We start from the raw sequence: 72089 nt of genomic DNA, 5'->3' as shown, positions 1-72089 counted from the left end.
TGTTAGCACGGGATAGTCAAGTCTTCACTGCTTTATGAGCTGGAAGGTCAGCTACACTTGAGCTTCAATCTACCATCCTCTGCCCTCCATTAAGTTAGCTGACTGGAGCTTAAAGCACAGTTTCATCTGTAATAGAAACTTATGTGAGTCTGCACAGGGGCAACACTCAGGCTATACTTCAAACTAGTTCAACAATTCCCACAAGACAGTGGGGGTTTCTTAAGGAAGATACCAGGTGCCAAGGATGTGTCTATGCAACTCAGAATAGCTCTTTATGGTGCCATAGTAGGAAGCTGATAAAACCGTAGGACTAGCCCAGGGATGTCTGTGGTGGGGGGAAACTGGTTTACTGGAAGGGCCCATGCATTCTGTTATTTGAATGTAAAAAATGACTGTATAATAATAATTCTTACTAATACTAATAGCAACTGTATTAGCATAGTTTAAAAGCTTTGCTTACCAGCTCTGTGAAAAATCCTTACAAAAAAGTAGACAAGGGGGAGAGAAAGGTGATTACACTGTCACTGTAGAAATGATGCCAAAGGGGACAAAAGCTTATGATGTCTGTAGTGCATATCTGGCTTGGTACTGTGCCTGGAGAGGGACTAGATGCTTGGCTAGCCTCTGGTCCAGGCTGAAGAGCAGGCAGTTGCCTCCTCATGAAAAGGCAGTAAGGGAGGACTCCTTAGGCCACCTCTCAGCTATTAGTTACCATCTCACATTTCCCTTTATTCAACCTGACAGTTAACAGGCTGGTTTAGGTCCTTGGTGATGGCCTAATGAACCTGTTTGACTTTGCACCTAAATGCAGGAAGGGCTAGCAGCCAGTCTGGTGAAGTGGAGAAACTGTTTCAGAAGGTGCTTTCTGTTCAGATCTCAGCCTGCCCAGGGACATTTGTTTGTGCTGCAGCAGGCCCTCAGATTTCCCTGGATTTCCTGGAAACACCAGGGGCTGCACCACTGGGGACATGTCTCCAGCATCCAGATGGAGGAGTTTTGGTGTGATAAGCACTGAGTTACTGTGCAAACCTAGACCAAGTCCCTGCCCAATACACCAGCCTGGTTTTACAAGCACACAGTAGCAAAATATTTCAGCTCCTAAGTCCTTCTTAGGCTCCTGACTTTGCACTTTGCACATAATGGGAAGTTTGTAGCCTAACAAAGGGCTAAGTATTTAGTTTGGTTTGGAACTTCGTATTTGTGAGTTGCTACCAACCACAGTAAAATCAAGTGTGGTTCTACATACTGTATGTTACATTGCCATGCTGTTCTCGTTGAAGTAATTAAAAGTGTTTGCACATTAAAAACCAAACAAATAATAATAATAATAGAAAAAGGTGCTAATCAGATGCATTTCAAAAAAAGTTGAAAGAAAAATGATGCTGTCTAAATGGTTTGGAATAGTCAGATCTATTCTATTATATGTCTGCAGTAGCAGGATATAATAAAGGTAAAGATTTAAGGCAATTTTGACACCTTAAAGCAGAACTGTTAGCACTGCATAGACTTTCAAATCCAAAGAGGATTCAGCCTGTTCACTTACTGCCTTCCACATCTTCAAAGGACTATGGCTTTTTTTTAATCTTTCCACTTTGCTGTGAAGCCATAGGAAGTTATTGACTTTACAGGAAGTTTTAGTACACAATCAAGCAAGAAGAAAATGTTGGTGTACTCTGAGGCTCTGAGTTCAAATCCTCATCTCTTTGTGTCACTCCCCTCAGTGTGCTGAGGCAGAATTTAAAAGTGGAGAACAAATGGTGAGCCGTTACACAGATTTTGTTTTTTGATCCATTTGTTGAGCCAAAATTCTCTGAAAACTTTCAGGGAGGCTTTTGGCTACCCTACTAATCTTCCAAACGGAGCTGGAATAAGCTTTACACAATAATGTTGCTTGATTATGATAAGATACAATTTGAACTCTGGGTCTGATCTCTGACAGTGCTCTTCTTGGAATAGCTCTGAGGCAAGTGGAGGCTGGAGGGCTCTCAGTGACTGTGGGTTTGCTCACTGGTCAATGTCTGGATGGAGCGCTGCCTATTTTCCTTTCACAGCACTTGAATTTGCCTTGGCTTAATGCCAGGAGTTGCTATTAGAACTGATGCTTATATCACCACCCAGCTTGGCAAAACTGGAAGAGGAGCTGAGATCATGTGTTTGAATGGGTTTTCCCCAAGCTCTGGGAGCATAGACCTCTCCCCAGTTTCACTGGGGTGAAGAGCTCAAGTTTCTCTGGCCACCAAGAAAGAGATGGAAGGTAAATAGGAACAGAAAACCAAGCCAGGAAAAGAATTGTCGGGACTGTGACCCCAAGACAGCACTCCCGGAAGCCCTTCTGCACACACTGGGCCTTGAGCTGAGGCTGAAGTAGGCCCTCACCATGCAATCCCTAGTGTGTAGAGGGAAGTAAGACTTTGTGTCCATCCTCACAATTAAATTTATGAAACAAGCTGTCACCAGTGTCCTTTCCACAGAAACCCTGAACATTAGCAAACAGTTTGGGGTAATGTCCAAATAATGGATATTATAAAATAATGGAAAATAAGTGTGATGAAGAGATTAAAAAATCTTACACCAAACTACGTAAAGATGAGGAATTCAGTTTTGCATCCTGAACCTGACTGCACTTCAGCAATACAGCCTATCAGCTTGCCCGTTTCCAGCAGCTCCTAGGGTGGCATTGGACTAACTTTCCTCCCAAGGCAACACATGGCCTTGTTTTCTTCAACTGTACAAGATGTCACAAGATACCCAGAAGAAGGAGTTCAACTGCATATTTTGTTTTCTCACTCTTTTATTTGTTTTCTCCTACTCTTAACTCCTGAATTGTTCCTTCCAGAAAGCCTTAAAAACCTTGGAACTGCTGCCCTATAACAGAAACTTTTGATGAAGTTTAAATAATAAGACACAAAGATACAGTAACTTAATTTGAAGGCATAAAGTCCTAAAAACTTAACAGTGTTGACAGTAAGTTTTGAGTGTTCTAATTTTGGGACATCTAACCTGGAACTTTTAGAAGGGTCTTGATTTTATAGATGGGCTAGGTGCTCTTGTAAATTTTATGTAGTGGGAAGCTTAAGAATGAAAATATGTTAAGCTCCTCATTATCTGGAAAGTCCTGAACTGTAGCTTTAGGGAATTTATGAACTACATGCTGAATAACTGAGAAATAAGGGTTCTGTGTTATCTAGGTCTTATTTAGCATTTGTCTTTTCTGTTTAGAAGTAAGGACAAACAGCATTAATCACATTTCCAAATACTTCTAAATTTGGAACAGTTGCGTATATTGGTTGAAAATAATACAAAAGAAAGACTGAAAGCCTGTCTAAACATGTTCAAGGGATCAAAGTGTTAGTATCTACCTGAGCATTAGTTAATGTAGGAGAAAAATCATAATGAAATCAAAGAATATCTTTCCTTCTAATGAAAAGAAGGCAATTGGAAAGAACAGATACAGAATCTACTGATGATAGCTGTATTTTCATGGCCTGAAATTATACTCTGCCTGCTATAAAAATGAATAAAACCCTAACACTGTAACAAGAAGACAGAACATTTTTTCTACTATCTTGAGAGCTAGGCACTGCAATGGAGAAGTTTTAAGAAGAAAGTTTGATACATAATTAAATTGGGCCAAAGGACTTGATGTCCTCTCAAGGGCCTTTGCAATATTATTTTCTGGGATTCTCTGACACACCACAAGAAACTCAGAGGAAGGACTTCAGTTTTGCCTTTTGTTTTCTCTCTCTTGTAATTTTTCACTTGTTAAATGTGTAAGCCTCAAAAGAGTGTATTCCCAAGGAGGATTTGAATAAGAAAGAACAGTGCTTGGCTTTATAAGGTTAAAGAGATTGCTTCTAGTGAGTTGCAAATTAAACAGTTTTCCATATGAGATGGTAATCAAAAATATTTTGTTGAATGTCATCAGGATGGACTCAGGCTCGATCTGAATAAGGTAGGAAGCTGTATGGCTGTGCTATTGCCGGCGTATTGTGGACAGGGAGGACATGTGTGAAAGCTGTTGAACACTGCTAAATGGAGTATGATCTCATTCGTCCCACAGTAAATGCTTATTTGTTTACTTGCATTTTCATAATTTCCTGATAGACCAGGACATGATTTCTTCCAGCTTAATGATCTGCTGCATCACATCTTTATATATCTGGGATTTCTGCAATCCAATTGTCAAAAAAATGAAATAACTTTTCCCCCTTCATTGGAAGCAGCAATAGCTAGGAGTCTAATACAATATGCTCATGTTTGGATTTCTGGTAATTCAATTTAGGACATTGAAACTTTATCAGCCTTTACCATTCCATGAAGAAAGGGCACCAGCTGTGCTCTTTTGCCCTTTTTCACTGTTAGCATTGCATCCTAGTGCTCTTCTCGCTTGCATCTATGCCATCATCCTCCTGCATGATCCAGTCTAGGGCAAGCCAGTCAAATTTTGCACTTATTGCTAGAATTCTCATTTGTGTCTTTAAATTTTCAGAGAGAGACCTGGGGAGAATTAATTTAATTCAGCTGAGGTGTTAGCAGCCTCTTCTTTGACAGCCATTACACTGTCATGACCTGTCCTGCACGTTTAACACTGATCTATTCATAGTTTTCATATCAGCATGCTGGGCAGGTTTTTATGCTAAACCATCTTTCTTCACTGGCCCTACTTATACTGCAGCAAATAAAAGGGCTTAGATTAGTGCAACAGGCAAATAAGTCTCCCTATGTTCTGCCTTCTCCATGTGATTTTCTGAGTGAATTAAATGGATGGACTAGCAAAGCTGGTGTTGAGACAGACACATGCTGTGGTGAAGCTATCCCACAGAGGGAATCCTATTCTGCCAAACTCTTTGGTGTTTTGTGATGTTGACTAAGTGAGGTCAGTGAAATAACTTCGACCATTGATGGTAAGCAATGTTTGAACATAAGGCACCGGAGGTAAAAGATCTCCTAAGCCAACAGTCAGCGTGAGAGCTGCCTGGCTGAAATGCTCAGTATGACAGGTAAGAAGATCCTCAGCAAGGTGCAGGCTCGGTGAAAGCTGTGGGAGCAGAACACCCCTGGGCAAGAGTCTCGGCCAGGTACCTGAAGCTGCAGCAGCTGCACAAGCAGGGAGAAGCAAGTCAGTCCCGCCTCTGAGCAGCTTACAAGGATAAGCAAGGAAACAACAGATGGAGACAAGCAGATGGAGGAACACCAGGAAACACAGAAAATATTAGTCAGCATCATAGGCAGTGACCTCAGCATACCAGAAGTCTAAATGTTGTCAAGCCTTTTGTAGGCATCCCAGAAGAGGAGGGCTTTAAAAAAGGAAAATAATGAATTGTTTTGTTATAGAGAGTGGCTTCTCAGAGTCTGAGAGACTGGGAAGCAAAGCATGAACGTGTTTGAAAATTCATTCTGAAAATGTTTCAAGCTGCCAAGTGGAAAATTTCATGGGTGGGAGCCTCTTAAGAGGCTGACTTTTCACACAGAGTAAGAAGAGATGGTAGAAGACCAGGAAATAATCCATGAAGAACCTTCCTCTAAAAATGAAAGAGATGACCTTTAAAGCATCAGTCTGGATAGATATAGGTGAGGAAAATGATATGTGTGAGGGCAAGAGAAAAAAGAAGGTACACTTTTTGGAAATACTGCAAGAGAAGGGAAGGGAAAGTGTCATAGAACTTACTGGTGAAAAAACATGGGGAGCTACTGTGTGAGCAGACTGAAGGTACTACCTGAGCAGCACAGTGTTCCTTCTGGCACAACTAGTTCAGATCACAAACCTGCTCTGTTGTTTTAATGAGAAGGGACAGCAGGGAATATGATTGCCTTGCACCTATATACAACCCAGACAGAACTAATGTCCTGTCTGAGTGAAAGAAAGAAAAAGAGCTCAGCGATACTGTCACAGTTGCCAATTTTCCTCACTGTCTGAAAAAGAATTGACAGTCCTAGAAAAAAGTGAGTGGCAGTGTGCATTTCTGAGGGACTGGTGGATGATGCTGAAAGAGACATGGAAATTACAGAGAACAAGAGCAGACTTTGGGGAACCTTGGATGAAGAAGGAAAACTGATGTAGGTGATAGAAACATAGAAGGAGAGAACTAAAAATAACTAATTAGCAGCCCCATTCAAAAGAGAAAGAGTGGGAAGAAAGCAAAAGCTAGAAATGGAAGCAGAGATTATCTCAGTGAGTATGGATGAGGGAGAGGTTGTTGCATTAGACATCTCTGCCCGTGTGAGAGTCATGGTCTAGAGGGTCTGAAGTGTGGAAGAGAGGCAGTCCAAACACAGCAGTAGCTAGGAGTAAGGAGATAGAATAGCCACAGATATGAGATGAGGGATGACAGAATGGCAAAAAATAATAGCAGTGATGGCATGTGAGTGTGGGGAGTGAGGGTAAGCAAGACTGAGGATGTGCACATGGGCAGGCAGTTAAACCAGTGCATCTTTTGGTTCAGTTTCAGTCTGGATTCTGTGGCAACAGAAATCATGTTGGTTTGATACCGTTTTGAGCTCAATAACATTTCAAAATAGTTATGTAGGCTCAGCTTCTATTAAAAAAAATATATTCATACCAATTTATTTCTAGTGTTAGTTCAGCTTCTTGGAGGTAAAATAGACGTGTTACTCCAAGAAGCTGGTGTTAGAGAAGGGTGGTGTAATATAAATGGGGAAATGGAGGCAATAGAGGGAGAGAGATAAAAATGGAGAGAAGGAGGAGGAGGAGGCTGAGGTGACATCCCTGGGAGGCAGCAAAGAGACTGGGTTTAAAAACAGAGATGAAGAAGCCTTAAAAAATGATGTTGTGAAGATCTAAAATAAATAATGTTTGGAAAAAATCCCATTCATAAAGAGTGCAAGGGATGTATGCACCTTTTATCCAGCCAAGTAAAACGCAGAACAATGGAGCTGAAAATCAAGTCTGCAAAAAAAGAAAAGCAACTCCTGGAAGAATTGTTAAATAGAAGAGCACAAATAAAGCAAATGTCATCACAGATAAAGTCACAAAGGTAAAAGTGACAGAGTTGCTAGTTCAAGAAAGCACAGGCTTTTATTTTTACATATTTTGTAATTTAATATAACCTAATGATGTCTCAAACTCAAAACAATTCAGGTAATTCAAAGCTAATCCTTTGAAGACTGCAGGAATACAGTATATACATACATTCACCCAAGCATTCATTTGGCAGGAAGCCTAGAAAATGCTGGTGTTCTGTGAATGCTCGCATGTAGCAGTGAGCTGCCAAAATTCCAACAAGATGGTCTGTCACAAATTTGCCATTGAATTGATGACACACCTTGCTGGCAGGCAGGACTGGTTGGAAAAGAGAATTTAATTTCAAAGGGTAATTCTGAAAAAAAGCCAACCAACCCAAACCCCCTCAAACTCAACACCTTTTACACAGAATTTCTCACAATCTAAGCAAGCAAACAAACAAAACCTTGAACTAAGAACTATAGTGTTTGGGGATTTTGAGACGTAAATTTTGTTTATGTTCCCAGCTTTTTATTAGTGTGGGTGTGAGTGGTGTTCCCCTTCTTCTCATGAAACATGTGATGAAGGAAAGTCAAAGTGCAGCACCTGACACCTTAAATCTGGAAACTAGATTAGCTCCTGATGTTTCGTGGTTTTGACTTCTGTTCTTTTTACTTGCTGTCTTAAAAATTTTTATCTCAGAGTTCAGGCATCCATCTGAATCATGGCCACTGAACAAATTCTGCAAGTCCTGTGCTTCAGAGGCAGAGTAGGGTGTGGATGACAAAAGCAGGAAAGAGTTTTATGAGGTTAGAGTGAAGCTGGCTCTTGGAGGGAGGGCAATACCGCTTGTGGAGGAGCTGCTGTGAATTCTTTTCAATTTGAAATCTATAGGATTTGATATTCTTGTGAGATATTTTGAGCCAGCAACTAAGCATGGCTTGCCAGAAATCTTAATTGAACAAGACAGATTTATGAGTTCAGTTGGATATTGACATATATTAGGGGAAAAAAATACTATGTATGGCTGGTTTGACCGGGCTGTCATAGTGGAATAGAAGGTACTTTTCTCCTACTGTCTTTAGGAAGGCAAGAAAATTGTGTAGGTTTCTTTCTTAATTCCCTCACTTTGTTTACTTCCTTGTTGCATATTCAAGAGGCAGCTGCACACCCTTGGTGCAAGGCAGATGCTTGTCAATTGGTTCTTCTGGAGAAAAGTACAGAAGTGTCTGAAAAAGTTCACTTGGGACTGGCTCGCAGGAGGATGGTCCAATGGCTGTACCAGGATCTGTGGGGGTGGCTCCATAGGCAATATCATCAGGACAGAGCTGGTGAACAAATCCCTCTGGTAAGTCACAACTGGGGAGGTAGCAATGCAGAGGCTGCAGTTTTGAAATAGTGGCAAAAAAGCTGTGTTCAACCTCCAAAACAAAGTGTTATCACTTCTGAAGGGTAATGGAAATACTTTGAGGAGGCTCTGTAGAGCTTAGTGGATTCAAGACTGAAAAGGTATTCATATTTTCATACTATAAATAATGTAGAATATTTAGCAACTTCTTAATATTGATCTTGGTGGCACACTGGTAAGCAGCACTTAGCAAGTCAATGAGAATAATATCAGACAAAGAGGTAGAAATCTTTTATCACAGATATATAATAATATTTTGCTATCACTGTTGAGGGCTCTTGCTATCCTCTAGAAAGCAAGTTATTTTCAATGCTGATTTCCTCAGGATTAGAGTCAAATATTGTTATTGTCTTTTATCTCTACATATACTTCTGCAAGTAGATGTGTTAATATGGTATTACATTCTATTGTTTAAAAATGTATAGAGATGCCATCTGGTCCAGCTGCTGTGTGGGCCAGTAACTGTTATATTGCTTTATTTTTAACATTTTGGGACATGCTTGCTATTAGAATGTGTGGCTATTCACATGTTTGAGAATGGAAAGGTTTAGCTGGCTAGAAAGGTTCTTTTCAATAGGAACCGGCTGATGAAATTTGGAAATGTTAATTTTCTATGTTGATGTCATGTTCTGTTTAGCACCATGGGCTTGAAAGCTCCTACACGTGTTCTGTGTTTGTTGTGACTTTGATAATGTTTTCTTCAATTTAGTTCTAACCTGACTAGCCTTCACTTTGTAAGATATTTGACTAGACTGCCACATTAATCATAGAATCATAGAATAGTTAGGGTTGGAAAGGACCTTAAGATCATCTAGTTCCAACCCCCCTGCCTTAGGCAGGGACACCTCACACTAAACCATGCCACTCAAGGCTCTGCCCAGCCTGGCCTTGAACACTGCCAGGGATGGAGCATTCGCAACCTCCCTGGGCAACCCATTCCAGTGCCTCACCACCCTAACAGTAAAGAACTTCTTCCTTATATCCAATCTAAACTTCCCCTGTTTAAGTTTTAACCCGTTACCCCTTGTCCTATCATTGCAGTCCCTAATGAAGAGTCCCTTCCCAGCATCCTTATAAGCCCCTTTCAGATACTGGAAGGCTGCTATGAGGTCTCCACGCAGCCTTCTCTTCTCCAGGTTGAACAGCCCCAACTTTCTCAGCCTGTCTTCATACAGGAGGTGCTCCAGTCCCCCGATCATACTCGTGGCCCTCCTCTGGACTTGTTCCAACAGTTCCATGTCCTTTTTATGTTGAGGACACCAGAACTGCACACAATACTCCAAGTGAGGTCTCATGAGAGCAGAGTAGAGGGGCAGGATCACCTCCTTCGTCCTGCTGGTCATGCGCCTTTTGATGCAGCCCAGGATATGGTTGGCTTTCTGGGCTGTGAGCGCAAACTGCTGGCTCATGTTCATTTTCTCATAGGCCAAATGAAGAAAGAATAAAGAGAAATGTTGAATTCCTTTACAGTCCAAATATTTTTGGTATTATAGCTGTGTGTTCCAGAATTGTAATTCACTCATGTAACATGCCTCACTGACTTGCTCAGGTATAGATGTATCCAGCTTGTGGATGTATCTATCCTGATAGTCTGCCCCTTCTTGCAGTACAAAGGCAAAGGGGCCAAACAGCAAGAGCAGAAGGAGGAATCAAGGGAGCTGGGTCCTGTTTACTACAGAGCAGGGTCAAATGGTTTAATCTGTTCCCCTTCTCATTTTCTGCCACATTGTTCAGCTAGACTGTAAACAGAGGGAACTGTCTCCTACCGTGTGTTTCTACGAAGTACATCACAAGATCTCTGTCTCAATTACGGCCTCTGGGCACTATCATATTCTAGATAATTAAATATACCTCATGTTTATGTTTTTAAATTGTTTCCAAACAAATTTTGTGTTATTTTATTCTGAATTCAGACTGTGTGTAGGATAATAATGACTTACAATTATACTTCATATTATTCCTGCAGAAGACTAGAGTTTATGTTGGTGTCACAGAGCTCATTAAGTTGTTTTGTATTAGCTTTTAATAAGCATTTTAAAGAAAGGGTGATTCTGAAAGTGAAGAGGAAACCTCTGTTTTAAGGTAGGAGATTTTGATATTAGGTCAGCTATGCTGCATGGGCAGGGATATAAATGGAACTCCAGTGATACTTATTACAGATGAGCTATCTTTACCAGCAAACCATCTTCCCATCAAAATCTTCTCTACTTCACAGCAAAATGGAATTCAAACTTGAGAAAGGACACAGTGATTTCTCATGCTTCTCCACTGGTGTGGGTCATATCTGTAAGAATGCAAAAACCCTTTATTAATATATAAAGCCAGATTGGATGAGGCTTTGAGCAACCTAGTCTAGAGGAAGGTGTCCCTGCCCACGGCAGGGGAGTTGGAGCTAGATTATAGTTAAGGTCCCTTACAACCCAAACTATTCTGCAAATATGTGATATACAAGCACTGCCAAACATCAGCAGCTTGTGATTGTTTTTATAGGACAGTGACTTTCCTTGCACAGTCACAATGGTGACCTGAGATAGGCCAAATGCTCTGGAATTCAGCTTAGGTGCTTTCTGTGTTAGTTCTGAGACCTGAAGGCCCTTCTGAATGGGCCCACACATTGCAGTGACATGTCCTGTGCAGGGCAGTCACCTGGCAAACTAGGGTTGGCTGCTATGAAGAGGGCTACAGTCGTGCACAAACACAGGTGAGAAGAGCTGAGCATAAATTAAAATGCAAGATCTTTCACTCACATGCCGTAGAAGGGATTTCGTTATATTGCACCATTGTCTACCTACAGGTAGATAAAATCTACGTTTGTATTCTACTGAGTGAATTTAGATCTTCTTTCTCAGTCTTGTAATGCCATTGTTTTCTTTATTTTAACAATAAAATGTAAATTGTTCCTACTGCAAAGCAACTCCAACTCTACCTGACAACTTTTTTCTAAAGCTTTTATAATAGAGCCTCTCATTTTTGAAAAATAAATTATCTTATCTCAACTTACTCTGTGGGAGTACAAATGTGCTCTCCAGGCAGTTGATAGGCAAAGTCCTGATTCAATGGGGTTGCAGAAGGTGATTATGAAAGAAGAGTATATGGGTCACATGTACCCTATAGAAGACAAATTGACTCCAAACTAAGGCCAGCTGGAATAGGCTTGCAATTCAGGTTTTCTGGAGGAGGATATTCAGACTCTGAGACAGAAAAGTATTGAGGTGTTTTTATTAGCCACCATTCCTCTCATGAAAATATGGTCAATGGAAGGTCATGAATATTGCTGACCTTCAGGTGAAGGGATGTTGCAGAAGACTCTTCCTCTGTGGATGTTTTGCCTGCATGAAACCAGAAGCTAGGGTCATATAATTCCCTGTTGATGTGAACTGGATTGCTGTGAAAAAGAAGGTGCAATGCTCACAATTGAAACGTACATGACCAGTATGGAGTGGGATTCAGCTCTGTGAATCTCACAGTTCATGTGCATGGCACAACAGCTCTGAATGAAGGAGCAAATAAATAGTGTTTTAGCTCAGTGCAGAAGCAAGACAGATCTGACCCTGGACAATAGCACGTGAGTGGTGTTGTGATATTGACAATAGCATGTGACTGCATGTGAGAATCTGCTAGGAACTGGGGAACAGAAAAAAGAAACTCATTTGCATTCAGTTGCAAATAATCAACGACCTGGATGAGGGAACTGAATGTATCCTCAGCAAGTTTGCTGATGACACTAAACTGGGAGGAGTGGCTGACACACCAGAAGGCTGTGCTGCCATTCAGCGAGACCTGGACAGGCTGGAGAGTTGGGCAGGGAATAACTTGATGAAATTCAACAACGGCAAGTGTAGAGTCTTGCATCTGGGTAGGAACAACGCCATGTACCAGTACAGGTTGTGGGTTGACCTACTGGAAAGTAGTGAAGGGGAAAGGGACCTGGGGGTCCTGGTGGATACGAGGATGACCATGAGCTAGCACTGTGCCCTTGTGGCCAAGAAGGCCAATGGCATCCTGGGGTGTATCAGAAGGGGGGTGGTCAGTAGGTCAAGAGAGGTTCTCCTCCCCCTCTACTCTGCCCTGGTGAGACCGCATCTGGAATATTGTGTCCAGTTCTGGGCCCCTCAGTTCAAGAAGGACAGGGAATTGCTTGAAAGAGTCCAGCGCAGAGCCACAAAGATGATTAAGGGAGTGGAACATCTCCCTTATGAGGAGAGGCTGAGGGAGCTGGGTCTCTTTAGCTTTGAGAAGAGCAGACTGAGGGGTGACCTCATCAATGTTTACAAATATGAAAAGGGTGAGTGTCAGGATGATGGAGCTAGGTTTTTTTCAGTGATGTCCAGTGATAGAACAAGGGGTAATGGGTGTAAACTGGAGCATAGGAGGTTCCATGTGAACATCAGGAAAAACTTCTTTACTGTGAGAGTGACAGAGCACTGGAACAGGTTGCCCAGGGGGGTTGTGGAGTCTCCTACGTTGGAGATATTCAGGGCCCGGCTGGACAAGTTCCTGTGTGACGTAGTCTAGGTTACCCTGCTCTTGCAGGGGGGTTGGACTAGATGATCTTTTGAGGTCCCTTCCAACCCTTGGGATTCTGTGATTCTATTATTTAATAATATCTATACCCTCACGATGTAGCCCAGCTGGTGTTAAGAGTCCTTAGTCCAGTCTGTTTTGAAGGTGGGGGTGGGAAGAGAAAGAGAACAGAATAAAACCCACCTATCTAGTCTCTGGAAACTTAGGAAATCCCTGAGCTGGCAATCACATTGTCCTGAGATAATGCTGGGTATGCAATAGTTAATAAAAACTTTACTTCATGGCTTTTAAAAACTACAGATGTCATTGTTTCCAATCCAAAAGTCTACAAGAAAGACTCGCAAAACTGTCAATGTCACACTCAATTACTAGACAGAAGAAGAGAGAAGCACCTTATTGTGAGCTAACATCCTCAGCCCCTTTGTATCTCTCCTTATTTGAAGCACTTTACCTAGCAATGAAAGTGCCACTTATATCTGAATCAAAGAGTTTTGGAAGAGCCCTTTGGAAAGCAATGAACTCAGACTTACGATGATCAGACAATACTGGCCTTCTTTTCCCAATCCTTTAGACTTCAGGCTAATAAAGATGATTGCATTTTCCAACAGTTTGGTTTTTTTGGATGGAAATGGAAGGAAGAGATGACAATGTTGGTAGACCCATGGCTCATAGGAGTGAAAAAAATTCAGTGTTTTTTTGACATATTTTTATTTTTTGAGAAAAGATTCACTCTACAAATTGCACAGATTTTTAGTGGAGACCTGATTCTTACGGTTTTCTTTTTATTTGTGCTTGAAGAACATGCCCTTTAGTGTAATTAAGGAATAATTGGATTAATTTTGGATTGTGGTAAATGGCATGGCATTCTTTTCATGGAATTTCTGGTTCTGCAATTACATTTCTGCAGCACTGTCTAGCAGTCACGAAAGATTAGCTGTGTTTTCTTCTTCTGCCATGCAGTTCTCTAATCTGTCTGGAACAAAAATAGATCAAGAAGTGCAGCTTTGTAGATTGTATCAAATGCTTCTGTGTGTTGCTTTGTGACTGTTGGGTCATTCTTGGATACATAGGGTTGACATATATCTCTTTAAGAATTATTTCCGGAAAATATGTACTGTGCACTGTTAGAGAGGTATTCTCTTTCTTCCTTTTAAGTTCAAATTTCATAATTAGAACAAGATGAACAATAGCATCCTCTCACAGAAGAATAAAGATGTGCTCGACTCCCTTTCTTCTGCCTTTGAAAGATGAATAAATGGGTATTTTCTGCAGCCTTGCTTAATCTTCTGTTCCTCTTCACACCTTGCTCCATTTTTGAGTATTTCAATAGGGATGCGTGAACTGCTTAGACAAGAGCCAATTCCAGAAAGAACTTCAAAGAAATAAGATGAGGCCAGGCAGCCTCAGAGAATTCCTTTGGAACACAAAATGCAGGTGTATTTGGTACAAGGTATTGGTGGTGACTTTTGTTTTGTTGTAATTTTACTTTTCCTGTTCATCCATTTTCCTTCATTGCTTTCTTGTTTTCTCTTTTCTTCTTGCCCTTCCCTCCTTCCTCTTTTTCCATCCTTTCCCTCCCTCCCTTCTTTTCCTTACTTTTCTTTTCCTCCCTTCCTTTTCTTTCCCTCTCTTCCTTACTTTTCCTTCAGGAGGGCATGTGATACTTTAAGATGACCACGCATCTGTGGCTGTTTCCCTTCTATCTCATCTCATGTCTATACATTTGCAGAGGAGTACAAACTTGCACATTACAGTTGTTTCCGTTCTGGGGCATGGAGGATTTAGCAGAGTGACTGTCATTGCTGTTAATGGGATTTGTTCAGCTAAAATCTTGTGCAAGCTGAGCCGTTTCAAAAGAGAGAATTTCTTTAGAAGTACAGATAGACCCGGTTAAAGATTCTTTTGATGAGATATAAGGCAAGATCTTAGAGCATATCTAACAATTAAAGAAGGTGGACAACTTTTCACCAGTTAAAAGTGTTAATCTCACCATTGTAGCCATATTTCCATTTGGCTAATTACTTCCTGCTGTGTAAAATTCTTCCTATAATTTCACTTAAAGTTATTTTTTATGCTTGTCTAGAATGACTATGCAATGTTATTGCATGACTTTTAAAGCTGAGCTCCTCAATTGTCAGAAAAAATATTTGCCAAGTAAATGTTTCTATGAAAATTGTCATTATCCATCAAGTGATTTATTCCATGAGCAGTATTTGCAGAGCTATGCAGCTGGTTGATTATTGAAAAAAAAAAATTGTTCTAATATATTAGTTGAGAAAAAAGGTAAAAATTAATTAAGATAACGTATATGTTGGATAATATTTGTCCAGCTGTTGGTTGAAGGCTATCACCTTTCATTTTGGTGGGCTTACATATCAGTAAAGCAATCCCTGTATAAATAGTTCTGGGTTTATCCTGTGATCTGCCATCCTTACTTGAAAAATGCTGTAAAAATGATCATTATTATGATTGTAAATCAAACCCTATTTTCATTTGGAATAAAATATAATGGCATTTGAACAAGCAAGGCAGTGAGGCTGTAGATGAATTGAATGCCATGTGGTCTGATGTGTGCACTTCGAGATAAAGCCTAGGTTGTTCAGAGTCTGGGAGTAAGTGCCTGGCCTGCTGGAGGCAACTGTTTGCCTGTTCTTTTCATAAAGCCCCTAAGCTTCCCTAAAATTAAAGATAGTGCAAATACCGTCATTACATGGAATTTAAGCAAGTTAGGTGAACAATATTTTCAACCATTACATCTCTCAAGACAGATTTTTCTGAAATGTTTTGTTGCATTGACAGCAATGAAAAGATAGATTACAAGACTTTTGTTCATCCTGTCCTAAAACATACTATATAGCTTATTTTATCACAATTAAATAGTGCAGTTTACAACCCGAACAAGAGGAAAGATTTTGCTCTAAGTCTTCAGTAGTTTTTCCAGTCACAGATGAGTTGGAATTGGAATGTAACTAGACATTCTTTAAACGTAAATTTAAGCCTATGATTATTATTATTTTTTAAAATCAGATTCAAAGTACTCAGCAACTTCAGGGCTCATAACATTACCACAACATCAGAAATACTACAGACATATAAGCTGAAAGGGAAAATATTTTTAAATTGGTAAAAAATACTGAATTTATTTAAAGCAGAGACAAGTGTTATTTATTCAGTGATCTTGAATCTTCCCTTCCATGAATCTTCTGAAGAGAGAAGTGAAACATTTGGGAAAACTTTTTTAAGCCTATATAGGCAAAGGTGAAAGGAAGATAAAAGTGAAATAAAAAGTAACTAGTGCAGAGGAGAACAAAACCAGTAATGGTGCACATAAATTTCAGGCCTTTTTCTTTTCTTAGAAACTTGTTTGAAACAATTGACCTGAAACGGTGGTGAGGTGATTAAATTGAGAGATGCTGTAGACATTAATGTCTGTTTGTATTACAGGGGAATGATTCAGAGACCTCACAAAAATGTGGATAATCAGAAGAGAAACAGCTGAATTTCAAGGTTGATAAATGCAAGCTAGTGCACATTCAAATGATAACAGACAATGCTGGATACATGAAGATCACTTGGACTAAAGAGTAGGGAATCACCACGGACAGCCTAAAAGCATTAAAACCTTAAAACATCTGCTAGTGTGATGTGATAACTGGAAATGCAGATAAAAATTAGAGTAATACAGAAAAATGTAAACCCATTGCATATATCAGTGGTATGTTCTCAGCTAAGCTATTACATTAATTTCCTGTCATCCCATCTAAGAAGGGTAACAGAAGCAGCTTAGGCACATGAAATATAGGCAAAGCAAATCTTAAAAAAATTAACGAAAGAACAGAAAAGATGAAAAATGCAAAAAATGTTTTTAAAGGAACACGAATCTTTGAAACTGTACCTTGTGATGATACTTTTAGAATTAAATGTGTGTTAAAAGAAAACCAAACAGCTAATCAGCCAGCTGACGACAGCAGTGGTTGCAAAACTGAAGGATCAGAATGACTAAATGCCTTGTCAAGTGAGAGTGTGAGGAATTTTAGCCGTCCACAAGTATTGATGAGGCCTCTGTTTTGAATTTTCAAAACAAAATGAAAGCAACAAAGAAAAAGGACCCCTATTATAAATATAATTCACCTGCTGTTTTCCCCTATGTGCTCCACAATGTTTTACAGGAGACCATTCTCCTAAAACCCTAACATTCTGCTTGCTGGAGGTGGGGGCAAAACCACAGCAAGACATACTCTTTCCTCTTCAAACTGATGAAAACTTGAAAACTTGATGAAGAACATTTTCCATAAAGCTCCCACAATCCCTCATCACTTATGTGCAGATGTCAGGATAACTACTGGCTGAAATATCTCCCTATGACAATAGAGAATAGCAAAATTTTGCTTCCCTCCACTTATGCTTGGACTTGATCCCACTCCAACTGCAGTTATGTGTTTGCAGATGACTGAAATAGGAATAAATTCTGTCTGTTGAGCAAAACTTTTGCATCAATGTAAAATTCTTTAATGACAGAACTTCACAGAATTATATGAGTTAAACTAGCAGAAAATTCGACTCCAAATCTGTAAATTCATCAGCCTGTTGTTTTCCTCTCTTTTTCTTATGATAGTAAAGGGCTGAAGGATTTTTATGTGCTATTTAGTCTTGCATTTGTAACTAATTTTCTTTCTGTATGGAAATTAACGGTAATGGTTTGTGTGTTTATTCATCTCACAGCTAACGTACCAACACTTGCCTCAGCATCTCAAACCTTTTATAAGGAACACAATTTCTTCTCAAGCATTGAAATATTAATTCATGGCTAATACCAGGTACTAATATGAAATAGAGTCAAGGTGGAGAATTTTCTGCCACCCTTGTTCCTGCCTGGAATTCCAAACTCTTGCTCCAAGGGCCAACATAGCAGTAAATCTGGGAATATTTCATATTTTCCATCATGAAATATGAAACTTCTGTGTTTGAACAATGTCTCCCAAGGACTCAAGTCTGGCAACACAAAAGCTTATCTCCCAAAAGTTAGGGCATGCACTAAATAGATACTACCAAGCAGCTATTCTAAATATATTAGGAATAATTGTTTAGAGATGACATGCTTTTTGAAGGTTTGTTTTGGTATTATTGTTCTCTCTCCCATCCCTCACTATTAAAACATTAAAAACCATAAGATCCTTGTGAAAAGTGCAAAATATAGCTCAATTCAAACTGGAACATATATGAAAAGGATGGGAAGAACCTGGATGTGGGAAGTGGTTTGGTTTTTTCTGTCGTTGTTTGGGGGTTTTTTGTGGCTCTTTTTTTTTTTTTCTTTGTGGTTTGCATTTTGTTTATTTTTTGTTCATTTGTTTGTCTGTTTGTTTTGGTGTGTATGTTTTGGTTGGTTGCTTCTTATTTTTGTTTTGTTTTGTTTGGGTTTTTTTTTACCCGGCACTTTGGGTTTATATTTGACAGGATAAAACTTAGTTTACCAAACACAAAGATAGAAGAATTGCTTGTGCATCCGCTATTCCAATTATTATACAGCTCTCAAAAGTAGGACTCTGGTAGTAGAGATTTTTTTATACAGTATGATTTTCTATGGCACAGCTACAGTGTCATTGCGTCTTTAGGCTACTGCTTTATCACTAGCACATTAATCCTACCAAATGCCTGTTACATATTGTGCCATGGAAACTGTGATGAGAGAAAATACACTGAGCACAACTTTTTGCATTCTTTTTCCAAGCTCTTGACCCCGGTAGCCTATGAGTTAGTTGAAAAGATTGAAACGTACAGCTAAAGGAAATCAAGATTCTGAGCACCTCTTGAGGGCTGGCGGTGAGACACACAACTTTTTAGTTTCAGTTAAAATCCAGCCTATTGCAGAAGTTTTCATATAAGGTACTAAATAAGTGGTGATATATGAAAGGTGCAAAATTAATTTAATGGGATTCATGCGTGCTATTTCCTTGAAAACTGCTGAACTAGCTTCTGAATAAGGAGGGAAGCCTTCTGCACCCTGTCCATGAAAAGCCTGGTGATGACATGGTCAAGGAGAGGGTGATGGGGTCACCAAACAAGGGGATGCCCTCAGATGCCACTCTTTGGGTTCTAGTTCCTTCTCTCATTCAGATGTATGATGGTAGGCTATTTTGTCATAACCACATTTCTTTCTTATTATACTTAGTGAAGCTGAAGTCCTGGTGGGTAGCACAGGTGCTGCTGGGTAGCTGTGTGCCACAGAGGGGATGCCCTTGCATAGGTGGGATACTCCCTGGGCCATGTTCACAGCTATGCAGCACTGCCAGTTATGAAAAGAGCAGCTGCTCCCCATCCAGGGGCTCAGCCCAGTGTATGAAATGCTACAGGTTGACAAAGGGAGCTGCTGCTGCTTGTTTTCTGTGGAGACAAAAATTCTTGAATTTATTTTACATATATACAGAGGCTTTTCGGTAAGGAGGTGTTTGAGGAAACAGCTGTGGGGCTGTCAGGAGTCTCTCACAGCCAAACTGGAAGATGGGCAGGGGTTTTCTCTTCTTTTAAGGGCACTCGCTCTCCTTTCTGAATCCTGCTAAATCTTCCTGTCTTGTAAAGAATATTCTCCCTGGAGACCATAAAGACACTTTAGAACAGAGTGCTTCCCCCACCTCCTTTTGAATGCAGTAGATTTCAGCAAGGATGAGGAATTTTCTAAAGACCTTCTCTCTTTTTACATTCAAATTACACAGGGGTTGAACTGTGCACTATGCTAGCAAGATAGCCCCTGTGATTTTGCTTTTGGACAGAAAGTGTAGCTTTCCAGCAAGAACATTCTGTTTATTTGTCAAGTGGAATTGCTCCTTCCTAACCTAGGATTATGAGAAAACATTTTTGTTTAAATGGGGAAATAAATGAATAGTTTCCATTGCCCTTAACTCACAGAGTCCCAGTTTAAGGCTTAGCACAAACGTATACGGAAAGTGATGTTTGCTGGATGCCCTTATTAAAACATTGGCAACACACCACAAATTAAGGAAGATGCCATATGTCTCAGTATAAAAACACCGTGAGTCTGAGAACTGTGGACAGCTTCCAGCATGAACTATTAGATCCTGAGAGCATTATTATTATTAATATTAATAATATTACAAAAATAATATTATTATTACTATTGTTATGTTTTATTTTTTACTAAAGCATCTATTTTAAAAATCAGAAATAAGGGTACAGAGAGAAGCCTGAAACTGAGATTATCTTCCACTTTCCACTTTAAAAACAGCACACACAGATTTTCAGATCCCTTCAGAAGTCAATGATGTACTTCACACTTCTGGGAAGTGGCATTCCCATTCATGTATGATCTGAAAGGCAGATCTGAGTTCAGATTCTCACTTTGTATACAATGAAGCTTTCCAGAGGTATAGCTTCAGATTCCTCCTGCATGGGAAAACTCATGTTTTGGTAAAACTGACCCTGCAACGTCCATCATGGTTGATACCCACTGACCAGGGCTTTGGGTATTAACCCAAAAATGAAAGAAAGGAGAAGAACTGTTACACTCTTGGTGATTTTTTGTTCAGTTACTGCCTGTGGAGGTAGCTGTAACCAGTGTAAGCTCAAGCAATCTCAGGACTGACAGGTTTTTCAGAGATCAAGGTGATGTTATTCTACCATTGACTCTTTGATCAGGGTCTGGTACTACTGAACTTCAACTTGACTCAAGAGAATATGCAAACGTTTCACTACTGAACATGAGTGTGGTCAGGAAAACAGATCTTGCAAATTAGCATGTACATCTATATCTGCATTGAGACTAAAAAAGAGTATATATGTTTTAAAAGCTAAATTTTGGGAACTTTTCAATGGTAGAAATGCTATAAAATGAAATTTAAAATTAGGAAGCATTTTGAAGTGGCTGTACAACAGTACAGTGGGTGTACAAGCTACATAATGCCACAGATCTGGCTCGGTTACTCTGGACAAAATTATTTTGTCTTATATTTACAAAAACCAGATTTGAATTAATGATAAATAATTTATTGTAGACTTTGTTTTCCCTCTTCTTTTTAGTGGATATTACTTCTCTGGCTGCAAGGTAGGTAACTGAGAACTAATAGTTTAGATACTGCTAGCTAAGCCATTCTGCCTGTGAATGTTCTTATTCTATTAATGTGGCTTCAGTGAAAAGACTGCCAAACACCTGCAGCTTTAAGGGACTTACTAGTTTTCCTTTGGAAAAGGAAAAGAGGCTCTGGTAATGTCATTAATGTGATTTTCGCTGAATTTTTTTACACCACAATTTTAAATGCTTTATGTCTGGCTTTTGAGAGAGGTTCCACATTGTGCAGCAAGCATCTGAACACTGTGCACAGAAAGTTATTTGACAGTACTGTTGTCTACTCACACCTCTAAAGGTTGTGTTTTTTACCAAACCCCAGTACTTCCAGACCTGTCTTTGGAAAAGTCTCAGACGCTTTTGTGTGGTGCAATGGTCACACCCAGTGGCCGGTTGGGTTAATCACATATGTGTATTCCCTATGGATATCTGAGGCAGTTTGTTCCAGGAATTTCTTCTTATATACTACGACAGTTTGTAATCTAACTTGATAGCTGGAAAGCAATGTATGTCCACCTTCACCTCAAGGTTCATTCCCAGAACTCCCTGGCTGATCAAAATGAAGGTCCAGATCATTCATGAAATGAATAGCAAGGAGCTGATGAAACCCCTATGGAGCCTGATATTCTTAAAATTAGGATCCTTGACTATAATGAGCTGGTGGTTAAAAAAAAAATTATTGAAGGACAGGCTGAGACAAAAAAAACCCCCATACTTTTCCTTAGTAACTCAGCTTTCTTTTAACTGTGGAAAGCCTGAAACATTCGAACATATGCCTGATTCTTCTTTCTTGGCATTATCAAGGTAATTTGAAAAAGAACATTTTTCTTTCCTATAAATGAAAAATGTATGGAAGTACCATGGATAATCAAAAGAGGTGCATACACATAACACCCCTCCATTTCCTCCCATCCTAACTATAGCATCTTCTATTAGCATCACAATGACACTAATGTTTTCTTTCATTCAATTTTGACCATTTTGCCAAGGTCCCCGTTTTCAATTAGTGTCAGCAAATGACATGGGTGGGAATACTATAGGGGTGTTCAGTGGAGGTAGCATTACCCACGCTGATTTTGGGGTGGGGGATGGGAGAGCCAAGTTCAATAGGGAAAAAAGGGAGGTACTGCTCTCCATAGAAATCCTTGTTTAATGCTCCTAATGACACAGATACTAGTTCCTTTCCCTACATCACACATGTGCAAGTGATATCCACTAAAGACCTGCATGGCATGGTAGGGTTCATTTACACAGTGTGTCAACCCATTTAACAATCAAATAGCTAATGCTGCATTACCTAACTTTGTCAGTCTTGCCCCAGATGTTTTGAAACATTACTTTAAAGCCATATAGGAGTGGGGTTCTTTTTCAGCCTCTTACCAATTCCCTCGCCTTCTCTGGAACAGGCAATACTTGTTAATATCTACACTTTTCTTCTACCTACAGCGTCTGCTGCTCAATTCTGCTTGCATTTTTTTCCCAAGGAGCTGAAGAAGTTGCTCCATTCCAATATGAAAAGCTCTGCTCCAGCTTCAGCATCATTGACTGGGTGCTGGCTCCTGGCACCTGCAGGAATGACACCAAGGCTTTATGATCTTTTCCTACTAAGAAGCTTCTACACATTTCCTGGTAAAGATGTAGACTTCAGATAACGGATTCGAATATACTGACAGTAGTCTTGCTTTACTAGCTTTTCCCTCACACACCTTTCACGTGTAGTCCATGGTCTCCCAGGGCTCCCCAGACCACATGTTAGACAAAGCAGAAAAGACATTTATAACAGAGATTTTTTGAAGAACTCTGAATTCCTTTTCCTTTGTGAAATTTCCTTTCGTGCTTAGTTCACTGGAAAAATCCCAGCATGTGACACAGGACATTCAGAGAGTGACTCCAAAAATTCTCATTTCAACTGAGACAGTCAATCTGGAGTCAACATAAGATGAATCCTAGAGTCTCTGCAGCAAGTGGCAGGTTTTATCCCAGGAACCTCCTCCCATCAACTAGGCACTAAAATATTACAGCTGTTTCTGTACTGGATTTTCTTGCACCCCACAGCCTGGAGACATTCAGTGCAGAAGTTTGTGCTTGCTTTTCATTTTTGCTTTGCAGGTCACATTTAAATGAAACTTCCACACTGGATCAAGCTTGACAAAAAAGAACAGTTATACTTTAAGAAAAAGAGTTGGCCTACTTTATGTCTCAGTCCTCTTGTTGGTTGTTTGAAGATGTAGGCGATATAATGGGACTCTTAGATCATCTTTGCCTACAAATTCAAATTACATTCAAGAGTAAACATTGGGGGGGGGGGAGGGGAACCCACCTAAATTTAGTGAAAATGTTTGTGATTTAATAAAAATAAGAAAACTTAAGCCAAAATACTTCAGGTGCAAATACTTTCCTGTGCTGCAAAATAGCCCTTGTGCATGAGAATCACACAGGAAACTTGTATAAACAAAATGAAACCATCGATGCTGCTTTGTCTGACTAAACTGAGGGAAGTTAAAAAATTGTTTCCTTACTTCTACTGTATTGATATAATCCCTTTTAAAGCTCCAGCTGATACGTAGATCTATTTATGTGAAGTGACAACTCTTATTTAATGACCAATAAGCAATGGTGAAAAAAGAAATGATTTGTAAAGTTCTTGCTAGCTTCAATGACCTCATGGAGGAGTAAATAAATAAAAAAGGAGTAAACAGAAGACATGCCTGCATGTGTTGTACTGTGAAATACAGTCTCCTTCACTTTATGTTCCCAAAACAGATATGATATCTTGTTTTGAAAGGGGCTGGCCCATTCCTACTGCAAGTGTGAAATCAGATTTGTGGAGAAATATGCAGTTGCTTGAGGCCCCACACTTTGCAATGGAGATGGAACAAGGAGTCGCTCTAAGCTGCCACTGTTTTCAGCTACAAGGTCCAGCAGGTGAGGAAGTGAAGCTCAGCAATTCATCTGCTGTCAGAGGAGTGTGTTTGCTGTGCACGCTGTAATATCTGGGGTCAAGCCATGAAGCTGGGCATATTCCAACTTTTCATCTCCTTTATCTGTCCCTACCCCAAAAGAATTCTTCCTTTTAGGGAGGAGGACTGGAAGTCCTACAGCAAACAGTATTTGTCTCATGTTTCCCCGGGACTGACAGTGAGCATGAGTTACTGTCCATGCAGATTCCCCAACAGAGACTTTTTGTATGTGCAGTGACAGGATTGATGCTGTTATGTGAAGCTGAAGGTCCACCAATAATGAGAGTGTATTACTTCTGCTGAGAGCACATGCATGGCAATTGCAGGGGGGATTAAAATCCTGTCGGGGGCGGTTAAAATTCTGAATCAAAATGAGGTCAGTAGGAGATTCCTGAGGCATACCCTTCAATCCATGCTTCAGGGTCTGTTGAGGGTGCAGTCAGGTTTGTTGAGGTTAGATGCACTCTGGTGCCTTCTGAAGGAGCTTTGCCACTGCAGAAGAAGGACCACTTTGATGATATTAAATATCCCATCTGGAAGTGGTTCTGCAACCTCTTCCCTGGAGTTGTACAAAGGTGCAAAGGATGCAGCATCGGGCTGTAGCAGGTATAAAAAGACAAGACCTTTATATAAGCATTGAGTGTCTAACTTACATGTCACTGGGAAAGCCTGGACAATTTACATTAGTCCTGTCTGCCACTCGGGCCAGGCTTATAATTTTTGTGCTAAGGGCAAGACATCACTGGCATTAATGGTGTCCAATGTGTGGCATTATCATAGAACTGTAGAATGATGAGGGTTGGAAAGGACCTTAAGGTCATTTCGTTCCAACCCCCCTGGCAGTGGGCAGGGACACTTCACAGTAGACCATGTTGCCCAAGGCTCAGTCCAGCCTGGCCTGGATGCATAAGCATGATTGCACGAAATAGTGAAATGGCAACTTCCTGTACTCGTTTAGCTTTTTTAGTAAATAAAAGTTGCATTTAACTGCATGCACAACCTTCAGCTGAAGGTCAGAACCAAACCAAGTGACCTTCCTTCCCCAAAACAGTAATAAAGCTATATGATGTCTCTGTGCTGTTTGTTAGACAGCAGCTTCTCTTACTTGAATCAAGTTTGTTCCTATCACTTCGAATGCGAAAAGCAGTTGATCATTTTATCCATGTGACTACAAGGGTGACTGTCATAGCTTGCAAAGCATATGGTAGTTCTTGCAATATCAATAATAATCTCTCAATAATGCAACTTTGGGTTGTAGTCATCTTTTATTATCACTCCAGTCTTCTAGTAGCTTCCTCCTGTCTTTCTCTTTTAGAATTTTTGTCTTTCATTATTAAATGAAACCTTCTATACCCAGTGATTACATTATCAAGGATTACCTGATGAAAGGGATCAAAACTGATCAAAATAAAGGCTGCATTATTCTGAATAAATTTTACTTATTTTGGGAGGCTTCATCAAATGAATTAGAGGACGAAATTAAACAATAAGCAAGTAACGTTATAGGCATTTTGCAGATGGGGACACCAAAATTTAAAGAGAAAAAAGGGACTTGTCACAGGCTTGCTGTACAGGCTGAAACAGAACAGGAATTTTCTCCTCAAAGGCTAAGTGCATCTCTTACAGATTCCAAATGGAGTGGAGCTTATAACGTGTTTATTTAAAATCTGTGGATGGGAATTAAATACTTTTTGGTTGTTGTTTTAAAGTCAAATTCTATTAAATAAGGAAGAAAATCCACTGTAACTATAGCAGGTAATTTTTCTTTAGATGTATCAAAGTATTCAGTTCCCACACTGAAGTGAATTCAATATTGAGCATATTCACAGCATTCCTTACAATTTCTGTAAGATCTATTTAAATCATTCTTTTTTTCTAAATGAGATGCCTTACATGCTCTCTGCCTGTTATGAGGTATTGATAACATCTGTTTACTAATCTAAGAACAACATCCAATGACTCCAGATAATGTGACAGTTTTGAATGGCTGTCATGTTAAGTCAGGTGACAGAGTGCCTGACTGGTCAGCTAATGAAAATAACATGGGTCTACAGACAAAATGAAACAGGACAGCAGCAAACATGAGGAACTGGCTACTTACAATGCATCTTATTGTGGGAATGAAAGAGTGAACCTACATGTACAGACATAATTGAAATTCATTCGTATTTCTGTCTGTGACTCAGAAGCTGGGTTTTTAAGTCTCTGAGTAAAGTGATTCCTTCAGTTGTGGAAGGAAAGGGTAGAGCACTGCCATATTTAATTTATGAAGCCCTTTTCGTTTGTTTCCTGGACAGGTGATTTTCATGGCCTTGTGTCTAGCAGTTAATTGCAGGTAGGGATCCAGACCCTTGCTTTCTGCTGCCTTGCTAGAACTGTAATCAGAGCACTTTCACCATGAAAGAACAAGCTTAAAACCATCTCCAAGAGAGCTGGTTCTCTGCTTTGCCCTGAAGTGCCCTTGCCAGAGCAGTCCTAGGACAATGCGATGGTACAGTGGATGCTTTGGAAGCAAAAAGATACAGTTTTCTTAGGGCTGGTTAAAGAAAAGGGTTGCTCTTTCTGCCTAATCACACTGCACATCGGTGTGAGCCTGGAAAAGCTGACCTTGAATGGAGCCCACAAAGGATGCAAAGGATGGGGAGGGACCCTTTAGCTTTGTATGATCTTTCAGGCTATTGGCAGGATAAAACTGGGTAAAACTGCACTTCTGGCTAAAATATTTTTTAAAAAAGGGGTCTAATTGTGTCTGGTTCTTGTGTGGGTACAAAATGAGGAAGGAAGGCATAATGTACTTTCTCTGTGCTCTTCCCACAGAATCAGACTTTTTACATCTCACTTATGTATCTCAAAGTGATATCTGTTCAGATCTGAAAATTTTATCCTTAGCTCATTTTATAGTCAATGGAAAGACATTAGAAGGAGTTTTTCTCCTTTGGATAAAGCATATAATCTTAATAGGTTTGTCTAAGATGGACAAAAAAACCCACCCTGTGAAGTTGCATCCTTCTTGCCATTAAGTATAAAGACTAGAGTAACTCAGATTTAGCTAACTAATTTTTAGGCACAAAAGAAATGAAATATAAAAGGAATAAAGACCAGCTCTTACTTTGTTTAATTATTCTGGAAAATGGAGGTCTCCAGAAGGGCTCAGTTTAAAGGAATAATATTTTTGTTGATGGGTACCTGGTCTACAGTGCAAGGGAGATACCTTCGCTTTTGGTAGGTGACTTGAGACATAGCTCAACAAAGTAAAGTGTGTAGGCTTGCAGATGCTTCTTGGTTTCAATAGAAAATCAGCTCAGTGGGTCTGAGCCCAGCTGTCAGATTGTCATGAATCCAGCTTTTGGACATTTCTAAATTTTTCCAGTAATACCAGAGTGATTTTTAAAGCTAAACTGAGTCAGAAAAGCTTCTTCATGTAGCTGAGACAAGATAACACAACTGAATTCATACAGCCCCATAATATTTGCCTACCTAGAAAAGACACATTTCTTAGTCCAACTTTAAAAATAGGTACTAAGAAAAAAATACCCATCTCTTCTTCCCCCCTGCTATTGTTCACTCGTGAATATGTAACACAGCATAACATTCTCAAACTATAATCTGCTCAATATTATCTAATTGCATCTGTCATTTTACTCTGCAATAAAATACTTCTGGGGAAAAAGAAATATGGAACTTAGCACTTGAGCTACTTTTTAAAAGATTGCTTCTGATTTTAAACATGTAGCAATGATATTTACCTGCTAAAATTTGAAAAGCAAAACAATCTGCATGTTATCAAGCTCATATGTAGCTATCGTCTGTAGCTCATATGCTAAAGTGTGGGTATACCTTGCTCAAGTGATTCTTAGGGCAGAGAGGCTTTTACACAGGAGCTGAGCTAAGGTCTATGTCTCTATTTTTTACATATGCTTTGATCAATCTCTGGACTGCCTATTTGGTATTGTTTAATTATTGTTCCCCTGAAGGTGCTAATTGCACTTTGGCTCTATAACTTGTAAACGGGAGGGATGCCAGCATACTCACTAAGTAACATCTTTGTGCTGTCCATGCCAGCTTCCCAGAAAATACACCCAAGATGGTTATTGATCCTTTTCCTTGTGCTTTTACAGCTTAATCCCCCTTCATTCTTTTTCCTTTCTTTTTTTTTTTGTGATTCTCAAGCTGATACTCTGTGAAAGCGATTTCCTTCAGCAGATCCCACACCAGTGGCATGCCAGCTTCTTGCAGCCTTCCATGTCACTCGCAGTCTCTACTTTCTCACCTTTCTCTTTTCTGTTGTTTCCCTTTCATATATCTCATTCCTGCTGCAACTGAATAAGGATAGGAAAAGTCTATTACTGCTTGATGGCTGGCATTCTCAAGTTGCACAGAAAGTATTAGGCATGAATTTGTTACTGCCTTCAAAAACCACGGGAGCCTGTACACAGACTTGTCTCCTAAAATTCAAGTACAAAGACAGTCTTGCCTTGTATGTGCTTACATAAAAAGCAAACAGCAGGGATTAATTACTTTAGACAGCTAAATAAATATTTATTTCCCCATAATAGTCTTCAAAAATATCTGTCACTGTTTCACCAGCTAACAATGGCTGGTAGCGACAAGTGGGATCTTTTTCAATTGAAGTTGCTTTTTAATGAGTGTTTTTCGAGTAGGAGGTTTAATCTGATGCTGCTTTTGGAGCAATGCCTGGCCTATCCCAATACAAACTCCATCTGATTAACAAAAGGCCTCATTTTCAAACTGATCTAGCTCAGCTAATGCTAGTTGATTCTTTTATTTAACTCAGGCTTGTTTATGAGTCAATTAGCATTTAAACTAAGCTCCCAGCCTTCATATAAACTCTCAGCCACCTAAACCAAACAAAACAGCTTTTTCTCTTTCTTTTAGGAGCCACTAAGCACCTATACAATATCCTGCTGTAGCATTCTGATGTTGCCAGGGCTTAGGGAATTCATCTAGCGATTCTGGCTGAGATTCATCCAAGGCTGAAATTCGATTAGGTACCTTCCTCGGACTTGGCGCTTGCACTTCTGCTCCTCTCAGTGTGTCTGCTGCCTTCCCTGGGAGAAACATCCTGCTGGGAGTGATGGGACTGATGATGAGACAGCACACCTAAAATGATCTGGAAATGCTGAAATCAGCCCACACATAGACCTTTCTGGGATGGCTGTCCTTGTTCTAGTGTGTTATGCAGTCAATTCCTTTTTATTTCCACTTGAGCTGTCTGTGCTCTTTCAACTTAGTCACTCTTCCCTGACATACGAGGCCTTTCTTGGCTGGGTGAAGAAGAGTGTATGGGTGTTGCTCAGTTGTGGGCCTGCTGAACTGAGGAAATGCTGTCCTGAAGGCTGTCATGTGGCTGCCATTTATGACATGGCCTCTCTGCTGCTACCTCTCCCAGCTCCATACATCAGCCCTGCATCCCCACCTTTCGTACTACCGCCCTGTTGCTCCCCCTCTCTCCTTGGAGCATGAGGTGAGGTGATCCCTCATCTCCCACAGGGCACAATGGGCACTGGGCCCACATTATAGAATCATAGAATAGTTAGGGTTGGAAAGGAGCTTAAGATTATCTAGTTCCAACCCCCCTGCCTTAGGCAGGGACACCTCACACTAAACCATGCCACCCAAGGCTCTGCCCAGCCTGGCCTTGAACACCGCCAGGGATGAAGCATTCACAACTTCCCTGGGCAACCCATTCCAGTGCCTCACCACCCTCACAGTAAAGAATTTTTTCCTTATATCCAATCTAAACTTCCCCTGTTTAAGTTTGAACCCGTTACCCCTTGTCCTGTCACTGCAGTCCCTAATGAAGGGTCCATCCCCAGCACCAGACCCCTTCAGATACTGGAAGGCTGCTATGAGGTCTCCACGCAGCCTTCTCTTCTCCAGGCTGAACACCCCCAGCTTTCTCAGCCTGTCTTCATATGGGAGGTGCTCCAGTCCCATGATCATCCTCGTGGCCCTCCTCTAGACTTGTTCCAACAGTTCCATGTCCTTTTTATGTTGAGGACACCAGAACTGCACACAATACTCCAAGTGAGTTCTCACGAGAGCAGAGTAGAGGGGAGGATCAACTCCTTCGACCTGCTGGTCAGGCTCCTTTTGATGCAGCCCAGGATACAGTTGGCTTTCTGGGCTGCGAGCGCACACTGAAGCCAGCTCATGTTCATTTTCTCATCGACCAACACCCCCAAGTCCTTCTCCGCAGGGCTGCTCTGAATCTCTTCTCTGCCCAACCTGTAGCTGTGCCTGGGATTGCTCTGACCCAGGTGTAGGACCTTGCACTAGGCATGGTTAAACTTCATCAGGTTGGCATCAGCCCACCTCACAAGCATGTCGAGGTCCCTCTGGATGGCATCCCTTCCCTCCGGCGTATCAACTGAACCACACAGCTTGGTGTCGTCGGCAAACTTGCTGAAGGCGCACTCAATCCCACTGTCCATGTCACTGACAAAGATGTTGAACAAGACTGGTCCCAACACCGATCCCTGAGGGACATCACTCGTTACCGGTCTCCAGCCGGACATTGAGCCATTGACCACAACTCTTTGCGTGCGGCCATCCAGCCAGTTCTTTATCCACCGAGTGGTCCACCCATCAAATTGATGTTTCTCCAATTTAGAGACAAGGATGTCGTGTGGGACAGTGTCGAACGCTTTGCACAAATCCAGGTAGATGACACCAACTGCTCTACTCCTGTCCATCAGTTCCGTAGCCCCATCATAGAAGGCCACCAAACTGATCAGGCAGGATTTCCTCTTAGTGAAGCCATGCTGGCCGTCACCAACCACCTTGTTGTTTTTCATGTCCCTTAGCATGCCTTCCAGGAGAATCTGCTCCAAGATTTTGCCAGGCACAGAGGTGAGACTGACTGGTCTGTAATTCCCCTGGTCATCCATTTTCCCCTTCTTGAAAATGGGGGTTATATTTCCTTTTTTCCAGTCATCGGGAACTTCACCTGACTGCCATGATTTTTCAAATATGATGGCCAGTGGCTTAGCAACTTCATTTGCCAGCTCCTTCAGGACCCGCGGATGGATTTCATCAGGTCCCATGGACTTGTGCACTTTCAGGTTCTTAAGATGGTCTCGAACCAGATCCTCTCCTCCAGTGGGCCCAAAGTCTTCATTCTCACAGTCCCTGCGTTCACCTTCCAAAACTTGGGTGGTGCAGTCAGAGCCTTTGCCGGTGAAGACCGAGGCAAAGAAGTCATTGAGAACCTCAGCCTTCTCCAGATCCAGGGTAGCCAGTTCTCCGGATAGTTTCCGGAGAGGGCCCACGTTGTCCGTGGTCTGTCTTTTATTCGCTACGTACCTATAGAATACCTTCCTGTTATCCTTAACATCCCTAGCCAAGTTTAATTCTAACTGAGCCTTAGCTTTCCTAACCTGGTCCCTAGCTTCCTGGACAACATCCCTGTATTCATCCCAGGCCACCTGTCCTTGCTTCCACCTTTTATAAGCTTCTTTTTTCCTTTGAATTTTCCTGAGCAGCTGCTTATCCATCCAAGGAGGTCTCCTGGCCCTCCTGCTGCACTTCCTTCTAGTTGGGATGCAGCCCTCCTGAGTTTGGAGCAGGTGACCCTTGAATATCAATCAACAGCCTTGGGCCCCCTGCCCTCTAGGGCTGTATCCCATGGAACCTTACTAAGCAGGTTCCTGAAGAGGCCAAAGTCTGCTCTCTTGAAGTCCAGGCCAGTGAGCTTGCTGCACGCTCTTCTCACTGTCCTGAGGATCTCAAACTCGACCATCTCATGTTCACTATAACCCAGGCTACCCTGAAGCATCACATTTCCAACCAGCCCTTCCTTGTTGGTGAGCACTTGGTCAAGCATGGCACCTCTCCTTGTCTGCTCCTCTATTACTTGCAGAAAGAAGTTGTCTTATATTATGGAGGATGCAGCATGCCACAAAATTAGTATTGAGGGCTGCTCACTCCTCTGGTGTGTGAGGTGGACACCATGCCTCCAGTGGTGCTAGTATGGTACTAGCATCATTACCATACCTTAAGGATGCCAAGGGCCTGCTCTGCTGTGGTGTGGGTCTGGCAGCAAGCACTGTTGCATTATTTCCATGAAGCAGCTGGTAAACACCCAAATAAGGTGAGATGCAAAGGTCCAATAAGGCAGGCATTAAACAGAGAGAGAGAAGAAGAAAGTAGAAACTGAGGGTGTTTGTTAAGATCTTTTGTGTAAACTGGCTGCTGAAATCATGCCAAGATGGACTGGTGGGAACTGTCCCTGGTCCATGAATGGAAATGGATGTGATAAGCAAGATGAATGGATTTTTAAAGCGTTTATGAAGAAACCGCTCATCTGTGCTTGTGGTAAAATACTATCTGTGCCTGGTGTGGAGATTTTATGTCCACAAAATTGACCTGTAGTCCACAAATTGGAGCCATTACCTGTGACATTCATGAGCCAATGTTCTGGGATGTTGTTTCTGCATAGCTTTAAGACTAGGATTAAAGATGATATTAATTGTGGGAAATTAGCTTTCAAGCAGAAACCCTGCATAGTTCAGTTCTAGCCCCCAGGTCATTGGCAAAGTGCATTAATTGTTTATTTTGCACTAGCTCTGATTAGCTTCTTCAGGGTATAGCAGGCACTCTGCTGGCTCTTTCCAGGTACCAGTATTCTCACGCGTATCTAGAGGATGGTGGTGACCCTGCCTGTGTGTGGAGGTGTGTTCCTGTCCCAGACACTATCCCAAGCTTTGACATGGGGCTAAATTTCCTGATAATAGCTTCACTGGTGAGGCAGAAGCCTGAACTGTGGACTCCTAGTTTTGGAGTCTAGGTTGTGCCTTCCTACTTCTTCCTCCACAGTGTATGGAAATGGCACACATGGATATGAATGTTCCTTTTCCCGGATTTTCCTAACCTGCATTTACTTTCTTTTATTCTATCTCTTCCCTGTACTTTCCTGCTGTCTTGTCTGGGCAATATGTTAAGTGTTCCTGGGTCTCATCAAATACAGTATAACCAGCTGGTCAAAAGAGGTGATTATCCCACTGTATTCAGCGTTGGTACTCAACTACCTTGAGTACTGTGCAGTTCTGGGCCCCACAATTTAAGTAGGCTGTTAAGGTCCTTGAATGCATCCAGAGAAAGTTAACAAAGCTAGTGAAAGGACTGTAAGCTGGAAGGAATATCCTATGAGGAATGGCTAAGGACTTCGAGTTTGTCTTGTTTGGAGAAAAGGATATTGCTCGCTACAGCTTCCTGAGGAGGTGCAGAGCAGGGTGCTGATCTCTTCTCCCTGGAATGCAGTGATAGGACACGTAAATGGTTCAAAGCTGTACCAGGAGAGGTTTAGACTAGACATTAGGAAGCATTTCTTTACTGAGAGAGTGGTCAAACACTAGAACAAGCTTCCCTAGGCTGATGACCTAAGCCTGTCAATGCTTAAGAGGCTTTTGGAGAATGCCCTTAAAAATACGTTTTAACTTGGTCAGCCCTGAGCTGATCAGGCAATTGGACTAGATGGCCATTGTAGGTCTTTTCCAACTGACATAGTCTATTCTATTCTATTGATCTCAAACTCCCATCTATGCACAGCATTCTTAACTATACTTCCTAAGACCCACCTTTGTCTCCCTCCAGTGCTTATCTAATTTATTCCATCACCAAACTAAACTGATTTGACTTGGTGCTCCTACAGGAAATCTAATCTCCCTCATGCTTACTCCTTTCTTCCAGTGTTGCCTAGCAGGTAGGAGTTTGAGAAGCATGCAGGGGTGGTATTTCATTTTCTGAAGATGCCCAGCATTGTGAAGTCATGTTCCTGGCATGGAGATGGTGAAAATGGAACAAACAGGAAACAAATCACAAAAGTACTTAGATTACTAGGTTTCCCATACAGCTGCCCGAGGAACTATACAGATGTCTTTCTGTGTCTGGTCATCCAAGTGCAGTTGCCTGGTGAGCAAAGATGTCCCTCAAGCTTTTGAAGTTCTGTGTGAGGAGAAAGGAGAGGCAGACGAAACGGCTGTCAAACACTATACATCTGAAACAGTACTATACAACTATTTCAGTCAGATGAATCACACCCTTGAAGACCTGAAAAATGTGTAAGACTTTTAAAATGTTGGTAAGAAAATTATTGATTTGGTGTGTGGTTGATTAAACAGCAGCTGGTACTGTTCGTTTTTTTAGATGATTGCTAAAAAGAAAGCTTAATGACTCTGAAATGTTGGGCCATAATCAAAGAACTGAAACTAAACAAAAGTTGTTGATGATATTTTACAGTGATCAAGAAGTTAACTTCTGCCTTTGTATGAGGTCAACGAGTGTGAGTTGTGGCCACCAGCTGCGAAGGACAGAGAATGCATCCTGTTCTTCTGACAGATAATGTGCAACCTTGTACTTCGTGTTCATCCTTCAGAAATGTTTCCAACATCTTTTTTCAAATTAGCAGTAGAGATTTGAAGAGACTTCATCTAGTGTTGGCAACAGTCCTGATTTCAGAGGGGGCTGGTTGGACTCAATGATGTTCACAGATCCCTTCCAACCAACATCTCTCTGCCAATATAAAACATTCAGTATTTAATGCCTTGGCTTCAAGGTCACTGGAAGCATTGAAGGCCCAGCCTGCATTTGTTGGCACAAGAAGGCTCTTAGGCCATGTATAAAACTGAGCTGCTGAAAGTTCTTCCAGGCTTGTTTGGTACAAGTTTTCTCATGCACTGGTAGGAAGAGACGCCAGTTTGAAAGCTGCATGAAAGGCACAGTGAGGAAAGAGACTACAGCTCATGTCACCAGACACCTCCTGCTTCTGGCAGACGGACTTGCCCAGAAAGGGAGGGTGCTTTGGCTTGTCCTGGGCCCTCACAACAACCCCCTGCTTTCCTAGGGGCAGACCTGGTCACGTCCTTCTGGGACAGAGGTGGGAGATGGAGATGGAGGGAAGGAGTGAGGGTGTTGTGGTTTAAGTCCAGCCAGCAACCCAGAACCACGCAGACGCCTGCTCACTCCCCCCCAACTTCCTCCCCCGGCTCCCGGACAGATGGGAAGGAGAATTGAAAGAATGTAACTCCCATGGGTTGAGATAAGAACAGTCCAGTAACTAAGGTATAACACAAAACCACTGCTGCTAGAGCCAATAATAATAATGATAAGGGAAATAACAAGGGAAGAGAATACAGCCACTCACCACCTGCTGACCGATACCCAGCCCGATCCGAGCAGTGATCTAGCCCTTCCAGGCAACTGCCCCCAGTTTATATACTGGGCATGACGTGCTGTGGTATGGAATACCTGTTTGGCTAGTTTGGGTCAGGTGTCCTGTCTCTGCTTCCTCCTGGCTTCCCCTCCTCCCTGGCAGAGCATGAGGCTCAGAAAGTCCTTGGTCAGGGTAACCATTACTGAGCAGCAACTAAAACCATCGGTGTTATCAGCATTGTTCCCAGGCTGAAAGTCGAAAACACAGCACTGCACCAGCTACTAAGAAGGAGAAAATGACTGCTATTGCTGAACCCAGGCCAGAGGGGCACATGGGTGTGTTGGGGGAAACAGGGAGGGGTGACATGGGAAAATGAGAGAAAAAGGACCTCAAAGAGCTGGTGTCAATGGGAATCTGCAGCAGAGTAGTAGGTGCCATGTGGAAAGGATGAGTAAGGAGAATAGGGAGAGTGGAAGAGTGCAGTGGTGTGTCCTCCTCCCCTGGCCTCAGTGGAGAGAGTGTACGATGAGGGGAAGACATGTATGTGCTAAAAGATGGGGCATTACACAGAGACATGGGCCTGGGAGAGGAGCTGGGAGAGAGGAGGCAGGAGGAGATGTGGAGAATCCCTCACATTCTGCCATAGAGAGCGGGCAGAGGGACTGGCAGGAAGCTTGTTGCATGATGCATGATGAGCAGTGCTTCTTGAACTCAGACCTTTGAAGGCAGCAAAGTGTGCAGCCCATGAGATGCTCCAGCGGAGGCAGGATGAGTGTGTTGTAGTGATGCAGCCTGCCACCTTTCCCAGCTTTGGGCAAGTGGCAGGGAAGGGAGAGAGCTTTCAGAAGAAAGGGACCTAATTCAGGAGTCATCTCTCCATCTCTCTTCCCCCCATTCTTTATGTTTATTTGTATACTCTAGTACTTGATAGATCATTTAATATACTCATTTTATGTGTGTCAGGGTAACTCCATCTCTAGTTGAACTCCACTGTATCTAGGTCATTATTAGAAAATTGCTTTATAAGTAAGCCTGAACTGAGAGACACTTTTCCATGCTAAATACAAAGCATCCTGCTTCTAAGCTGCTGCATGTTTTCTTGAAATGCAAACGCAGGCACCAGGCACAGCATTGTTAAACTAATTAAAGTTTAAAGAGAGACCTTTATACATTCTAGTCTAGCTAATTCATTGTCACAGGATCATAATTCATTTAATATATTTTCTATTGTTAGTTAATAATAAGCAAAAGAGAACATATGGAATGTGTCAGCTGATGAGCCAAGATGGAAGGAAACATCTTTACTAAGTCTTGAAGTTGTGCCTTTTACACAGTTTCCGTTCTGGATAAATGGCTAAAAGGTTGCAGTCTAGATAAATATGATGGACTTTGCCTGCAGACAGCCTGCTGTGCTGAGCTACTGTACTTTCCTTCTATTTTACAAAACCACTGAAACGCAAGATTAGAGCAACTGCTGCTTAATGAGAATTCAGACCTCTGTATTGGAGACAAAAATTGGAGATGATGTGAATAAAGGAAAAGTTGACCAGATATCTGGGAAAGTAGTGTAAATTGCAACAGTTTGATTTAAAATAGATGCATTAAATGATTCACTCCAGGACACCTTAGCTGTTTTCATCTCTACATGTCTGCCCCATTCCTTTTGCAGGGGTGACTCAGCTGCTCCAGCAGCATCAAACTGAACTCCTGCACTTTAAAACACAGTATTTAAAGAAAAAACTAAAACTGTTGCCAGCTGTGCTGCTCCACCCCAGGTGCTGTTACATGAGCGTAGGAGCTGCCTAAGCGCTGGCAGCAGAAACATCTAAGACAGAGGCAGGGCAGATTGCTGAATGCAGAAGCTGCAGTGGAGTAACACGACTAGGTGTCCCCACGGGTGAATCGGAGTTGTCAGGCCAGTGTGGCACCCTTGAGCAGTAAATTCAGTTCTGGCAGTAGTTTATTGGTTGTGTTATTGGCTGTGTCAGCCTGCTACACAGGGGAAATGCTGCTTGGTGCACTGCTATCTCCTATTTTTCCTGGGAAGTAGGTGGGCCTCTGCCCTGGGACTGGATGAAAATGGAAAGGATCATCCTGTGAGTGCAGATTTTTGAAAGTGTTTTTTATGCCTACACAAAGGCAAGTTCTCAATAAAAAGTTATCTGATAGGTAATAGGTACCAGTACTCCAGAGGGTATTAGTATGGCACGGGTTTAGAGGAAGCTGAAGCTCCAGAGTTTTCTTGTATTCCTGTTCCGCCTCTGGCCAACATACTGCCTTTTCCTTGGCATGAATGATCTGGATTCCTTTACAGATTCTTGCTCTTGAGTTTGAATTCCTGCCTGTGGCACGGAAGTGGACTTTCAGAGTCCAAATGCTCTTAGTTCCAGCAGGGACAGGCTTATGATTTCCCTGTGACTCAGGCTGAAGGAAGCTAATTGTACTCTTTGAGTATTTGCTTGATAAGAGAACTCTCTCTGAGCCATTATTACGGAGAATGTAGCTGCCTATCTCACCTCCTTTTCTTATCATGTTAAAACAAGTGGTTTCGTGATTGTGGTGTTAATCAAGATGAGGGTCCTTGTGGATTTGTGCTCAACAACTCATGCTCACTCTCTCTTTGAAACAGCCCTGGTTGTCCTTCCTGTGCCCCTTCTGCTACTGTTACTGCAATCAGTGTTTTAGGTCCTCCTGGCATCTTCCAAATGCCCTTCAGCTCCTTTGCTTCCTCCCTCCCATGGTCTTAAGCAATCTCTCCCATTCGTTGCCTTCATTTCTATCCTATATTTACTCCCACACCCTTGGGACTGTGCAGGATTTGACAGCTGCAGTGGCTAGCCTGCAGCAGAGCGCATGGGTGATGCCAGGCAAGCTGGCTGCCAAACAAGAAAACAAGGGACAAGCTCTGCCTCTTCTAAATCAGCAGAAGGGTGGATATGACCTCTTTTCTTTCCCCCAACTTCTAAATTTCCCAAAGTTGTAATAATTTAATCTGGGTTTGTTGCAGCTTCTTTGTCAAATTTGTTTGGAATCAATGCATGTTCTGTTTCTTACAGAAAGATGGGAGATAGGCAGCCAGACAGCATGAGCGTTTAAGGCTCAGTTGCTTTGGACTGTCTAGGGCTTTGGACTACATAGGAGCATCACTTCTTCCTATTGGTATTTAGTATGTCCTTGCCCTACTGGTGTTTTGCCAGTGTCCAAAAATCCTGATCAAGTCACAGCGGACTCTGCTATATCCCCGGGGTGTCCAAGAATTTGTGTTTTTCCTTCCAGTTTCTAATTTCTGATAATTTTCTGCTGAAATGAGCCTGGCCAGATCATGTCTTTCTACATGGCAAAAACTTGTGGAAAATTTATAAAATAAAATAATTTATAAGGTCACCAAATACAATCGTGTTTTCTCAGTAGTATTTTCTCTGCTCAGTGAATGTGTCTTTGTAAACTGAAACTAGACATTGGCCCCAATATATCTATCTAGTAGCTGTTGGTGTTTTGTGCTAAAAAAGTTTCTTAAAGGGGTAGCAAGAGGTAGAACGAGTAAAGCAATGACTTCATTGTGTTGCAGTTTAGTTTCTAAAGTATAGTTAAAAATGCTTATTAATAGCCAAAATTGTGGGTTATAAAAGTTGGAATAGAAGTGATGTCTCCTCTTCAAGGATCTGGGAGAGTGCACTATCAGAGCTGGAAGCTGTCAGTGAAAAGAACCTTCTTTTTTGACTAAAGAGATGTAAAAGGTATACTAAATAGAGTGTCTGGTTCCCAATACTGATATCACTGTCACATGTGTACATGATGGATGTGATTAGTACCGTCAAATATAGACACTGGTTAATGTTCTCTTTAATTAGAACTGAAGTGTGCCTCACATTAGCATGAATGAGAACTATTTCTTGTAGAGGGAGAGGAGCAGAAGATGGCCAAATGGAGACTGTAAATGTGTGTCCAGCAGCACAAGAATCACCTCACTGCTTTTAAGAAACTTGAGAAGCAAAATACCATAGGATCAACATTTGGATCCTAGTAAGATGGAAGAAAGGAGAAAGGGGGCCCTTGTCAGAGGAAGGATACTATTACCTTGCATCAGCAAATTTGTCACTTCATGTTGTAGGAACTGGACAGGCAAGGATATGTGAATTTTAGCTTTACCTTGAAGAAGCAGGGATGAATGTAAGTTGCTAATAGAGGTTATAATCCAAGTTTCACAGTCTTTGGTCTTTTACCTGCCTTAAGTATAACAACTCAAGTAACCAGAGCAACTTCATCCAGGTGATATCTCAGCAGACCTTCTGTGGTCCCATGGTACCAGCAGTGCTGTGCATGGCACTAGCCTGATTGTGCTGAAGAGCACCTGCAGCAGCTCTGTACCATGAACACAGTTTACTGCTCTACTATTGTCACAGGGATTTTGTCTGCCTGAGGGCTGCTGTCTGCATCTAAGAGACAGTGCCTTCTCCTTGGCATGCATCAGTCATCTACCCTATCTATTTCATGGGTTCCAATTTAAAACCACCGTTCAATGGGAACACAGTTTGAATAGAGCTAAGCACTCTCTGCCACTGCAATCCTCACACCACCTCTTACTCTTTAAATAACATTGGTTAAAAATTTTATACCAACTATTTTGCATGACTTTTAAAAGTAAACAAGGACTGTTTGAACTTAAAGCTGAAGCAAAACAAGAAAGTAAATTGAAATTTAACTAACTTTCCTTGTAGACCTTTCCACTGAAAAAATGAAAAGAAAAAAAATTGTTATATTTTCCTATGAAAAAACATTTCCTAAGAAAACCTCATTCTTTAGAGAAAAAGATTTTTTACCCAACATTTTTGGGCAGCTGAACTTTCAAAATAATAAGCAGAATATATGAACTTACTGGGCAGTTTATCGTTTACTGCCCAGCAATTTATACTTCAAATGAAAAGTAAAAGCAACCCACAGCGTGTAGAGTAGAGGGATGGAAGAGAAAACAGAAGGAACTGACAGGCACAGGGTGAAGAATAATTCATCATTCAGCAAAATAAACAAACAGATTTGCTCTGTAGCTTACTAGAATCCAGAGCCTTTTGTATCTATCTCCATTTTCACCCACAGTCTGTCATTCTGGATGTTGCAAATTAGTACTTTAAAATTATTGCTCTGGCTATTCTGATATATTTGCTACTAGAAATTATTGTTCCTGGTACTTGTGAGAGACTTAGAAGGTCACAGAGTGATTTCAGGGTCTCAATGAGTCATGATACAGTTACAGAGCTGTTTTACAAATTCAAATCGGGAAGGTTATAATTCACTATAGAGGGGCAATCAAAGAAGGTTGATTTCAGGTTGAACCCTGAAAAAGAGCACCATGTATTAATAGAGCTGTTCCTTAAGTCAACAAATACTCTTTTTTTTTATATCTTCTGGAGTTATATTACAGTTTTAAATATCATGATATATTTCAATATTAAAATTTATTTTCATTAGGTTATTTAGATGGAGACCATTGGCTTAGGATAACAGAAAGAAACTAATTTTGCCTTTTTTTTCCAAAACACAAGTTCCTCTGTGCCACCAGGACTAAAGGGACAATACACATACAATGCAAACTCAGAAGCAGAAGATTAAAAATAGTGCAGCTAGAGTTGTCTTCTTAGAAATTCAGAACAGTGCAAAAGAATATCCAAGCAACTATTTCATTAAAAGAGCAAACCCTGAAGCTGCTTCTGCATGTAAGGATGAAATGTCACATCTGTTGTTCATTGATTAGCAGCCAAAGAAAGATGCAGAGCTCTCTCTTTTCCCTTTTCAAGCCCTTCTGTGTAATAGTTGCTCACCTACCATATGAATGACTTATACTTTACAAGCTCTCACAAAGGATTCTTTATTAATCATCATCTCAGAACAGAATATGGAACAAGAGATGGATGGAGGAGAAAAAGGAAAAGAAGAAGACAAGGTAGTGAAAGGCTAATATGGAACTCCAAAACAGCTAAGCTCTGAGAAACAGCATGCAAGAAGTTGTCCAAAAAAGCCGTATCTATTTCATGTTGGCAGGTGGAAGAGAAGGTGAGCAAAAGGTTACTATGTATTCAATATAGCAAAATGGGAGAGCTAATATTTATTTTAAAACCCTCATCTGATTTATAAATTGTAACCTGCTGAAGAAAGTTAACTCCTAGTAAGCTGGAGGCTTCTGAGAGATCATCTACATGTAAATAGAGTGATGCTTCTGAACTGTTCATAACAGAGTCGAGCCTCAGTCAGAAATAGTATTTTGGAGGCCCATGCTATCCTTGCTTTGAGACAAGACTACACTGGGTATCAAAAGCCTCACGCTAGAAGATCTCAACATCAAGCTAGATAACTTGTTTGCGTTTTACCTAACTGCAGAAAAGAACCAGACCAGACTTCATAATATGAAAGTGAAAATGAGCAAAATGTTTTTGCAAACCATGGTTCCAAAGCTACATGCAGACGTGGAGAAAAAATGAAAGCACAGGAAAAATACTCCACAAAATTCTAACGAAATGAGTTTGGGAGAAGTCGCACAAGTAAGTACAACTGATGTGAAAGAAAGCATAAATTTAAAGCATTGTTTTGTGCTAATACTGAGCTGCTATATTTCCATAGAGTAGAACCCTTTTGGAAAAAATAACCTGTGCCTACAAAAAATATATGTATCTTCAACAGAAGCAGAATATCTTTCAGTGATCTGTACAAGAGACAGGTACTTCTTTACATAATAATATTGTCTTCATTGAAAATCGGCTTCTCACTACTCTTAATCTAGAGAGATGCAAAACTCCCAAACTAGATAGCAAATGCAATATACACAGCTTCCAGAAACTGTTTGAAAATAAGTTAGTTGTGTTGAGCAGGAACATATAATTTCTATTCCACAAGTGAGTAAATTGTGCCTTTTCACTGTGAGCTTGATACAAACAGCAGCTTTAGCAGATAGATACACTTCATAACTGCTGTCACAAATGGAGTACCTACTCTCATGCTGTAAACATCTTCGACCTACTGACTGCTGATGGAGTACATTCTTTGGAAGGACAGCAGCTCGTAAGCTGGGAGATTGTTTTCCAGATGTTTTTAATGTCGTTAAATAAAGCCAACAAAATCATAAAGTAAGAATGACTGAATCAGTTGCCGTGTCATAGATGTTCCTAGAAATCTCTCTCTGGAGCTGAAATGGAAACTTGGAAGAGTTATTTTGGCCGAGTTAGATACAATGGAAACTATTAGAGAGCTCCCAAATTTAGTTATTCCACAATAATTACGAAAATAAAGAAAGATGAGTATTTCTCTGTGGCTGGCAGTCTGAGCAACAAACAAAGCATGCAAAAAGGGGAAGAAACCCCTAGCCAGAGAATTGTTTCTGGGGATCACTGGATGCCTCAGCTGTGTTCTAACAGGGTTCTCCAGAAAAAAAAAAACGGCTTACATCTGTGCAGTTTTAATGCACCATTTAGAAGGCCCAAGTTTCCCATGTTATTTGGAAAGTGCTTTTAAAAATCTCAAGTATTTCCCACAAATACACAATTAATGACATGAAACAATGAGGAGAAGATGAGGAGAAATATAATAGAAAAGATGTTGCAATCAGAGACTGTGGTAAGCTCCTAGAAGGGATTCAAATTAGGAGGTTGAAATGCAGAAGACAAAAATGTGAGTTCAAGGTTAAGAAATAACCAATCTAGGAAAATGTAGCAGAGGAAAAGGAAAAAACCAACAAAATAAACCCCAAGAAAACCCCCGAAACCAAATCAAAACAAAAAACCAACCAATGAACAAAAGCTTAGCAGAGTATGCAAATAGGTCTGATTACTAATATATCGTCCTACATACATAAAGAAGACATACAGAAACGCAAAGAAAAGCCAAATTTTGTGGGGGAGTTTTTATTCAAACAACTCTAAACAATTTAAACTGCTATCTGAAGGTCTTTAGTGTGTAAAAATGCATAATGGGCATGGACTGGTAATCACAACAGGGACTTCCTGAATCTCAAATAGTTGATATAGAAGAAACCTGTCCTCAGAGTGTATGATAATAAGCACCAAAGCTGGCATTTGATGCTTCTAAGCAAGGCCTTGGGGCAACACTTTTAACAAGGAATGGTGATCACTGGAGACCCATATGCTTCCAGAGACCTAACTGAAACAGCATGTCAGCATGCACAAAAAGAATTGGAGGCTCTGCCTTTAGTCTGTGAATGCAAAAAATGTTTGCTGTTTCTAACTGGAATACCTGTGCCAGTACGAACAGAACACAATTGCCATTAGCGGCAATTACTGAAAAGGCTTTGAAGGCAGATCTTTGAAGATCTCCTATAGATTGCAAAATCTGGTATGATTTACCCCTCAAATACAAATCTGGAAAAGACTTACTTAGAGCAGACATTCTGTCCAGACCTTTCGATAGAACTGAAGTAGTACAGACAGATGCAGAGTTCCATGTGCATGCAAAAACTTTAAGAAATTTTTTCTTCTCAGACAGGATGTCACTGTGGAGACCTGTCACTGCAGAAAGCCAAATACTAGATAAAACATTGAAGAAGGTAATAAAGCTATGAGACCGACTAACTGGACAGCACTTACTGATCCTTAAACAATTTTGAAAGAGGATTTTATATAACATGGACACTATTTTCTGAGCATGTTAACCTGCTTCTCAAAACTTCGAATCCAGTGTTGTTAAACAGAATGCATGCATGATATTTGTCTATGAAGAAAATGCAAAATGCACTATATTATGTTTATAAATATTAACTAGAGATCAGAGTGGGCAAAGCGGCCAAAGAATGAAAGAAACCAGTTAATTTCAGAAATGTTAGTAAATTTAAAAAAAAATAAATAAAATTATGGTAAGTCCAGAAACTTGAGATTTATGTTCCAGAGCTAAAAGGAATTTATTTATATTTGCTGTAAAAAGAATTCACAATTATTTTCAGATCATTATTCCTGGTGTCCAGAAATAACATTGCTGCAGAAGTTTTCTGTTGAACGTGTGATCTCATACAAAGATACGTATAAAGATGGTATTTGTCTGCCATAGCATACAACCCATGATAATGCCAAATAATGGACCATAACTTGATTATTAGCAATTTAAACATTTTCTAAAAGAGTTTTAAACACATTACTTCTGATTCAGGATATCCGCAGCCTGATGGCAGTGAGGGAAGAAATGCTTAAACAATCTGTTAGGTTCCATTCCATTTAAGAATTGTTTAATTCCAGAGCAATACTCTGGTTACTGAAACATGTTCAGTAGCAGACTTAGGTTAAGACTGTCCAGTGATGTAGCCAATGACATTAACCGAGGGATGTCTAACTGCTGCAAAAATATCAACTAGAAAATGTACTGTATCAACAGATGTCAGGAATAAAATCTTTGCAAGCCAGGACAGCTAGGCTGCATTTAATGGAAATATATTTAATGGCACAAAAGGCTGCTGTCATGAGCAGTTGCTTATCTCACTGAGCACGCACAGATCTTTTGGGTAAAGAGGAGGCATTGCACCTTCTTTCCTTGGCAGGAAAAGGTTGATGCCAAATCTTAGAAGCAAGTAAACAGGAGTCCATGAGCCAGGTGTCATCAATGGAATGAACTTAACAGAGCCACAAACAAGGTAAAACAATGGGATGCCTCAAAAAGGCATGAACTTTGGGCCAGCTCAGATATTGATTAATAACTGTGGATATATGTGTTGTACTTTAAGTAGTCACTGACACCCCCACACACCTTCCTGGCTTTGGAATGGAGGAAAAATTAAGGTAACTGATCCTTGATGAGTTTAGAGTGTAACATACCCTGGAGGGCTCTGACTGGAAAGTAGCAGTTGTTATCTGCCTACAAACTTGAGAAAGAAAGTAAAAGAGGCAGATTTTCATAGTCTTAGGAAAGACCCATCACATGATAAAATCTGACACAGAATGGCTATGCGCATACTGCTGTAGTTATGCCTGTTCATCAGCAATGAGATTATTGGTAATAGGGAGAACTACTAGTAAGGTGTTTTCCAGATTTACACTGGACAGAAGGGTATCAAAACAGCACTGATCTTGGTGGCAGAAGATAAAAAGCTTCCCCTGACTGCAGCTGATGTCTGATCAGGAAACGTGGAGTGAGCAGATTTGCAGAAATGAGCTTGATGTTCTGACAGAAGAGAGAGAGGGTGGAACAAAGAGATCAAAATACACTTTAAGAAAGGGCAGTTTTGGTGAAGTTTTGAGAGAAATGGGGGAAATTTTTATGTTGATCTGTACCGGGCTGAAATCCAGCAAAATTAAACTCCAGGTCCTTGAGAAATGCCAAGGACATAACTAAAAGCAACTCAGGTGGCCTTTTGTGTTTTGGAGCAACTGTTGTGAGGTGGAAAGGCATTAGTAATCTGTACCTATAGCTTTCTTTTTTATCTTTGGGAAACTTGTAGAAGGCAGCAGTCTGGATGCATCTCTAGAGACAGCTTAACTTTCACAATGAACAGTTTAACAGAAGTGACAGCTTAGGTAAAATAGTGGGGGAAAATAAACCCAGAAAGGAAAGTGTCTGCATTTTGTGGGTGTGAAAGAGCACAGCATTTTCCCAGTGTCTGTGAATGTGTCTTTTAGCCATGAAAAAATCTGCAGGCATTGGTGTTTTGCCTACACATCAAGGGGTTTTGCTCTTTTGTCAGAAAGGTTTTAACCTTCCAGTTTTAGTGGCACTGCTTCTGATTTACAGGGATGTAGGAAGACAGAGCAGGCACTTTCCTGACTCACTTCTGACTGATAATGTAGAAAAGCACTCTACATCATGGCCACTAAACAGAAGATTTTTTTAGTAGTTCTGTTTTTTCACATAATTACGGCAAATATGAATGGCCACAGCTTTTCATATAGATATTGCACATTTAAATATTTATTTACTTATTTTAACATAGATATTTCATGCCTTGGGGTGCAATTTGTAATTTCTAATCAGAGAAAGATAAAATAAGTGAACTTATTATGAGGTGCTTGTTGGAGCTAAGAAAACGTTTTATATAGAGATGATAGAGCAGTGCTGGGAAACATTAAATAATTCAACAGAAATCCTGCACTGTTGTGCATAGAGCTTTGTGTATGATCAATTTAGTGTGTGTGCATATAGATATATAGATGTGTGTCTGTGTACCTATTTATTTTGCTTTATATTATTCTTTTACTTTATATAATTAAATGGAAGTAACATACCCTGCGTAGTAATTCCTGGTGACACCTACAAACAATAGTAGGCAAATTTCAGGGTATTGTGTTGCCAGAGATGGGTTAATTCCTATTTCTTTCTGCCATTATTTTCAGTTCCTTCATATGTTGTGTTGGCACACTACCCTTTAAAAAATGCTAGGTTAAGCCTCAGTGCTTGCAGTCATGCTCCTTTGACCAAAATGGATCTCCTCATCATAATTAAATATTTTGCATGTTTTTTTCCAGGACAGGGAAGTGGACACATCTGTGCCTTGCACACAAAAATACTAATATTTCTTACACTAATACTGGGATCTCTGAGAAGCAACACTCATTGTAAAAAATAGTGCAGTGATAAATGGTTCATTGTCTCTTAATCTGTATACCTAGCTTAGGTACAGAGGTACCACAAAGCAAAGTGAAGATGGCAACATGCACCTCCGTTCTCTTTTCGTCTGAATGTGACATACAGACCTTGTGACTCCCATCTAAAATTCAAGAAGGAGACATTCCAGATTCCACCTGAAAAGTGAAACAGCCCAAACCAGAGATGGAGGGGAGAGGAATTGCACCTGTGCCTTTGCTGCTAAAAGATATACAAAAAGGCTGTATTTAGCATCTTCCTGCCTACTGTGATGTACTTTGCAGGCTCTAAACAGTAATTTCAGAAGAGGAAAGCAGAAGCCTTCCTTGGACTCTTTATGTGTGTCTTTCTCCTGTCCACAGAGCAGCTCTCTGCATGCTAATGCCATGAAGGAGGTGGGGGCTCTGTAAAGATCATTCTGGTTTCTATTGTTCTCTGTAGTCACAGGAAAATGAACACAGCCTCTCAAAAAGTTCCCTCCCATGGGAAGATACTCAAGGAGAGAAAATTGCTATGAATTTGCCCTCTACTTCAGACACTTACTTGCTCACACAGTTCTAAAGTTGTCAAAGGTATTTATACATATAAAATAGCAAATGTTTGATAGTGCCTTTGTCCCCTGGGACAAGCTCATCTGCATATTGCCGATGGTTCTTTAGGCACTGCGTAGGCATGAGTGTTACATGACAAAAGCAGGCATATCTATCTAGCACTGGACCTGAGCAGGTTAGTCTGCATGAGATAGGATGGACCTGGACAGAGCTGTGACTTCATAGCCAGCAGCCCAGAGTTGAACTGCTCCGCAGATGTTACAGTCTGAGGCATTCAGAGAGCTGCTGCACCCTGTTCTGGATTCTGTGACTGTCTCCTAGAAAGCCATCACAGCAATGCCTGTCTTTCCAGGGGAAATAAGTGCAAAAATAATCTTCGCATTTTGTTCCAAGTGACCAGAGAAAGGAGACAGTTTTCTGTCCATCATTCTTTTTAATTTTTTTTTATTTCTCTGAAACTGACATAATGACTGGGCAAAGAAACACCATTTAAAAATTCAATTTGGTGAGGTGTGAGAAAGGGGGAAATTCTGCTCCTAGATATCTGCAAAAAGGTCTGCCCCTTCCTTTATGGCTCAACATGTCTCTTTCAAGGCAAGCTCTGTAGAAGGACTCACTAATCGTGATGCTTTGTGTGTCACACCAGGGAATGCAGATATCTGCCACAGGCTCCTGTGCTTGAAGAGAGAGGTCCACCAAGGATAACAATTCAGGAAATAGCCCTGGGACAGGAGCTTTCCTTTTAATTGCAGCAGGAAGCTAAGTGTCTCCATATGATAGAACAGGGACCAGAACTCTTTGTGGATCTAAGTCAGCAGAGCTTAGTTAATTTTAGTGTTGTTACTCTGATTTTCAGAAGAAATTTTAGTCCTGAAAAGTATTTTCATGTATTTGGATCAAGGCTAAAATAAAATATTCTTTGTGGCTCAGGTCAGGCCTGGAAGAAATATGAAAGAAATAAAGAGGAAAGGCTGCATTATAGGATTCTACAAAGGATAAATTTGCACCCACAAAAAAAATGAAACCCAGGAGTCAATGATAAAGACAACACCTGCGTAACAGAAGTGTGCTGAAGATGGATGTATTAAACAGCATCAAGTACATCACTGAAGCCCAAAAAGAGAAAAATCAAAAACCTCAGCCCTAACTGGCAGCAAATAAAAGGTTGTTAACCACATGGAGATATGTCTTTGGGCAGTGCCAAATTGAAAACTGAATGGAACACAATTTTGAAGATTATAACTGGAGAGATGATTAGAGGCATGAGGGAAGCTTTTTCAAGGACTTACGAAGGAAATGGGATTGTAATTAGAAAAGGAAGTGGAATCAAGGGGAGATTTCTAAAAGGTGAACAGAAAAGGCTTTAGTAAATAGTAAAAACACATGATAAAAAGCCAAATTGACAACACAATATTGATGTGAGTTTACTTGTAATTTTTAGCCTGAAAATGATAAAGAATTGCATTTTAAGTCTAATTACTTGAAAATTTGTTTCCATTTTACAGCTTTCTCAGAAATGGTGTGTAAGATTTCACGCTTGCCATGACAAAATGGAAATGATCTCTCAGCCCTGGAGTGTCCTGATCCAGCCAACATTACAGATGTACTTAGTTCCATGTGTGCATTTCCCTACTGATCTTACTGATTTGAATATGAACACTGGCAAGACTGGAACAATGAGTGAGCGCTGAGCTCTCTCTGAAGTCCTAGTTTCTCCCATGAAGACAATTTAAAGAGAAGAAAACTTATCTGATTAGATTTTAGGAAGAAATTCTTCACTAAGAGGATAGTGAGGTACTGGAACAGGTTGCCAAGATGGATGCCACATCCCTGGAAGCGTTCAAAGACAGGTTGGATGGGGCTTTGAGAAACCTGGTCTAGTGGAAAGTGTCCCTGCCAAATCTTTAAGGTCCCTTCCAAACCAAACCATTATATGATACTATGATTCTATGATTTTTAATTAAATGTTATGTATGTAGTTTCTTGGACAACAGCCACCCAGAACACCAGATGGCCCTGAAAATCTAAATGGGGAGGTAATGAAGAGAGAGGTGGGGGTAAACCTCAACTCCTGAGCAGTTCAAGAGCTGGTCTTATGCAAAGACTTCATCACACGGGTAGCATAGCGCTTCTCCTTCCTGCAGCTTCCCAGCCACAGGGGAAAGCAGACCACAGGGTCAGTGAGGCTGAAATCCCACTGCCACTTGGGTTACAGCAGAGCCCTCAGCCAGACCTGTCCAGCGTGAGCCTTGGGTTGTTCCACCAGTCCCTTCTAGTCTGTGATAAAGATCAGCAGCTGGGAGAATCAAAAGCTGACCCTCACATTTGTCTGTGTACCAGCCAGGAAAAAAAAAAACAGACAAAAAAGAGAGCAAATGGGTTTCCATGACTGCTCTGGTGAATTTCACTTCTAAAAGGGGCTTTAGTAGTCCATGGAGTCCGTGTGTGGTGTCTTCCCTGGAACAAAATCCAACTTCATGGATCTGCAACCTGGAAAACTACTGATGAATTACTGACTTTGCCCCTAAAGAAGTCAGAGTGACTGCAGTCCACGTGAAGGCTGGGACAAGTACTGGTCATGAGAATGTTTGTTATAGGGACACCATGCAGAAAGCAAGAGGTAAAGACAGGCAAACCCTGTTGCTAAAATCCCAAGAGTATCTCCAGTTCACACTTGGTGAGCACCCATGGCCTCATTCCAAACTTTGCTCTTCAGGTAATGCTGGTGCATTTCTCTCTTATCAGAAAGAAATCAATATTATTCACCCAGGTACATCTTGCAGAATCCTTTCCCCCAGGCAGGTGTAGAAACCTGTTTTTTCATTGCACAATGAAAAGGTGGCAGGAGAAGGATTTTATGCTTTCTGGTTCCATCTGATATATCTCTGTATCAGCTCACTGCAGATTTCTAAGATACACAGTGACTGAAGTGAAGTATGTAAACCCAGCAAACACACTGCCTTGTGGGTTGTGTTTGCAGAGAATATGATTATTTTTTTTAGTTAAAAAAACAAAACAAAACAAAACAAAAACAAAAAAGAAAAGTGATTTTGTATCTGCTGTATCCTGCCTTTGGGGTGAGTAAAACTCCATAATCCAGGGAGTGGAACACAAGAGCAAATGTTGAGAGGTTTAGGACCTACGTGGCCTTACCAGTGCCCTGTCTTGGGCATGTCTGGCCATGAATGCTGATCTTGGCTGGCGGTATCAGAGCAGCTCTGAACAGGCTGTGTGTCTACATTGTCTAGTGCTGTACCTTGCAGAGATACTAATTGGGTCCTGGAAGCAATATAGGTATGGCAGTATGTTGCTGTGTCAAGCTAATTAGTGGTGCTTCTAACAAGCGCAGGTGCAGTAGCAGGTTGACATGGCACTGGCACTCCCTGCTCAGTGCTAGCCTGGCTGCTTCTGCCCAGAGCTCTGCACAATGGCATAGCTGTCACCTTTCTCACACCGGGAAGCACTGCTAACCTCTCTGGGCAAAACTTATGTGGATTTGAAGCGAGCGGAAGATTTTGTTATATACATATATGTAATGCCTTAGATTATCCATCTGTGAAGTTGGGCATAACGAAACACATCTGCCTTTGCAAACCACTGAAAATCTACAAATGAAAAGTGCTGCATGATGCCAGTGTTAAGATACCTTTTAATTCTTATCCTTTATTATAATTCTTTTCCTTACTATACAACATACATGCTGAGACAGAGGTCATGAATTTCAATCTGCCAAATCAAAAAAAAAGATGCAAGGTAGGGAAATGTTGGAAGGAGAAGTAAAAAGCCACTGAGCACTGAACAAAATGTGAGCTAAGTTTGTATTATTTATACAGTTTTATATTCTGCCTGCTGCTGAGCACATGAAAGTTGAATATTCCCTGTGTTTTAGAACAGGGAAAAGTAACAGCAGAAACTGAAGGAGGATGGTTGGAAGTGCAGGTGGAAGAATAATTTATAATGGATAATTTATTCAACAATTTTTTTCCTCTCATCTCTTCAGAAATTATTCTAAAACAGATTTCTGTTTTCTCAAATTCACTTGTTACATGAAATTATTTACTGAACAATTCTTTTAAGTTGTTTGTGAATTTAAATTGTAGGGAGTTGGTATGCTTTTGATTTGATAAAAAAAGCACCACAGAGCCTACTTTGTTGAGCTGACTGAAGGGATGCTGCCTTCTCTGGTCCCTATCTGCTTCCACAGAGCTCCATGAAGGCTTGAGTTCTTCTCCAGTGGAGCAGCTTCCCAGAGAGGAGCTAAATAAGCATGTTTGGCACCAAGTCCAAATTTCTGACCTTGTTGTTTCTTAATGTTCTGCCAACCCAGGGGGGAAAATGCTCTTTTAACCTTTCATGACAGTGACCCGAAAAGTCTTCTGCCTGAAAGACGGTTTAATTTTCCAGCCATTTCATCTGCTCTGACAGAGGTGTAATCTTCCTTTTCCCAGCCTGTGCCTTTCTGAAGCCCTTTAGCCTTTGCAGCCACAGCCACACCATTTCTGATCACTCTTTTCTCCCTCATCAACCCTTTACACTTACCATGAATAATGGTTTGTGAGGTTTCTGATACCCTTGGAGGACTAGATACTGGTTTGAGTTGCATGTAGGAGCTACTGAACATGCTGATCCTGGAGAAAGCATTTGAATAAGAAGTTTTTCCTTCTTGTCAACTGAACTAAAGTTGTTCCTTCCCTTATGGTACAATACGAGGAGAAGATGCTGTAGCGGAGGCACTAGCCATGTGGCTAGCCCACGTGCCAGGTGGATATTTTGTCACCATGCCATCAGCACTCATGTCCCCTTCCCCTAGAAACAAGAACAGTTGTGCCTGTGCAGGCCTGAGGGTGAACCCGATTTTCAGCAGTGGTAGGGAGGGGTAGAAAGCTTTTCCTGTGTATGTGCATTAATGATCTGTCTGCAGAATGTGCCAGTTGCTTTCGTTTGCGTAGGTTGGTAAGAGATCAATTAGAGCAAGAAAGTTCACAGACCACTTAAGAAGCAATATTCCCCTTTTATCTCATCTCCTTCTCAGATTTCTACCCTTTTACAGTTGTGTGGCTGCTGTGCTAAATGCTAATGTGAAAGTACTTTATCCAGTGCCAAGCAGACATTCTTGTGGAAATGAATTCTTCCTTCTCACATTAGTCTCCTACTTTCTCACCTCCCTACCTGGTTGATAGGATCTTCCCTTGGCATTTAGGGACAATCCTTGAGGTACTTGGCCAGCCACCCACGTCTGCAGGCAGCCTGATGCTGCCTAGTTCAGAGCAGGTTTGCTGCAGTTGCTTTATTTTTCCAGGCAGGCAAGGAATTAAATAGTCTTTTTTTGATCACAAAAAGGTGTAAGTGTCTGGTATTCGATCAGCAGCTTAAATGACTGAATAGACTTTGCTGGATAAAATATTCTGCAGGTTTTTGTGGGGTTTTGTTTTGTTTTTCTCCTTTCAGTCATTCACATTTGTTTGTGATTTCCCTCTGCCCTTTTAAACTAGCTCTTCTTGGTGATTATTGGTCTAATTGTATCTAGTCTATTTAGGTTCTTATATTAAGCTCATCGCTATGGTGTCTGAACATCAGATCAATGCCATGTAATTACTGTCACACAGAGCACAGTCAACAATTATCAGTGATCACTTTTCAGATCTTGCAACAAAGAAATGCTATCTGAGACATTGCTGCAGGATTTCAGATTTCCAAATATTTGCACTTCTAATTAAGCAGATGGAAGACCTGCTGGTAATGAGAAAGCAGGTTTCAGAACTTCTTCCATAGCTAATTTCTGCCCAGACCAAAATAAATTATGCTGCAACAATTTTTTTCCAAGGTAAATAACACACCACTTGGCAAAGTGCCTCACGACAACAAAAAAACCCAGAGAAGTGTTTAAAGGTATTGCACTCAGTGGGAGACTTTCACACCACAGTAATAAATGCAACACAGCAAAAACCTACAGCTAGCGGAAGGGAATGCTTTCTTATCTAACTGCTCTGGAGGATATTTGCTGATCAATCCTATGAAAGGATGATATGCTTCTGTGTGTGTCCAGGGGATGAAATAACAAGCCTGAAGGCAATAATGCTCTCATATCATGTTTGAGAATTTTACAAATACAGCATGAGGCTCTGTGACTCAGTCTGAATGGAATTTTTCTTAGCACATGAATTTTACATGATATTTCGATACTACCTCTTTTGGGCAGTTTTCCTAACACAGGGCGATGTTAGTTTTTTGGTGCTTTTTTATCATATTAGTAAATACCGTGACACAGTTTGTGAAATGTGTGAGGAAAGCAAGCAAACCTGAAAATTTGAAAATTACAAGGACATTTGATTTGTCTCTTTTTTATTTCTACAAACTTTCCAACTTTTTTTTTGTTTGTTTGTGGGTTTTTTTTGTTTGGTTTTGTTTTGTTGTTTAGAAGGTAAAAATTAAAAGCACCGAAGAAAATATAGAGCTTAGTGCAGTCTTCACATAATTTTTGTTGTTTGGTTTCCATTTTTTTATTCTTTTTTTTTATGCTTTGTCCTTAACATTTCAATTTTGCCACTGGTTAAACAAATACTCTCATGTTCCAGATTAATTAAAAAAAAGTAAAATCAAATAAATACTATTTTCTTTTTTCTTTTTAACAACAACAAAAAAGCATTCCTTTTTGTTGTTTCCAAATCTCTAAAAGCAACAATTCTTGTCATTATCAAATTTCCATATAGAAAACTTGTATGCATGTGGGGGTGTAATAGCACAATCTGATATTCTTGCAACACCAGTTTTCTATAAATAGGGAAATCTGTTATTTATCATTGGAACTATTCATTAAAATTAAAAAAAAAATATATACGCTATGGGCATCTGTTCCTAGATCTTTAGTTGACTGACAGATTTAATCCCTTTAGCTAAACGCTAAGTTGAACTTGCTGGAATCTCATCCTTTTCAAGAGGTCTTTTCCAGTTGGTCCTAATGTGTTCTTATGCCCTTTCTCATGATCTTTGGAAATTTATTTGTTTTTTAAAGTTTGACTCCTAGAGTCAGGTGAGTACATGAAAATTACAGCATTCATTAAAAAAATAAAGGTTTGCACTGGACAGAAGAAAGCTGAAAATGAGACTCAGGCTTCAAAGGGATTTTAAGCAGAATACAATTTTTTTTTTTTTTTTTTCTTTTCCCAAAAAGACATGATTTTTAAGCCATTCCCATGGCTTTGCAGAGGCTGGTCAAAGGTTTTTGAATATTTGGATTTTGTAACAATTTTAATTACATGCTATTTTTATATTTGCAGTACTGTTGAAGTCTTACTGATCTATGCCATAGCATTACATATTTTTTGCTCTTTATGATAGGGGCTACATCACTTCAGCATGTTTACCACCCTATTATTTTAAGAATAAAGCATCCACTGTTGGCAATGAAGGTATGTAAGGTCAATGTGCATTGGACACCTAGATGTTTGCATTTGCACTTTATCTCCACATCTTAAATCCTTATATTAATATCTTGTCTGGTGTTTTCATTACTTCTGTCTCAAAAGAATATCCAATATCTCACCCAGTGGAGCAGCACTTACGTGGCAGACAAATCCAGGTGAAAACTGGCAAAATGTTATAGATCATTTTGATACCCTGCAATTATTTGTCACCTCTTGATACTTTTAAGGCTTCCATCCTAAATTTGTCCTTTTAGTTTCTATAGGGAAGGTATCTAAAACTGCCTGGACTCTTAATGCTGGTATTCACTGGTATGAATCTGCAGACAGACAGGGAGAGAATTTGCCCCTCTGCCTCTCTCCTGCTGATTTACGTGGATGGGGGTTTGATCACTTTCTGTTGTCAGCATTTGTTTTCTTTTCTACTTGAGGCATATCTTATGTGTAGAGTAATAAATAACGTAATTCCAGCTCTTATGGCTTCAGATGGCACAGTGCCCTCTGCTCGAACTCCTTGGAGAGAGAAACACTCCAGCTTACCGTCAGGGTTTCATTTGCAAGCTTTACTTTACCTTAGCCTTATTTTAAAAATTTCAAAGCTCTGCCTCCACAAATCAGGTTAAACTGTACATTACAAGGGAACTGCTTGACCTTGAAGCAATCTTTTTTGAGGCAGAGGTGACGAAGGGGTTGGCAGGCGGGATTTATTGTGCTCTGAGGAATGCAGAGGAAGCATATGAACATAAATATACAGAGAAACAGGAGCGGGAATCACAGATAGATCTGGCAGATAAGACTTGGGCCTGTACCTGTAACTAGGTCAAAAGTGTGATGGTATCATCTCCAATGGAAATACAATTCAAAACCTTGTTTGGATGGTATATGATGCCAGACAAGCTTCATTGGACAGATAAAACACTATCACCATTATTCTGGTAAGACTGCAGAGTAAGTAGGATACTCAACATATATTATAGGCTTGAGAGGTTTGGGGCAAAATGTGTAAGGTAATTGGAAATATTGCACAGAAAACACTCTTCCTGAACCATGCCAGAGCTGTAAGGGGCTGCTGGATAAACAACTTAAAGTGCTGCTCACTGAGGCTGGTGGCAGGGGTACGTACCCACTGAAGAATACATGGATGTGACACATCTGGCCTTACTACCCTGGCTCTCGCTCTTCAAAGCAAGAGGAAGAAAAGAGAAGCAGAAAGGGCTGGATGTTGTTAGCTGGTAGTCTACCCCTAACAAAACAAAGTATGGGTCACAGTGGCCTACATTCATAAAAAAGGTGAGATTCTCCTTGTTAAGGGTAAGTGGGAGATGTGCTAGCCTGAACATTTAGCAAAAGAACCTGTATTTGCTTGATATGATTTTCCAGTGCATTCCCTGGACTGATTATCTGGCATTACTGTGATCAGCTCTTTCAGTGAGTGCTCTAGGACTTTCTTGCTAGGATGTATGCACTGAAAGTCAGAATGCTTTATTTTTACTTTTCCAGTAAGTTCTCGCTTTTTAATAAGCTCTTGCCAGGTAGAAACCCCAAACAAGCTCTCCCCACTTCCATCCTGATTCCACCCCGTGTGCTGACAGCCCACCTCTGCTTTCTGCAACTCTTTGATCTCTCTTTGGTCTACAGCTCTGTCATCCTTCTTTCAAGGTCTTCAAGTCTTCAGCTGGCCCAGAGAGAAAGGGGAACAAAAAAGCATGCTGAAAACATTGAAAGAGAGGACTAGAGGAAAGAAATGAAAGGAGATGAGTAGGCGTGGGAAAAAGAGACAGAACAAGCACAGCTGAAGAGTCAGAACAGACTACATGTTTATTTTCTTTTAAAAGGTAAGTGGTTATGTTTTGAAAGGCTCCCGCTGTTGTTCTTTCCAGCAGTAAAGCCTTTTATATGAGGGTTTTTTTCATTTTCCTGAATCTTTTTTCCTTTTAAAGGAAAAAAAAAAACCCAACTATTTAAAGGTTTTGGATGTGACCTTTCAGAACATGGTTGTTGGATTTTTGGACCCTTGGATGATAGTGTGTTATTATGTACATATTTGCATAATGAGTTAATTAGGCGTAATATGTGGTTAAAATTATCTACACTGCACTCTTTTTATAGAAAGTCAGCGTAGTTTTCTGCTAAAGTGTCTCCTTAGACACCCTCTTGGGGGCCTGTTAGGATTCCCTGCCTGCTTTCAGATGGCTCTAACTTCTGGCGATTAATTTCTGAGCTCTAATACATTATATATGCAGTTTATACATATAACCAGCTCTTTAGGATTATGTAATAATCTAATTTTATATTTATTAAAAAATGGAACAAGAAGTTCAAGCCTCCATGATTACAATAAAGAATTTGATAATGTCATCAAAATCCATCCAACATGTACAGAAATTAAAGCAAGCAAACAAAGAAACCAACCACCCATCTTTGCTATTAATGGTGCACTGCACATAATGTCTTCTGTTAGTCCCTATGACAGTAATGTTTTCTGTCCTTCCCATTTGGAGATGCAATGTAAGTGACATTCAAGCTCATGAAGTTCTTTCTTACATCTATCCCCAATCTTGATATCAGTCAACCTCTCTAACATCTATTACTGTAGACCTGTAGTTCTCAGGGTTCTCCATATTGATGCTCTTATTCTCCTCAAGCATGGTGAGATTGATTTCTGACGCTGTGTTCACTGGACAAGACAGGATGCAACTGATTGCCTAATCTTTTGTATTAACTCTGCCCTTTGAAGCTGCCCTGCTTTGAGCAGAATACTAGGTCACAGACCTCTAGAGACCCCTTCATACCTCCTTTATGCTATAAGTCTTTCGTCATTTGTCCTGTGGTGTGACAGTGAATATTGATGCTCCAGCCATTTCAGCAACGGTTTATAGGAAGCAGACAGCAGATCTAGCTTCGCTGAACCAGAGCTAAAGCTTCTATATCACACTTTCTTGTTCCTCTTAAGCATGGTGGTCTTTTTTTTTATCTTGGAACTCAACCTAGAACAGCAGACTTTATTGCCTTTTCAGATATTCAGGCTTATTCCATGTTTCTGATGACTTATGCAGACATATTCCAACATCTCCCTTATGGCATTGCATTCCCAGTGGTCTCTGTGCCATGACTTTACATTCCATGCACCTGTTATTATATTGTTTGCTCCAGGTGATGTAAGGAGAGCTGTGAGTAAGAGGAAATAACTTTAGATGTGTGATCCTTCTTCTCCCTGATCATACACCTTGCTAATTTCCTACCAACCCTTTCTCCCACAGGCATGTAAAGCTCCTCCTGAAAGTACTGGCCACTGCCCAAGACAAGATACTAGACTAGGTGGAGTGACAGCCTAATACATTTAATCAAGATGTAGGTAAGTACTGAATCCAAAGTAGAATTTAGAAAGCAGCCCTAAAGGCACGTTTGCTGTTTTTTCTCTATTAAAATCCAGAAAAGAAAAACCTGCTTATAGTTAATTCTAAGTGTCCTCAGTGTTGTGAACAGCAGGAAAAATAAATGGCTAGTAACCAATGCCAGTACGTGCCACAGAAGGACACAAGCACAAGTCTACATGTTGATTTATACAGCAACCGCTTTCCATAGGCCACTCTTCTGGCCTCAGAACCAATGGTGGATGAATCATGTTGTTTCAACACAGTGAAATAATTGAAAAAATATAAATTGGGTTACAGTTTTCTTTAAACAGTATATCCTTGTAGTTATTAGCTCCAAATCTGCAACATATGCGCATCTTCTGAATGAAATCATACAGACAAAAGCACTGGCTGTTGAACAATAATCTATAGCTGCATAAAATTAAAGTATTTTCCATTCACCTTTGCATAAGTTATGTTATGCCAACTTTAATTCACAGGCCCTTTATGGACAGATTAAAAAGTATGGTCATTGAGGTGTAGAGTTAGTTGTTTAGACAACCACGGAAAAATTTAACAAGTGGGATAGGAAGAGATAAAATATCACATATTCTGCAATGGCCATGAGGAAAATGGATGATTTTTATATGCCTGGTATGTTTAATACAGTGTTCAAGATTTACAGATTTTACTCAACAAATTCTGACTGCTAGATTTGAGGATCAGGAGGTTCTTTCCTAAAAATGGCATGGCTACTGGGTGAAGCAAAGGCTTTCCACTTTTCTAAATGGGAAGAAATCCAAAGATGAAAAGGAAGTGTAAAAGGTGTATAAATTGGGTAATTCCATCAGAGTGCCTTGGTGAAGAGTACTCCATGGAGTTTACATGGAAAGCAAATGCACTGTTGGCAGAATCAGCAAACAGCTGGAAAATTTCTGACAAAAGTGTTTTTCATTAAAATGTGTAGATGGATTGAGACAGACATCTCCTGCGGAATTGTACCACTTCTGATTAAACTTCCAGTGCATAAGTTTCCCAACAACAGAGTGGAATTATTTTGTCTCTTTTTCACATGGGGGTGATAGAAATAAATGTTCTTGCCCTCCTCAGCACATGTGCTATTAGGGCTTTTATCTGGTACAGGTTCCTGCTCTGCCTAATTCCCACCCCAGCCGTGAACTTTGGTTGTCAGTTTCATATTTGATTAAAAGCAGGTCTTCTGCCAGGGCAATTCTATGTTCCACTTCAAAAAGGTGGGAAGAAAGAAGTTCTATAGATCAGTGCTTATGCAGTTAGTGATGAATTTGAGTCCTTATTCTTGTTTCCTAGCTACTGCTATTATTATAGAAACCTAGGAGATTTCTGGTTTACCTCAGATATTTTCACCAGGCAGGAAAAGGATTTTTTTTTTTTTTTTGTCCATTAACACTTGAAGAAGTTCCAAAGACGTGCTGATTGAACAGGATATCCCAGTGTCCTTTCCTCAGCCCTCTGTATAAAAGCATAATCATTCAAGAATACTTCTCTGTCCCCCTAGGTAAGGGAAGGGAAAGAGAATAATTTGACCATGTGGGTTTGGCTACACACATGCGTCCCTATAGTTGTTTGAAACTATTCAGAAAATCGTGTGCTTAAGAGAGATGGTGGTATAGTGTCGTCAACCGTATCACAGAGAGACAACCCAGAAGAGATATTTTTGAAGGAAAAAACTGCAAGAAAGAAAAGCAGTTTTGCAGAAATCAACATGGAAACAGAACCTGCTATAATCATCCTGAAAGGGACAGATGTTGGCATTCCACCCTCAGCTCGTCTGGCCTATTATGTCTCTGAATGCTGAAGCTCACAATGCTTTTTTTCCTCCAATTTCAGAAGTGTCAGACAGGAAACACAGTGCCAGTGAAAAACCTTATACCGATTTCTTGTTAGCTAACTGCGGTGTTTTGTTCCACAGCTACATGTCTGCACAAGCCGTCATTGTGTCAGTCATAATTACCACCTATTCAGTGCCTCCCTTCAGGTTTTATCACCTTTGCAGTATTAAGCAGCCAGCTGCAGGAAACAAAGTCGGCTGCCCTGGAGCAGCAACCGTCAGCCTCTGGATTTCAGGGTATAATTGCTGCATGAACACAATCATCTCCCTCCTCCCTGCATAAAACACCCAATCCATTCCTTTCTTTGGCAGAGATAAGAGCCCCATCAAATGTTCTTTCTGCCCAGGATAGGAAAATAGACCCTATCTTCTGCAGGGGCGACTTACCATGGACTTGATGAGGGACTGTGCCACCACATACCACCATGTGAAAATGTGGCATTGTACTCCTTATTGGAAAGGGGCTCCACCTTTCCTGTAAATCACTTTTTATCTCTTCTGTGAAAGACATGAGCTATTTCTAGCATGGAAGTCTAACTATAGCAGCCTATATATCCCTCTGATGTAGGAACTTCTCCAGAATAAAAATTTGGAGTACCCCTATCTAAACTTGATTCACTCTTCAAGGTCTGTGGTGGAAGGACAGGTAGATGAGTCCTTGTCTGGGCCAGCCAGGCATTAAAAAATGGAAATGCAAAAGTAGGAGGCAGTTGCAGAGCATTCCTATCAAGCTGGTGCATGGTTTCAAATGCCAATTGCCTTTCCCTTCTTCCCATCCCATTTACTGTGTTTTATAAGTTCATCTTTGGCTATATGACCCAGACCAGCAGGCCTGCCAACAATCACATTGCATTCTGTTAACTGCTTATGACTTCTGGACAGTGTGCTGCTGTGATTGTCACACTCTTTTGCTTAAACGTATGGCACGTGGAGACACAAATTACTCTAGCAAGCAGCTTCCCATGATAGATTTTTACATACTGATTGCAGATGCTGTTTAAGGCTGATGAGACTGGTGTGGTCCGGTCCTGGAAGCAGTGAAAAACCTGTATTCTGAGAAGTACCTGGCATGCTGGGTTTCTTAGGCTCAATTAGGAAAGCCAAAGGTGCTGTCAGACTTTTCTCAATCTGATAGAAATGCTACCAACATGGAGTAAGTATGTGTATCATGCTGGAGAGACAAGAATGACAATAAAAGCTTTAAAGTAGTGGGAGTAAGAAGTATTGAGAGGCTAACTGAGGAGAAAAAGCTATTTCATTTTAATCAGGAACAAGGAGAAACTTAGAGATTCAGAAGTTCTGCCTGATTAAGGTCCCCACATTGTGATGTTTGTAACATATTTGTAACAATACAGCATATTGAGTGGGAAATTTTCTGAGGTCCCCCTTGCACATGAGACATTCTGAGCTAACTTCGGGACCAAGTAGCTACAAAAAAACATGAAACTGTTGACTACTAAAACTAACATTCAACAAAACCAATATTCAAATAAGTAAAAAGATAGCATAGAACCCCTGAACACTTGCAAATGTTCCTCCAAAGATGCACAATTCATTTATGTGCTGAGGGTCAGGGATGAAAAATGTTCTTCTTTTCCTCTGTTCCTGTAAGTTGATTCTTCTTTGGTTTTGAATCTGAATCAAGAAAAACACGTTGCATGACCTTCTTGCCACAAGATTCTGCATTGATATCCAACATTGACATAGCCTGATGAGAATAAACAGGATAATGATTATTGTTTCATCCTTTTGGTGAGACAGAACATGGCATAAATTTGAAGGAGGGAAAACTTGGAGGAGAAATAGGTTCTAATTTTGTAGAGACACACTGCACTCTTCAAACTCACATATTTTTCATCAGACTTGCTGGACTTGAAAAGGTGCAATACAGTAATAAAAGCATCCAACTTCACCAAACTCTTTAATGAAGAAGAGTTAATCATAAATCTTTAAGTAGAAAATCTGAGCAGCTGCTACACTTCACTAACTGCTGCTTTCACTTGTAATAATATTTCATACCGCTCAACTGCATTGTAGTGAATTGACATGAGTAACATTAGTTCCGAATCCACTGGAAGATAGCTTGTGGGAAATCTCTAAAACTTCTTGGCATTTTAAGCTTCTGAAGTGCTGTGATCCACCAGGATGTGTTGCTGTATGGAAAGAGGTAAGTATGTAAATGGTCACCAATGACTATTTGTCTTCATTTTCCTTGTCCTTTTGACATACCTTCAGACTTGAATCTCTTTTCTTTCCTCAACTTCCTTGCTTACAACTGTATGTTTCTCTTGATTTCTTTTAGAAGTCCTTTAAACAAGTGTAGTTGAATTTCCTAATGTGACTGCAAAGAACTGTTTCTGTCTAAATTTACCTCTTCACAGCTGGCTGGTCTCCTGACATCCGTCCTATGCAAGTACAGTATTATCCCATTGTCCTACTTTGCTCCCAACAAGCTATGAGCTTGTTCATGAGTGTTATTTCTCTTGTGAAGTTAGTGGACCAGAGTAGGAATTCACTCAGTACATTGATAGAAGTGGAATGGACTGGAAAAGAAAAAATTAGAGATTAACAATTGCCAAGATGCCCAACTAATCTAAGTACATTTCGTAGTTGAAACGACTTGAGCTAAGTATGGACTGGAATCCCAATTCTGAATAATCTGGAAATGTAGGTAAGCTCAAATCTAAATCAAGATTTTGTTATCTGCTGTTTTCTTGAAATATATCAAATCCACTCAATGAAACAAAAAAATACTCATAAAAGATCTCTAGCTTCTTCATGGTACAGTAAGAAGCTGTAATTGAATATTTCCAAGGATCCTCTTAGCTGGCAGTTAATCTGGAGTAGGTGGGATAAATACAAAAGGTTTTTCTAAGCATTTTTTACTTGCTATTACCAAGAGCAGTGTTATAGTCTCTGGATGAACAGAAACTGCTTGGAAACAGCTGGTTGTTAGTGAGCCAAACCAAACATGGACACTGTGGGCTTGATGGTGTGTCGTGACCGTGTTTTCACTGAAAGCTCACCAGGATGCTGTGTCAGACAAATGTACTCCCATAGTACAGGTGGCAGGAAAGGTTTGGCCATATGGAGAGGTATTGCTGTTTCTGTCACTGCCAAAAGCTGTACTAGATGCCCCACAAAACATAAAGATGATTTGCTGCAGTCTAAGGGGCTTGTTAACTCTGTTGTACATAACATAATGAAAGCAAAAATGTCTTCCTTTGTCAGAAAGAGTGGTGTTAAGAAAATGGTGATCAGTATTAAGTGAATGATGCAGTTATGTAAGGAAGGAGCTATAGGAAGGCATCATCAGTACTGCGGCCAAGATAGAGTAAGTACTTGCCACTGAACCTCTGTCTCCCCTATCTTCTCTGAGCATATCACCAGAAAGATCATGCCTATTGTCACTCTTACTATGAGTTATGTGACTCCCTCACTTTTGAACTGGGCTCTGGCCTGTGATGCCCTCTGTGTCACTCACAGTTACGCAGTAACTGAGTGGATTTGTATCTGCAGGCACAGCAATGGAGACAGTGACCTGCCAGCTTTTCAATTCTACCCCCAATCAAAGAGGGATTTATTTCCTGATAGGAGTGTAAAATTTAAAGAAAATGGAGTTTCAGGCTTCAGATAGTTGCTGGACATCATCCTGACTCTAAACTTAACTACACACCAAAGATAGCCCAGAGAGGAAGACCCACCCCAGATATCACTCATGCGGTACCTCTGCACAACAGTTAACTTTCATCAGGGGCAGAAAGTCCATTTTTAAACCTTTCAGAATACATGGCAGGACTTTTCTGCTCAGCCAAAGCTGTCCAGGGAGCTGAAGGTAAGGTGGGATAATCCTCCCAGAGCCCAGGACTATGCCATTTCTTTATGCTCACCCCAGTGCCCTGAGGGGGAAGGTGGCTTGCCAGGAGCAAGTGAGAACACCTCACAGCCTCTCCATGTAGGTGGTATGAGTTTTCAGATCGACAGATATCAGCAGCATATTGTTGCCTGGCCCCAGACTGCATCGTTGTGTGTGTTGATTTAGTCTAAGTGAGCTGCAGTTCCTCCAAATAAATATGTTCACTGATGCTATGGCTAAACTGCTGGTGAGCTATGCTTGCACATGTACAAATGCTGTGATCTTTGGTACCAGTTACATCTGCGGCATCTCTAGAGGTCACCTATAGTGGGCACTACATCTAAACTACACATGAAAGACATTTTTGAAGCCTGTTTTTAAAAGCCACTAGAACTAAAGACTTCACATCCCCTTCAGCAATTGATTTCTGTGCTAACATCACTGGTTCACTAAGGTATTTTAAAATGCTTAATCTAAATCATTAAGACAATAATAGCCACATGGAAAGAATCCAAAAATAGCACTGACAATGCATGTTAATACCAGTTCAAAAACCTTCAGCTCTAGGTTGCCTGTATACAACTGTTTGGTGGCCACACCAGATGGGGCTGGTACCCAGACCAAAAAGCAACCTGCAGGCAATATGATGCCATGGCTTTCCAGGAGAAGTACAGCTTCCCATTGCTCCTGTGTGTGTCTAGAAGCTTCTTGAGTAAGATCATGGACAGAAAAAGGTATTTTCTCACAGCAGTCCACACAGGAAGCTTTAGATTGTGTTGCAGCCTGAGGGATGTTTTTGGCATCTTCTGAGCCCTCCACAAAACAGCAGAAGGGAAAGACCTTGCTTGCCAGGAAGGCTAGTTGCTCTGAGGGGGAAAGTTGTCCTGAGGTGGGAATATTGCTTCTGGTGATTAAATTACTTCACCTAGAGCTCGATAGCATGTTTCCACAGGGCACTGTGTAGGACCATGTGGATAGAGGTGTTTAGCAACGATAGCGTTTTCTGAATCAGCAACCACCCAGTAGTTTAATCCAAGGAACCTAATTTCCTTACTAGACACAAACACAACCCAAATCTGGTTAGAATCAGCTAGGTGAAGTCTGAGCTCTTTTCTTCAACTCCATGGCATTTTTTTGTATTTCCCATAAAGCGGCTCAAATGTGGTACTTTTCCCAACCATTCCTGGACTGGCAGTCATGCAAGAGATTTTCATGTGCTTGCAAAGCTTCCTTCTTCCATCTAGTTGGGAATATGAGGAAAACAGACTGTCTCAAAATGGACTTCTACTTTCCATTCTGACCAAAACCGCTACATGGTGGGAAGATGGCATTTCCTCCGCTCACCTTGAAAATGGCTTTTTGAGAGCTCGGCTTCTGCAGTGATTTGGATTCAGCTTGGCTGAATCTACTTCTATAAATTGTTCAAAGCAGAAATCCTTTATAGATGAGAAACAAAACACAATTTAATTTGTGGGGACAGTTCAGCCCTGGGAACAGCAATACCTTGTTTCTGAACATCATGGGACAAGGACAACACCGCTCTTATTCAGAGACCAGGGCAGAAGGAGCATTAATGCTGATGTCAAAAATGGGAAACATTGGAATGGGAGTTCAGTTTCCTTCTCAAGCACTCGATGCTATGGGTATAATGGACTGGTCGAAAAACAAGTCTCCTTAACAAATCAAAAAGGAATTCGACCCAGTGTGATGTTCAAAGATGTTCAAGATGTTCAAAGAAGTTCAAGCATTAAGTGTCACAAGCACTCAGTATCATAAGGTACAGCATATAGCAACAGCAAATACAATCGTAAATATACCTTGGTTCCGAGCTCCCATGGAGGCGCGAGCACAGCACAGGGACAATATTTAATTCTTCCTTGCTATTTTCTCCAACTTTGTTTCACTGCAGTGTAATTTTGGAAGCTTAATCTAGTTTCATCAACCATGACTGGAGCTAGAAAACAGGGCAAGTTATCAGAAGATACAGCAGGGAGATAACTAAAGGAAGTTTCATTTGGCACAAATTATCAGGAAATCCTCCCAAAATCGAGCCATCAAGGAAATGATGGAAGTACACAATTTCAATAAAAATGAACACATGAATATACCACAATACACACAAACACAAAAACACAGCCCCTTTCCCTCCTCTGAAAGTCAGTTTGCTTTTTTATGGGGCTACTACAAATATTATAATGTATCCTGGCTCCAGTCCAATCCTCTGCAACTGCTGGCAGCCATTTTATATCATCCCTGTTGTAAGTTTCACTGTCCTGCGGATGTCTGTGCTTTGATTTTAATTTTGCCCTGATGCAAACCTGGCAGTCTGGTGCAGTTCAGGGTCTGCACCCACATCTGCTCGAGTGTAGCAGCTGGCACATCTGCCCCAAATGGGTCTTTACTATTTATTGCCTGTGCTGTGGGAGTCCCCAGCAGCTGCCTCCTGAGGAAGGCTGTGCTCCCAGGGAGCAGTTTGTGCTGCCAGCAGCTTCTACAGCAGAAGCAGAGGCAATCCACACCTGGGGACCAACAGGAGCAGTACACAGGGAAGTTGAGGTGTAAGGTGGCAATTACAAGTAATAAGCTTGTAATGTGATTGCCTGTGGGCATTGAAATGGCTTCAATTTTTTGTGGGGTCTTAGAGAGCTGAGTGCCCCCAGCCCTCCACACAGAAGCCAAGGTCACCTTGCAAGAGGTGCACTGTGGGGATCCAGCCCAATATGCTCTGTCTTCGTCTCCAGTTTGTTTGGAGATGTGTAATTTCTGGCACACCTCAGTGCATCTGATTGTTGTCACTATCAGAGCACGAGGACAAATTGCTGTCAAAGATGGCCATGTAAAAATGCACTTGGGTGTAATAGCAGTGGGAATATTTCAAACAGCTTCCTATTGTACGTCTTCAAGAGAGATGCAAGCACTTGTGCTTTATAATTGTGCAACCATATCACTGAATATGGATAGTGCTTACAAGTGCTGTGTAACGTGTCGACAACTCTGCACACATAAATATGTATTGTTTTTCAGGCACAACCCAGGCAAATAGAAACATGGAGTTTTAATTTTAATTTCTTTTGCAATGTCTGAGCAAACTGCTATAAGACTTATAAAGAAAAGTGGGAGTCCTAACGACTTAACTGGCAATTCAAGACAAAGCACCTCAGATCTCTGAGCTCAGCTTCCTAAAACATTCTTATCTATTGCTCACATCCCACCAATTATTTCTTTTTTTTTTCTTTTTTTTTTTTTTTTTTACAGCTATTAGCTCTTGAACTCCCTGGTTTGTTCTTTACCTCTTCTGGGTGACTTTTCAAAATTCAGATCATTCCAAAGTAAAAGCTTTAACCATCCTTTAAACCAAGATTCCTCTTTCTTTCTGACATCAAGACTTCTCTCTTTGATAACTTCAAATGTTTCTCCCTCTCTGCAGTGAGTACTTAATTCTCACCAATGGTTTTGCTTTTCTATCTCACATAGCAGTAGCACCCTGAATGTTGTTTATCTGCTTTGGCCATTGCTGCCTTCTTTGCCTTTTCTTTTTTTTCACTTTCAACTCAATTGATAAAAACAACACCACTTTTTGTTCAACATTGTTGTGGGGGATTTTGTTTTTCCTAATTATGTAAAAATACACTTGCTATTTAAACTCAATTAGAGCTTCCTTTATGTGTTAGCAGAGCTGCACAACGGAGGTTTTCATCCTGTGCTCTGACTGTGAAACAAATAAAAGCCAAGCTTTTGCATCTCATAACCTTGAAGTTCTCTGAGTAGTTTCACCTCCAGGGCTGGGTAACTGAATGTTTTCAAGCAGCTTAGAGAGCAAAATGGGGAGGAGGGGTGAGATGGAAGAAAAGGGGGCAGTAAACAAGAATATGATTCTGTATTTTCATGGTTTAGGCTAAACTGAATAGTAATAGCAGTAGCAGCCAAATTAGAGAGGAAAAGAAACTGTACATATTTGATGGAATAGTTTTATAATTTAAAAGACATACATATTAGACTTTAAATGTGAAAGGGCTAATGCATTTCTCATATCATCCCACATTTTGTTAGTGCTTTTCACTTCACACTAGTACAAATGATATCTGAGTACTGACAGGCTGACGGGAACATGCATCGACCATGTTATCCATTGCAAGGGCATGGCTGCAGACATGGTATAATGCGGCAACTGTTCTAATATTGCTCTGCATTGCTACACAGCATTTCAGGATAGACCTGGGAGAGAGTTTTACTGGAAAAGCAAATGTGCTAGAATGGAAGTAGTGAGTCATGAGTGGTAGTGAGCTATGCAGCCCTGCTAAGATCATGGGGCAGGAAGAATATGATGCTCACATTAAGACATCACTGCACCCTCTACATAGCCAGGGCTCTTCTACCACCACAACTAGCCAAAACCCCCTTCATTTTCCAAATATTCAAACTACTGGGTCCTCTAGCAGTACACTTTTCATATTGCCCTTACTTGCGCTATCAGTACCAAGTCAAAAAAGGTCTATCACATCTATAATTACCAGTACTCCTTTCTCTACTATGCAAGTTTACCTTAAAGGATGTTCTTCCAACAGTTTACCTTGTCTGACCTTGCTAAGCTTGTGCTAGCTATAGAATTGCAGAAAAGTGCATGCAGAAGTCAGTAGAAGGCAGCTTTTCGAAAAAAAAATTGGGAAGTATTTACACCTTCTATACAAAAAGTCCAACCCACACATGTAGATAGTTCCCGATTCGATAGGAGACTTATTTCTGACTTTGTAGAAGAAAGACTGTGGATTAGGAAAAAAAAACCAAACCAAACCAAAGCAAAACAAAAAACAACATAAAAAATCAGACTTTGTTATATAGTGAAGCCAGGATGTTCTTTAATTATGCCATGTGTTAGGGGCTACATAGAATGGAAAGAATGTAGGTGCTCCTGGTAAGAGAACAGCAGTGAGATGCTGCTTCATGATTGGAATAAACTCACAGCATGCTTCATGGTATTTACTGTCCTTGTCAAACAAAACCTCTTCTTGGCACTCATCATCTGAAATAATTCCTTCAGATTCCAAACCAATCTTTTAATGGCTGTCTTTGTATATTGAAGTTGGTGAAGGGTGGGTGTATATTACTAATCTTCTTTCCACAAAAAGTGGGGTTTTTTCCTCTTATATTATGTGCCTACAGGATAGTGCAGTTACAGATGTAATCTGCAAAATATCAGTTTGTAAGTGAAAAATTCAAGCTGCACAAGGGCACAGGGCTCTTCTTACGACTTTCAAACACAAGCCTACTCTTCAAAGAGCTAGAGAAGAAAGTGTGAACACTAGTAAGACAAACTGTTCGTTATTCACTTCAGTTTCAGATATACACACTGGAAATCACCAGCCAGTGAAATGTATGCTTTGTAGTCCAGAGTTCCTTACTTACTGCTCTCTAGCACTTTCTGCATGTGAATAAGCACCATTACATTCATTTACAGCTCTGGGACAAGAAGGTATTCTGAGGTTTACAAGATTTGGCTAATGTGCTGTGGCCAGTCTCTTGTTTCCTTCAGGAGTTCAGCACATTAGGATACCCAGTGAAACAAGGAATACATGTTATAGTTGGAACTTACATGCAAACATGTAAGTTTCTAATTTAACTGACCTGTGGGATGACGTGTGCTCACAGATAAAATGGCCAATCTCCCTCACCAAAGACATCATAATTGTTTCCCTTAAGTGCCATAGTCTGTGACTGTTCACAGGAGAAAGAATGAGAATTGGGGACCAGCCTTAGTTTTGGTAATGACCTTGGCACAAAAAATAAAGGTGTGCTAATGTATTTTCTTGCTGGTACAAGGCTGGGGGGCATTGTGAAGACAGAAAAGGTTTAAATGATAGCATAGAAGAAGCTGAAGACTTCGGTAGTCTGTCAGAAAGAAATACAATGGCATTTATAGTTCAAAAAGAAGGATCATTTACTTTAGAAGTAAAAGAGGAAAATTCTTATATAGGAGTTTACTGGTTACAGATGACAGAGGGGAAGAAAAACCTCTGTGCACTAGATAGTTTATTATGAATATGTGACGTGATATAGCTATGGAAAGGCAAATGCTGTACCAGATGTCTCCCACAAAGTATTTCTGATAAGTAAATGCAGGATATCAACACTGTATCTGCTTTCCATGAATATGAATCTAAACCAGAGTCAGTGCATATCTCTGCTGATGATCAGGACTTCTAAAGCCCAGTTTGTGAGAGGAACCAAGATGATTATATATTGAATCAATTTGTGAAGTACTTTACACAATGCTCCTGCCCATTACTTCAAAAAATTGGCTCAGAGAGGAAAGAGACTCTCCCCAAACCTTTTTTCTTTTAATGGTACTGACCTCATGTTCGATCACAGATCTTGGCTATGTTCTTAATTTCTGATTAGCTTGGATGTTGTTTTAAATAAACTGGTAGTGTTTGCATATACCAGCTCTGGCAAGGCCCCTATCTCTGAAGTAGCTGTACATGCTACTGGATGTACAACCTGGGATGGACTTGGCAGCCTGCTGCCCTGTGCCCAGACCCCTCCCCGAGCTGCTCTGTCTGGTCCCACTGCAGTGGGGCTCTCTCCCAGCCAAGCACAGTCCAGCAGGGAGGCTCTTGGTTATGAGAAACTCAAGTTGCTCTGTCACAACCTTACACTTCCAGGACAAACACCTTAACATAGCCAGGATGAGAGCAAGCCTCAGAGGCAAATGACAAAAACAGTGTTAATGACATATTTTTCCTATAACTAAACCCAGGAAGTCTGCACTGAAGTCAATGCCCAGCACTTGTGGACTGAAGGAAGAAGAGTTAAAAAGGAAAGCACTATCATTAAAGCCACACATCTGTGAAGTGCTGACACTGCAGTGATGACCTCAGAAATAAGACAGGCTAAATAGATACCTGTCCTTCAATAGTTGGTATTGTGCGTGACTTATGTTGAGTGCAAAGCACAGTGTGAAGTCTTACCCCTGTAAAGGTAAGATAGGAAGGATGATTATTATCTTCAAACCATTTAATCTGTATTTAGTGAGTGATGATTATAAAGGCTGTCCATTCAGTAATGAGATTCAGACTCCCTTAGTTAATTGATATATAGCAGATACCATTGAAAGAGATCCTCTTCAGTTCAAGGCACCTTTATACTACAGTTGTACTAAGCATTCATATGCCATAAAAAAATCATTTGGTTTGAATTTGCTTGTAAATTTTCAATGAGAGGAGAAGGTGGGCTGGGGGACTTTGTTGGAAGCGATAGAGTTTTTTAAGACACATGACTGTAAACCTTTATATCATGACCTACTGTGATGCTGAGGTCTCAAGGTACTTCCCTAGGAGAAAAAAATGCAAGCTTATCATATTTTGATTCTAGCACGAGGTTCACTAGGAAGAATAAATTCTTAGACTTTCTAAGAACATAGAGCATGTGGCAGGAATAAAAAACAAAAGGAAAGAGTAACAAAACAGTTTCTCATGTAATCCTCACTCATTTACACTTGAGTTTTCTCTCCCTGCACATGCGAATGAAGAACTTAACATGAACAAAAGCAAAGGCGATTGAGAGTACTCCATGCTAGCGGCTGGTATTTATGTGCAGATGACAGCTGTTAGATGCAAAAATGATATTAATATTGCTTCACTTTTCCCACCTCCAACTCCACTCACCCTCCTTTAGCCTATGTCTGCAGTACACAAGCTGCAGATTATCAAATAGTCCTCCACTCTCTGAGGGAAAGCTATGAATTCTCTGAGGTATGAAGGGGTACCAGAGGCTTTTTCTTTTGACATAATTGTAAAACTGTAGTCAAATTTAGCTAAATATCAGATCTTTGAAACTATTTTGTTTTGCTTATGCCATGAAACGACTGCCCAGAGATGCCATTTGCCTTGAGCAGGCTTTATCCCAGGACCTCAGAGCAGTTGTCTCAGCAGATAATGTGACTCTGGACACAGGGACTGAAAGCAAAGAGCAGTCCCATTGCTGTGCTTGTTGCTTGTGCCCTGGCATCAAATGGGTTGAAGAAATAGCCACTGTTTAATAGATCTAGATGAGATCTTTAGCTGTCTGGTTAGCAGAGGTATTAGATATCGGAGAGCAGGCTTGGAACAGCCTAGAAGAGAAAGGGGCACAAGTGAGTCTATATCCATGAGCACATATGCACTCCCATGAAAATATGAAGCAAGCTCAAGGTACTGCAGCCTTAGCTTTCCTTTCTTTTTAATAATACCTGTGAAGCTCTCTAGCACCCTTATATGCCTCTTTTCTGTCCTGTGCCTGTGTCACAGAGAGACAGTTGCCTACTGCTTTCAGGCACCCCACTAGCTCCAGGGATGGAGGCTAGTGTAGGAATATTGCTTCATTAATATGGTG

Source organism: Psittacula echo, assembly GCF_963264785.1.
Source record: "Psittacula echo genome assembly, chromosome: 4".
Lineage (NCBI taxonomy): Eukaryota > Metazoa > Chordata > Aves > Psittaciformes > Psittacidae > Psittacula > Psittacula echo.
Note: the sequence above shows the minus strand (reverse complement) of the source record.